The 72,089-nt window shown below is 31.8% G+C and overlaps 2 protein-coding genes and 1 long non-coding RNA gene across 3 annotated transcripts; 2 read left to right on the top strand and 1 right to left on the bottom strand.

The window, feature by feature from the left end:
- Positions 1 to 14,404: 14,404 nt before the first annotated feature.
- Positions 14,405 to 20,259, top strand: LOC114754349 (disease resistance protein SUMM2-like). Its single transcript, XM_028943120.1, has 4 exons — positions 14,405 to 17,419; positions 17,630 to 17,830; positions 19,067 to 19,219; positions 19,579 to 20,259. The coding sequence occupies exons 1-4, from the start codon at positions 14,405 to 14,407 to the stop codon at positions 20,257 to 20,259; spliced, it is 4,050 nt and encodes a 1,349-aa protein (XP_028798953.1).
- Positions 20,260 to 23,873: 3,614 nt separating this feature from the next.
- On the bottom strand, positions 23,874 to 33,891 carry LOC114754348 (uncharacterized). Its single transcript, XR_003741159.1, has 4 exons — positions 33,829 to 33,891; positions 27,851 to 27,861; positions 27,537 to 27,540; positions 23,874 to 23,886 (listed from the first exon to the last, which is right to left on the bottom strand). It is a non-coding gene; the product is annotated as an uncharacterized LOC114754348 (long non-coding RNA).
- Positions 33,892 to 54,824: 20,933 nt separating this feature from the next.
- Positions 54,825 to 60,391, top strand: LOC114754347 (disease resistance protein SUMM2-like). The gene is made up of 7 exons (XM_028943119.1): positions 54,825 to 55,166; positions 55,245 to 55,887; positions 56,621 to 56,787; positions 57,187 to 57,252; positions 57,976 to 58,422; positions 59,785 to 59,884; positions 60,039 to 60,391. The coding sequence occupies exons 1-7, from the start codon at positions 54,825 to 54,827 to the stop codon at positions 60,389 to 60,391; spliced, it is 2,118 nt and encodes a 705-aa protein (XP_028798952.1).
- The last annotated feature ends 11,698 nt before the right edge of the window (positions 60,392 to 72,089 follow it).

Consider the following 72,089-nt stretch of genomic DNA (forward strand, 5'->3'; position numbering starts at 1 on the left):
TGGGAACCTACTGGGCCACTGCAACACAAGCCCAACATCTGTACAGTACAGTACAATAGGGAAAAAAAAAACAATGTGTGTTGCTTGTGATTATGTGAATGAATTAATTGGTGATCGGTTTAATCTCATACTCCTCCTGTCCTTAATATAAGACCCATTTAACTAATTTGATTAGATTAAGAAAGTTAGGTAAGTTAGTTAATTATAAGAAAAGTGACACATTTTTCCTAAAACACCATATCATCTTTCTTAATACCCCCTCTCTCTCTTCTACTTGATTATGATTGAGAGAATATCTATGGTAATTTAGAGAAAATTGATAAATATGAGAAATGGGTCTTATATTTAGGACCAAAACTAACTCAAGAATTGGGTCCTATATTAAAGACCAGAGGAGTACTTAATATACATTTTTTTAATTAATATTATTTCGCTCGTAACTAAGGCTCCCATATTTTTTATTGACAGGATTTGCGTTCTTGTGTTCTGGTTCGAGAATCCCTTTTATTTTCTCTTGGTTCGACACTGAAATTTGGCCCAAAAAAAGGTAAGGATGTATTTTTATTTGATTGAGTTTCTTCAATTTCTATTCTTTTTATATCGTGTTTATGTTTTTATTATTCTTTTCCTTACACATACAAACACAAATATGGTATTGCATGGTCCAATCTTTCTTTCTTTTTCAAAGGAAGCACCTCACCAGAAAAGAAAAAGTCAATATAATATCTGAAGCTTGTTAAATTTTGGGTGCATAACTTTATATTCTTATTTTCGAGTTCAGCAATTGCTTTCTTCTGCCAAAAGCAAACAGAAAAGGAAAAAAAAACGGTTAGGATATCTTATCGTGCTTAATTTTATTCGTATGTTAATATGTGTAACACACGCATAATGTTACTAAGCCAATTCAATAAATTTTTTTTTTTAAAAAAAAGCTTTGTTTGAAAATTTTATTTCTAAATGTTGGTGTTGGTGGATGCAGGAAACGAAGACGTCAATGATGAGGAGGATTAATGGAGGAGGCCGCTGAGGGTAAAAGTTGAGAGTAAAAATGAGATGGAGAAAAGATTTTTTTTGGGTCTCTGGTCGAGGCTTGTCGAGGAAGAAGAATTTTAACACAGTACCCTAACGCTTGCCTTCCAAATGGTGGGTTTCAGTCCTTCATTGCAATAACTCTAACCATCAATTCCCATTAATTCTTTTAAGCTTTTTATCTCAATTTTCCTGCAAAGCAAAACAATTTCAAATAATGTAATATCATGAAGCCCCAAAATAAATTATTTAAGAACAAACATAATGATATGACAAAATTACCCCCTTTTGCTTTATTTTAATAAATCAGTCTTTAATTCAAATTAATTAAACTAAATGCGAATTAATTTATTTTAGTTGATAAAAAACTCTTAAAAAGATATAAAATAATATGGTAAAAATAGAGGCCTTATCAATTGCCTATGTTAGAAAGTTACTCACTTTCAAATTCATCAGGTCATTCGGAATGTTGTGCGAGATGTATGTTTCCTAAGGTTCTTGATTGGAAACCCAGCTAACTTTCCAGAAATCAATCACTCCGCAGTCACCTCCTTTTCAGCCAAGTCCCGTTGTAGTTTCTGGTCAATTCCTTTTAATTCCTTTCCCAGCTTCAGACCTGCTTTTGTGCTCGTTGATCATTGGCATTCTATCTGACACACATTTGTACTTTTCTCTTAGAAACCTGACCCAGAGGGCATCCCTTCTAGTAAGCAGGGGGTAATTTTGTCATATAATAATTTAAAATGTATTAGCTCTTTATTAAAATATAATAATTTTTTTAATTTTATTCATATTTAATATATGCATCTTTTAAAAGATATAATTACTTACATTATAATAAATTAAGTATAAAATAGTACATTCACGTTGAAAATTTAATGAAGTGACTTATAAATAGGGAAAAAAAAAACTTCTATCTCTAGCCTATAATAGAACCTGAGAAGTAATTCAGGTATTTAAGAGGTCAAAATTTTAGAGGAAGAAGTAGTACCTGATTTGATATTTTGTAAATATAATCAAATGACTAAATACTTTTATATCAGTTTTTTTTAAAAAAAAGTTATTAAACTTGTCATTGCCAACACATTTCTTGTTATTAGTTGTTCAACACTTGTCATTGTCAGTTTATAACTTATTAATAAATATTTTGTCATTGTCAGTACATTTCTCATCATTTGTTGTTTAATACTTGTTATTGCCTGTTCACAACTTGTTAATAACCTTTTTGATATAACTGTATTTTTATCATTTAACTATATTTATAAAATACTAGATCAAGTATAAGTTTCTCCCCTATGATTTTAACCTCTAAAGTTGTCTGAATTGGAATATTGTAATTTTTAACTTCTTTTTATGTAATTTCCCTTATTTTAGAGAATTTACAATTTTTTAAAAACTATTCACAATTTACAAGTGAAACGTATGGATCATATAGAAAGAGTTATTCATATTTAATGTCTAATAATACTTTAAATAAGACTGTCTCTATTAGAAAAATATTATATATATATATATATATATATAAAAACCAAACATTAAATAAAGAGACGCAAAATAAAAAATCATCCCTTTCTCAAGCGTGATTGCTTTCAGAAAGGGATAGGAATCAATTACCCGTGAGGCATTTCATACAATAATAATAATATAATAATAGAAAAGTGGAGTATCCTAAAAAATTATTTTGGTGAAGACTTTGACTAAATTAACTTCTTAATTGTTCATTAATGATGCTCATGTTTTGAAATCTGAGTATTGTTCAGTATCTGCTCATCTCTCATCATTGCACTTCTTGCGCTCTGCTTAACCTCTTACGTTTAGATCTCAGAATCTCTTCTATTTTCTCTTCAAAACAACACTCAAATTTCAGAGAAAACGAAGGTAAGAATACATAATGTGTTTATTTTCTATTTCCGTCGTTATATGGACTTCCACATAGCTCGAGCTCTTTAATGGCGATTTTCAATATTCGGACGCATTCTATATAGCTGAATCTTGTAACTTTTTAAATTAAATATTTCATTTTAAAATTTGTAAAATTTGTAAGACCTGTTTCTTTGAGTTGTTTGGCTGATATTATATATGTTTTGTATTTTCTTCCTTTTATTTTCCACTTCATCAATTTATTAGATATTTTTTAATAATAAAAGTTTTGCATTATCGAAATGCCTTCTCCTCATCATCATCAAATTATCATGATGTCTTGTTTCCCCTTTTATGTAAACTGATTTAGTTAAAGAAACTTAATTATTATCGCGCGCTCGTAATTCTTCTTCTTGCATTGCTTAAAATTCTGTTTATGTTTTTATCTCTCACTTCCTTTCACTTTCTCTTCGCTGCTCCCTTTCCTCTTATCTCTGCCTTTATAAAACAAAAGCAGATTTCTCTGTGGAACATCATTCAAGTCGACGGAGAAAGAAGGCAACAAAAAAGAAGAAGAAGAAGAAGAAGGTGAAATCTTCATTGTAGAAGTATGCAGATGAAAAATATTATTCATAATTAACCTTGTAAGTTCAATTAGTACTAAATTTCACTCTGTATGTTATCTTTTTTATTTTTGCAGGACTTTTTTTGGGCTATGCTCTTTGCGTGTTCTACGTATTCTGTTTACTCTTTTACATTCGCTCTGGTTATTTCTGCTCTATATAATGGATAGTTGTAGAAATTAATAACATTTTTTTTTAATTTCAAATTCACAGTCACAGGGCTTGGACAAGGTAAGAATAATATAATCAGATTTTGTTTATCCAGAGTTTAGTTTTTTCTATTTGTCTTCTTTCTGTAAATTAAATAAAACAAAATGAACTAAATCAGTGAAGTAAATTAAATCAAAATGAATTAAGTTAGTGATTAAACAAACTGCCCTAAAATTCAGGATCTTCCTATAATCAAACAAACTGTCTACAAGTCTCTTGATCAAGGAAAGCTTTTTTTCTTAACTTGGCTTAATTCTTATTTTTCTTGTCTCCTCGAATTTATAGCCTACTCAGCATTAACTTGAATATCTTTCCAGTTCCATTAATTATGTACTTGTTGTAGCTAATGTTTCTTCATCTCAGGAATGGACGGGAAATCATAGATGACCTCCTAAGTATAAAATGCTTTTAATTAAGTTAAAAGCACCTATACAGCTAAGATAATAGAAACAAAGATAGAAAGACATATACTAAAATATCGTCCGAGATCTTATCCTTCGTACCTTGTACTAATTTTCTCCTATCCTCGTCAAACTCCACATGTAGTCTCTATGCAGTACCATGACATAAGGCCAACTCTTTTGATTGGTAGGATTCATATTCTTTTGTTCTGAATTGAGAATTTAATCATGAGCAACATTAAGTAGTTGATTTAATCACATCTTTCAACATAATTATTTATAAGAGTAATAATAAGCATAAGGACAACATGTTAAAAGTATCTTATAAATAGGATTAGAGAAGTAATTATTGAGGCATCTTACACGTGGGATGGCACTGTTTATTAGATTTTAAAGCATTCATATTGAATATCTTAAAAAAGCATAATTTTATTTTTTAAAAAAATTGATACTTTTGTAAATAAGCAGGACTTCTTTTTCGCTGAGCTTTTTGTCTGTTGTTCTTTTTCCTCCATTATTCGGTTCACAGCTTCGTCCGTCTTTCAGGAAAAGAAAAGGCAACAGAGAAAGGTAATAATACATTTAAATTAGGAAAAACTGCTTAAAAATACTTGTTTAAAAATTTTATTACCCTAAAGTATGTGATACAGAAAAGCATTAGTACTCTGAAAAGTTTATACACACATAGTACTGGAATATAACTAAATGCTATTGAATCAAAACAACCTTAAAACAAAAGATCTCAATCATCATCCACCTTCTCTCTTGAAAAAAGACGGAGGTTATCAAAGATGCAAGAAGTATCCACCATATTGTGGGAAATCTTGACAAAATGATCAGCTAAGGCCATATCTCTAAGCAGTTGGTTGATCTGGATCTGCCACTCTCTACGAATCAAAATCGTAATGTCATTATTAACAATATCACTATAAGGATGGTTGGTATCATACCCTCTTGTAGCTAAACTAATGGCCTCGATACAGTCAGAGTCAAGAATAACGTTACGACAACCTCTATTCCAGCAAATCTGATGACCATAATAATACTAGTACTCTAAATTAGGCACCTCTGAGAAATATACTTTTTAAACTGGCATTTCCTCCCATCTCGCGCGTGTTCTCCTTACTTTTTTTTTTAAAAAAAATATATTAAATTAAAAGGAAAGCAATTAGCCAATTACATAATAAGGTTCACGAACATATACAGTAACATTCTGATGGAAAAAAACATCCTGAAAAAACCAAAATCATGATCAATCCAGTGATTGTGCGATGTGGATAGATTCTTTGAATTGGGAAGGACAAATCCGAATGCATTCAAACAGAAATTAAAAAGTCAAAAAGAACAACAAAGAACAAGAGGGAAAGGACGTGGATGTCGAGGCATATGAAAGATGAAATTACTGGGCTGTCTAATTCTACGCGCGGGAAGACTTTGAAGTTGACTTCCTCTTTTTTTTATTTTTTTTAAATCATTTTATCTCTTTAAATGTCATCCTCATACTCACTTGTAACCCTATCCGTTCTAGCAGTTTGCCTTCTTTTTTTTTTAATCATTTTATCTCTTTAAATGTCATCCTCATGCCCACTTGTAACCCTATCCGTTCTATCAGTTTGCCTTCCGTTGCTCACATTTCTACTTCTTCACAACTTCTGTACTCCAACAAAGTCTCTTCAGGAAAGAAATCGGTAAAATCTTCTAAGTCTTATTATGTTTCTTTCCCTCTTGTGTGAATATTGTTATTCTTGTTTGCTTTTCCTTCTCCGTTTAGTCTTTTATATGCTTTATCTGTTATAATATTTAGATCAGAATTTTTATGATCAACATATAGTTATTTTTCAAGCAGTTCAGTTTATTATTTATTAGATTTCATTCATGCAGGACTTGTTTCGGGTTTGCTAGCTGTTTCTGCGTTCTAGTTTCTTCACAATCATTCCTTCAACTCTTCTTTTCATCCGTAGCTTCGTGCATCTTTCAGGAAAAGAAGAAGCCAAAAAAAAAAAAAAAGGTAAGAATACATTTTAATTATGTTTGTAATTCTATATTTATGCCCTTCTGTTCACGCGCGCGTGTTCCTTACTCTCATGTACAATTGAGAAATGAAGCCAATGACTCATATATTTACTATTTATTGATATTATCACTGTTATTTGTCTTTGTTTATATATTTATTTTAAATTAACAGATCTTTTTCTTAGTCTATAAATAAAACTTGCGTTTAAAACTTGCGTTTTCTTTATTCTTTGGGCATTTTAGGCCTTGCTTAGCTCAATATAATTTACTAAACTTTTTAGAAAGTTAAGGAGTTAACTTTTTAGAAATTAACTTTTTCTAGAAATTTCTTAATTAATTGCTTATTTTATTTTTCAAATTCGTACAAAGTTTAACTATTTTTAAATAAATATATTATTATTCTTATACTGGAAACAAATATATCCTTTCGATTCAGTTTTATAACTCTTACGTGCTAGTTTGGGAATATACCTATTTATGGAATTTTTTTTGCCAAATATATATTTATGGAAGTGGAAATTGCTTGTATTTGTTTATTTATTGAAAGCAAGATGTTGGTGGTATCGCGGCTTAAACAAGTAGTTAGGGGGTTTAAATTTCAGCTCTTATATATATGTGGTAACTTAGTTAGTGGAGGGCTTTTTTTTACCCGCAACGCGCAGGAGACTAGAGATGATATTTACTATCGTGTAGTTTACTCCATGAGCTCATTGAAAGATAATCGATATGACTGAAATAAAATAATAATTATAATACTTTAACAAATTAAACATTTTAAGGGGACAATGAAAATGATAGAAAAATAATCAAAGAGGCAACGATGAGTTAGATTATATATTAAATCTTTCTCCCTTAATTCTAATAGCTTCATCGTGTCATCTTAATGTTTCATTTTCTTAGTATGGATTGTGCGAAATGGGGTTTTTGTTGAGGAGGAAGGGAAGTTGGGAGGGTTGCTTTTAGAGTGAGCAAAAAGGTTGATATATGTGTGTGATGTAAGGTTTATGCTGAATGTATATGTGGGATAACTAACTGCATTTGCTTGGTCATGAAAGTTCAGTATGAAGAATGCTATGAGGGCTATGTGTGTTGTTAATAGCCAAGTGGAATGTGTTTAAACATGATTTGAAATTGTTAGAATTTTAAGGTTGATTCTCTCATGCTGATTGTAAAAACTGATTATGATTATGGCTAGCGGTCAGTTTTTTTTATTAATAGCTAAGTAAAAATGTTAAAACCTAATTTGAAGTTGTATATGAAATTAGAAACCTGTGAATTATGAATTGAAAATTGTTAATCTATTATTGAAACGTGTTAATCGTGTAATTGAGCTTGTTAATTTTTTAAGTTGTATTGTAATCAAGTTTTATTTAAAAACTTATTGCAAGTATATTATTGAAACATAAAGTTATTAATTTAGAATTGCAATATATTAATCATGAAATCGAATATGTTAATTTAGGATTCTCTTTGGTTTCTAATGAAGGGGCATTATAGTTATTTCATAAAATTTTAGAATCTCTCTTTGAATCATGTGACTTAAATAATGATTTGGGTCATTTAATCATCTTTTTACGGGATTTTCCTTGTAATCTTTTAGCCAATTGATGTTTATGTTATAATTGAAAGTTGCCGGAAAAGGAGAGTTGCGAAATGCATATTCATTGCCTATTAAAAAACTTCAAAAACAGAAATGCATATTCCTTGTGATGTCAATGAATCACATGTGAATAAATCAAGTGTTCATCACGTTAATCTCAAACTTATTACATACTAGTATTCTATGAATATTTTTTCTCTCCTGTAACTAAAGTTTTCACTTGTTTTTTTGTTGACAGGGTTTGTGTTCTAGTTTGAGAATTTCTTTTATTTTCCCCTGGTTTCTGTGAAACAACACTGAAAATTTCTTTAAAAAAGGTAAGGATATATTCTAATTTGGTTGTTTTTTATTTTCTATATTGTTTTATATTTATATTGCTATTTTTCTTATACTTATATACATGCGCATATATATATATATATATCAATGTATTCTTATAATAATAATTTTAGCATTTTGATTACATAACTCGTAATATAAATCTATAACAAAGTGAGTAACAAAGGAAGAAGGAAGAAAAAACAGGGAGAGGTATGAAAAAACCTCATGGAAGGCCATTGAAACCATTAGTATTTTTAGTGGTTTTTGCAAGTTTGGATTTTTTTTTTTAAGGGAAAATCTGTTGGATATGGGAAACTATGTTTAGTGGCATTTGAATAGAAAAACAAGTAGGAAGCTTCACATCATGTCGTTTTCATAGTCGTTATTGCAGCTGTCATTTAGAGAAAATGTTCGTGTACTTAAGACAAAACAGAAGGGGTCTCCAGTTAGAAGAATATTTTGTTAAAGAGTTTGACTAAATTAACTTCTTAATTATTAATAATAGTTTTGCATGATCAAAGGCCAAAAGATCTTATTTTCCTTTTTTTTTAATTCCTATTGAAATTTGTATGCCATTCAGTAATCTGTTTATTGCTATTAATATGATCTCAAAAAAATTGGCAAATATACATTATGATTTTTGTGCAGTTTTTATTATAATATTTTATCCTTTTGATATTTATATTATAATTCAGATATTTTCGATTACAAATAATTGAAAGTTTCCAAAAAAAGTCTTGCGAAATGCAAATTCTCTACCCATTATTAAAAAACACCAATAAATAAAAAAGAAATGCCTGTTCCTTGTGATCATGTGGATGAATTAATTGGTGATCACTTTAATTTTATACTTATTATACATTTTGTATTAATATGATTTCTCTGGTAACTAAAGCTTCCACGTATTTTTTATTGACAGGATTTGCATTATTGTGTTTTGGTTTGAGAATCTCTTTTATTTTCTCTTGGTTCAACACTGAAATCTGACAACAAAAAAAAGGTAAGGACATATTATAATTTGATTGAGTTCTATTATTTTTATATTATTGCGTTTATATGATTGACAGGATGTTCTCTGCAATGAATTGAACAGAGAGAAAAGTTATTTGAAAAGAAGCCAGCATAGCGACGGATTGATCAAGGCACCATGGCGGCTTTTGCAGAGAACATTCTTGCTCTCTTATGCTTTGGAGGCCGCTGCGGATTACCTTAGGGGCCACGGCAGATTACCCACTCTTGGCCTTCTTTGTTGGCTCTTCATTCCTTGCTTGCTCTGCATCAATGATCTTCCTCTAGTCTATCATAATAGGTTAAACATTTCTCCTTATCATTTATCTTTCAGCTCTCGCTACCTCCCACACTAAGAATCTTAGAAGGATTGCACAAACAATCCCCAAATGTTAGTACAAATCAAGCTTTATATTTACTATGAAAGAGTTAAAAAATGGGTCAAATTGGTGGGAATTTCAAGAGGTTATCACTCGTCTTGCCTGTCAGTCTTAATAGGAATGAGGTGTGATCCGAATTAAACCGTGGTAGACGGTTACCTTTAAGAACGTTCTCCACCATTCTATATTAACAATGGCTTGATCAATCCTACTAAAACTTTCTTTGTTGTGCCATGTGAACTTGGGGCCGTAAAAACACAAGTTAGTCAACCCCATGTCCACTACACAACTCCTGAAGAATTTTTCAGCTCCTCCTCCTCCTATGCCTTTCAAAAGGTGCTCAAAGTCTCTTAAGGTTATATTAAAATCTCCAACCATGCACTAAGGCTTCCTACGCACTCCACCAATACTTCGTAGTTCCTCCCAAAGTTAACGATGCTCTACTGACCAAAAATTGCCATACACTACCATCAACCAATATTTGTTCGCGTTTCCCTCATTCACAACCCCATGCAGCAATTGCTCATTCTTTTGTTTTACTCTAAAGTCCAACTCATCACCTCAGAAGCACAAGATGCTATCCTTAAACCAGCTTGCCACTTTAATCTCCCAATTTTTGAACTTAAGACATTGAGCAATTATCTGCGCTCTGTCTTTTTGTTCATAAGGCTTTAAAAAAGCCAGAAATCTAAACCAACCTTGAGTTTTAAGTTGTTTAGGAGCTTGAGAAGTGTTCAACGCCCAGGCCTTCTACAGTTCCATATCAAACAATCCATGAAGTAAATCAATTAGAGGAGAAAAATCCTGCCCAGTATCAGTACAACATCTCTTTTAGGGAAGAAGGGCTTACAACGTGTCCAACATTGTCACTATGGTCCTTCAATAAAGGGTAATGTCGAATCAAGAGGCCCTGTGAACTTTGCTCTTAGGGTTGATTGGAATGGTGAGCTCCAAACCACTTGCTCTTAATCCACGTGGATTACTGGTTTAAACACCCTATGTATGGTCAACTTCTGAGTACTGGACCTGGTCATCCTTACTGCCTATTACTAGGCCGTGGCCTTCCCTTATGTCCTTTAGAGAGTCCCAACTCTGATTTCTTCTTCAAATAGATTTCCATTGGGTTGGGCCTCCTCTTTTTGCTCCTTGCCACATTCGGCTCCTTAGTTACCACAACAAGCCCAACTTGTCTTCTACTCGCTTTCTTTTCCTGACGTGTATTAGAAATATCAAAAAGTGGACCCTTGAGCTGTTACCGACTCCTATTTATGTCCATAACTTCTTCTTTTAAACCATGCAACAACATAAAACGAGATTTGCTGGTCAAGAAAAACATAAAACGAGATTTTGATATTCTAGTCCCTGAGACCCGCTAAGTATCTCTCCAGATTTTCTTCCCCTGAATCATGCTGTCTTGCTTTCTGTACTCTTCCCCTATATACCACCATCCACTATCAAAACACCATCCTTCCTGGCCGAAGCAAATTTTCAATGACTATGCCTTTAATGCTATCAAGCATCCCTATATTCTGATCAATCTCATTCCTTCTGTGACTTGCTCCGTGTTCCCTTCTGACTTCTTTTTGTTTGTGTTTTCTCCTACCACCAGTGAAGCTTATTTATATAGGCAGCAGTAGGGGTGAGCATTCAATTTTTCAGTTCAATTTTTGGTGATAATCAAATTAACTGAATAGAGCAAATTTTAAACACCGAATCAAAACCAATTAACCAAACTAATTGAAACTGAATTAACTGAAATATTTCAGTTCGATTAACCGATTAGCCAAACTATATAAATGTGAAAAGTAATTTTAAATTAAAAAATAATGAAACACAATTACAACTATTAATTAATAAATATTCCATCAGTCAATGTGATTTATTGTAATAATATTTATTATAACCATATTTATTGAATATAAATATATTTAAAGAGCTCACATATACCTACACATATATATTTATTATAATAATATTTATTAAATATAAATATATAATATAGGCTAAAGTATATATTTGGTCTTTTAACTTTGTACAAGGTTTTAATTTGGTCCCTTAACTTTAAAAAGCATACATTTGGTCCTTTAACCCTAAAATCATTACGCTTTAATGATAATTCTTGGTACCAATCATAGATGTTTTGAAAATTAAACTTAATATATTAGTATTTGAGAATATTTTATCAACATTTAAGATCTTAATGTCATCGTTTTTTAAAAAAATTTTAGAGTTAAAGGACTAAAAGTATACTTTTTAAAGTTAAAGGATCAAATTGAAACCTTGTACAAAGTTAAAGGATCAAATTTATACTTTAGCCTATAATATATTTCTTTCAGTTTTTCAGTTTTAACCAAATTTTTTCCACTAATTGAACTATGTCCGAAGCCAAAATTGTCAAAAAATAAAAGCTGAATATGTAATCGAAAACCGAAATAACCGAACTGAAAAACTGAAATTGAATTCAGTTCAGTTTTTAGTTACAGTTTGGTTTTGCTCACCCCTAGGCAGTAGTCCTTGTCATGTTCATATCAACCACATGTGAAGTAAATCAAGTAAATGGCTTCATACTCTATCTTCTTCTCAATTCTATTCACTAAAATGAGAGGAAGTAGTGGTTTGGTAAGATCTAGTTCAACACAAATCCTACTAAAATGTCCCTTGCTGCACTTCAAGGTCATCATGTCCACCTTTAGTACCTAACCTACTTGACTTCAGAGCACATATAAGATTCCTTTATCATAATAATCCGTAGGCAACTGAGAGATTTATACCCACGCAACCACTCTATTGATCTTTTACGTACCCATCGGAGTCCAAGTTCTCTTTCCAAGGTTGAATAGCTAGATAATGATCCATTATTAGCCATGGACCTCCTATGAGGGCTAAGTCATATTCAGTCTATTTACGAAACCTATTACTAGGAAGAATCCCACTCGCACATCTAATAGCTCAAATTGATCACCATGAAGGCCTTGCATTTACTGTAGTTTAGCCTAACCATGTGTCCAGGCAGTTTAACAACTAGAGCTCTTTCGCATTTCTTATTTAGCCCCTTCTTCTCTTTCGGTGGGATGATCATGTTCAAACCCGTCACTATCTGTACAACCTTTATCTTTTCCTTTCACCTCTCTCCACTCCACCAATCCTCCTCTTCTTTTCCCTCCTTATCACTACCTTTCTTTGAATGGTTCTCCTGAACAAAAGGCATCTTTCTATGACCTCCTTTCCTTTGTATCCACCTTCTCTCTAAGCTCCAATCCCTGGTCATCCTTCTCCTCCTATTTCCCTTCCTCGCTATCCTCCATCTAGTCTTCCATCCTAGACGGTAGTAATTGATCCCCTAAGAACTGCCCCTATCTTACGAAACTCTTTCCTACTTCAGTCAAACATGTTGGACTCCTCCGCCATGATTAGCCGTTAGCTTTCTCTCCCTGAAATCTCTCTTAACGCCATTACTCATGTTTTCTTCTTTACTAGTTAAAATTTTACCCAAGTCTAGGGATGAATACCAAAAACATAAAAATATTTCAATTTATGCATATGTATATATATTTTAGAGTATTAAAAGAAATTTTAAGCCTCTAATTTTATGGGGTTTTAAAGTTTTGGCTTAATATCTAGATCTTATGACCTTGCTAAGGTTGCCAAAGCATTAAGAACTCATTTTACTCAGAAGAAATATTTTCAATTTGGCTGACAATCCACCATTTGATTCACTTTCATAGAATTCTCATAGTCATGTCACTAAAAAAATGACTTTCCATAGCAATAAAAGGTTATTGTTGAAAGTCCTAAAAAGACCATAGAGTCATCATTGTTACAAGCATCACTAATAATTTTCAATAGAAATACATATAATATCGCCAAAAATACATATTTAATGATGACATTACCACCGTCAACTTTCAACATGGATGCATATGTTTCGTTGAAAGTATTATTGCCACTCTGCCAACATTTAAATTAGTGACAACAATTAGGGTTGTTTGAGACTTCTGTTGCCACCATAACTAGTTTTTGGGATGATTACTGTTGCCGCTAAAAGTTATTTTTCCCCCTCAATGATTTTTGTCATGTATGGACTTATTTTTTTTGAATTTTTCCTATTAGTATATTAAATTCATAATTCAATAGTTAACATATTACTAAGCTATTTAGGAACTCATAACAATAAATAAAATGATGTAAAGTATTTCACTTCAATTATAATACTCCAACAACAACAAAATAGTATAATAATTACAATACAAGTGCTATAAAAATCACAATAAAAGTTTTGAAATGTCAAATTTAATAAAATCAATTCAGCAAATGTTAAAATCTCCCGTGTTGTTAAACTATTTAGACCAATTAAAAGAAAGCAAGCATTATAATATCATGTTGAATTCATTATTATTTGATAAAAGTGACAAAAAGATACGAGGATATTTTAAATTAGCAATTAAGTTTGCACATTTTGTAAGAATGAAATTATGAAATTTATAATTACATAGTACTTTTTAGTGATGTAACTTACAAAATACTCTAAAATGGCAAAGAGTTGCATGATAATCTTCACAACTCACATTTTATATTATGTTTTGTGAAAAATTAATTAAATGTAAAATTTATTGTATGACCGAGTTAACAATTAGCTCATGTGATCTAAAATAAACTATGTGAAAGACTTGGCTAAACTATCTTCCCAATTTAAGACAAAGGGTTATCAATGATAGAACATTTGATTCATTTGCTTTCATAACATTTTTCGTTTGTATGTTTTTCTTTTCATGAAGATCATATTGTAATGCAACTTAATTTGCAATTTTTCAACACTTTTAATTTGTATTTTTAAAGATCTAAAGTCACTGGAGCATCATCTTTCTGGTTTAATTATTAGGGGTTTACTGATTTGTTGATTGAAATCCCAACTAGTATAATTGTCACAGATGGACTAAAATTAGCTTCTATCCATGTTAGATGGAAAGCCGCTTGCTTGACCTTGCAAAGAATGAAGTCCAAAGTTTGGTGAATCTTGTAAAAAATGAAGCTCAATATTTATGTTGTTTCAATAGTCATGTTGAAAATTTTGATCGAAGAAAGGAAATACTAGTTGCAAAGCACCAGGATGTGAAGAGAAAGTTTCAAAAAGGGAAAGGTGTTTTTAGTTTTAAGTATGAAGCACGGCAATGGGAACATGAAGCAGATGGCATCATCAATATAGACACTAAAATAAAGAAGAAATTCTTTTTTGGTTGGTGTCCTAATTGCTGGTGGCAATATCAAAGAGGTAAGGAGTTAGCAGAGGAGACTCAACATATTGAAGAATTATTGGGAAGATGTAATTTTGATATAGTTGCTGGTCGAGCAAATGTATCAAACATAAAACACCTTTCTTCACAAGATTTCATTCATTTCAAGAGTAGAGAGTCAGATTTCCAAGATCTAATAGAGGCATTACATGATGAGAATTGTACTATGGTTGGATTGCAAGGGATGGGGGGAGTAGGCAAAACTTCAATGGCAAAAGAAGCGGGTCATAAACTAGAAGAATTTAAATTGATTGACAAAATCATCTTTCTCGTTATCTCCAAGCCTCCTGATTTCAAAAAGATTCGTGTTGAACTTGCAAAAAGTTTGGATTTAAATTTGGAGGAAGTGAAGGAAGAAGAACTCTCAAGTGCAATATGGCCCAGAATCACTAGTATGAACAAAAAGTTGCTTATAATACTAGATGATGTATGGGAAAAATTTGATTTGTTAGAAAACTTGGGGATTCCACCAGGCCACCAACACGAGGATTGCAATTTATTAATAACCACACGTAATTCACATGTTTGCAGAGAAATGGGATGCCAAAGGATTATTAAACTACATACGTTATCTGAGAAAGAGGCAATGCATCTTTTCCAAGCACATGCTAGTTTAAATAATTCCTCTCGTGGTTTGAAGGGTATGCCCCAAAAAATTGTGAAGCATTATGGAGGAGTACCGATTGCAATTGTAGCAATAGCAAGAGCATTAAAAAATCAGCCTTTATCAATTTGGAAAGATGCCTTGAAAACCTTGGAAGATCGCCATGCTGATCAAAGTTTGGAAGAGGCTTATAAATGCTTGAAGCTAAGCTATGATAACTTGAGAAATCAAAACGCCAAAGAGCTCCTTTTGATATCTTCTTTGTTCCCAGAAGATTTTGAAATTCCAATACATCTTTTAACCAAAATTGGTATAGGATTGAGCTCTTTTAATGAACATGGCAAATACCACTTAACAAGAAGTGATGTGGATGCAGCTATAATTGAACTCATAGATTCTTCTTTGTTGTTGGATGGTAGGAAAGAATGTGTAAAGATGCACGATTTAGTTCGTGAAGTGTCCTTGAGGACAGGAGACAAATATATTCAATCTCTTATATATTTGAAAATGCCTATAAAAGAGAATTTGAGATATTTATTTTGGAAGAATGATGATTTTCTTGATGAATTTGATGGACATAAATTGGAGGTTCTATTAATATATCTAGATGGTTCAAAAGAGTTGAATGTCTCTAATATATTCTTTAAAGAGGTGATGAGTCTCAAAGTTTTGGTTTTAGTTAGTAATTATTATCGCAAAAGAGTCCCAACTCTATCATTGATGAATTCACTTCAGCCATTGAAGGATATTCGTACACTCATTCTTGTAAAGTTGGATTTAGGTGACATCTCTATTGTAGGAAACTTGTTGAGTCTTGAGACTCTTCATTTTTCTTATTGTTCAATCATTGAATTACCAAGAGGATATTTGAAACTAAAGAATTTGAGATCATTAGAAGTTGAAGAATGTGAAATTGAGAAGAATAATCCTTTTGAAGTGATTGAAAGATGTTCACAACTAGAAGAGTTAACTTTTGTTGGTAATGAATGTGATGATAAAGAAAAATATGCAATTTCTCAGAATGGATCTCCTCTTACATTACACAGATATTGTATATCTTCTAATAAATTTTCATATTATTTTGAAAAGCATCATTCCATGTCAAGATGTTTTCAAATAGATGAATTAAATCATTTACTCTCAGAGGCAACATTTAAGCAACTTGTCAGAAGAGCTGAACTTCTTATCTTGGAAAGAGAGGATGACGAAAGAATAAGGAAGAGTCTTATCCCTGATATTATTGCAGTAGATGAGGGAGAAATATTGAATGATTTGATTGTTCTTCATTTAAGCTCATGTCCTCACATGGAGTGCCTCATAGATACTAAAGATAATCATTCTGGGGTGACTGCTTTCTGTAACTTGGCTGAACTACATCTCTCTAAAATGGGTGTTGAAGATTTATGTCGGGGTTTTACACCCTCTAGCTTTTTGGAGCAATTGGAGATTATGAAGTTGAAGAAGTGTCATAGACTGAAGAGGATATTATCTGATAGCAACTACAACTTATGTCATCTTAAGTCCATGGAATTGGAAGATTGTCCAATGTTGACATCAATTTTTCAACTATCCACTGCTCGAAGTCTGATACAATTAGAAGAATTAACAATTAGAAGATGTAGTGCACTGGAATACATCATAGTAGGAGAAGATAGTGGCTGTAATCAAAGGAGTTATCATGACTCATTTTTCCCAAAATTGAAAATAATTCAAATTGCAGGGTGCAACGAATTAAGAATAATATTGCCAATCCTTCCCGGTGGATGGCCTCTGGAAAGAATAAACATACGATGGTGCAGGAAGTTGAAATATTTATTTGATGAGTTCCAAGAGGTCGATGTTATGCTCCCCTTTCTGGAAAAAATGGAACTTTTTAGACTACCAAGTCTGGTTGGTGTTTTTAGGGAGTATGACAAATCCATCTCTTCATCAATGCAAGAGCCAACATCCATACCTCTAAGCACCAAGGCATGTTCTTTTTCTTGGGTTCAAGTATGTTGTTTTAAATCGAAGGCCGCAAGTGAAGAGGCTGATGGTTCTGTTTCTACAGGGCAATTGCTTGACAAACGAATCCCACAGGTATGCTCAGCTCGCCTCACTATTTTTGTTCAGATTTCTCTTACATATATTTGCCATTAAAGTGATGATTGATCAGTATCAATATAACATTACATGTATGGGATCAACATTGTTCTACTGATTGATTGAATGACAACATTCGTTTGTTATTTTCCTAGTTTATATATATATGAGCATTACAATTGCATAAATAACAATTTCTTTTTGAAGGGATTATTTGCATCAGAGAAATGGATTGATACTCCTCCTACCCTTGGGAGACAATTAGCACTCCATTTTCATCATATAAGGAAAATGGAACTTGCATATCTCTCTTCAAATTCAGTGTCAACATTGTTCACTTTATCCACAGCATCAAAGATATCATGGGAAGAATTGACAATCACGGGTTATGATGGATTGAAGCTCTTGGTGACAAGCAACAAAGATGATTATAAAGATCAAATCAATTGCAACTCTATTTTCCCAAAGTTACAGAAACTTAAAATCTCATGGTGCAAGGACTTGGAATTTTTATTTCTATCTACAATATCTATAGAAATTAAGAATTTAAAGTCCTTGACTATTGAATATGCTCCTCAACTAACATATGTCATTGGGAAACAGCATAGTATATCCAATCAAAATCAAAATGATGAGTTGCACTTTGATCTCCCTGCTTTGGAGGCCCTCTATTTTGAAGACGTACCAAAGTTCACCAACATTGGCCTCATGAATTGTAAAATTGTGTCACCATCTCTACATAATATTTGTTCAAACAAAAGACAACTGAATTCGAATACATCAAAGGTAATACTCTCTTTTTGTCTTGATGTTGTTTGTTCTCTATTGATATACATACTTATTCAAGAGTGAAATACAAAGAAAAAACACAGAGATCTGAAAAAAAAACTTTATAAACATTAATTTTTGTTAATGATCATAAATTTTAAAAATTTGGAAAAAATACTAAAGTTTTAGGTTGGAATTCAAATTTTTCTATATTGGTTCTTTGCTATATTTAGGAGTGTTTATGGGATGGGATGGAACAAGAACAATCCCGTCCTAATATTTGGGATGGGATAAGGACATCCCATCTATTTTTTAAAATTTTTTGATATAAAGTTATATATTATTATTATAAAAATGAAAAGTAAAATAAATTTATAGAATTAAAAAAGATAATATATTGGGATGGAACACCCCTATCCCAAGTCTTGTACACTGTTGTCCTGTCCTAAAATTTTTAGGACTCCGCTAGCCCAAAATCACTGTTATGAGACGAGACAACTAGCAGTGAAAGGAGAAAGAGGTGGAGCTTTATCCACATCCACAAGTTAGCTTGAGAGTGAACTTGGCTTTCTTAAGGAGTAGACACCATATCAAATTAAATATTACAATGAGACGTCTGGTAAATTTATTTTTGGGAATAAGGTCAACTATCAAAATACTCAACTTCTTGGATTTAAATATATTGTAAGATGAAGACATATAATTAAGTTTTAATTTGATTATAGTATGAGTAAAATAACTAGCACACTTTTTTAAAATGGAAATTAAGCTAAATTTTATCTCAAATTATTCTTGCTAGTATATTGTATATTACTTTAACTGAAACCTCTTATGTATTATTGCATGATGAGACTTTAATGATTTATTGGCTTGTAGGAATTACATGCATTTGTAAGCATTGATCCCCAGAACTACTCTTTGAGAGGGTTATCTCCAAGGTCCATCGTCTTGAAAAGTTTTTTAGAGTTTACAAGACCTTTTAAAGAATTTCTGCTTTGTTGGCACATGAAACAGCAACAGGATAAAAAGGTATGATTATGTTCAACTTCTCTTACCAATTCTAACATATTCCCCCAATGGATTAAGTTATATTTTAATAATATTTCTCACTACTTTGTGCATATGCTCTCTTAAAGAAGCATAAAATAATAATATTACCTGACTAATTCTATATTTTTTCAAACTATAAGGGAGGGCTTTTGTTATTTTCATACATACATGTTTCAAGAGAACATTTACATTTAAAATTCAGATGTATTTGTTACCTCTTAAATTTTATTTGAGTTTCATTTGCCTAAATTCTACCATGATTTTGCTCAAATCAGACTACATTAAAATTTTTTTTTGAAATAAATTTAGAATTAATATATCTTTCATGGAATTCACAGGCAATTGAGATGTCCGATTCAAAAACTCTTTTAATTGCGGACTCCAAAATAACAGAGATTGTTGATTTGACCCATGTTGGAGTTGGATCATTGACATCTAGCTTACAAAAGTTGAAGTTGGAATATCTAAGGGAGATGGTGAATATATGTGTGGGGCCTAAACATGTCATGTGCTTCTATAGTCTCCAGAAGCTATTCATTGAACGTTGCTTTAAGCTCAAATTTATCTTCTCCGCATCTATAGTGCGAAGCCTACCAATGTTGACAGAGCTAAAAATCTCACGGTGTGAAGAATTAGTTAACATTGTTGAAGAAGATTATGAAACAAACAATGATGATCATTTTTACCATGAACCATGCTTTCCCAACTTAGAACAAGTCTCTGCCACTGATTGTGACAAATTGCAGTACCTGTTATCTATCACTGTTTCTGGTATCCTTCCAAAACTAAGATCTTTGGAGATAAGTAGAGCCAATGCACTTGAGCATGTGCTAGTAAGACAAGGTGAGATGAAAGAGATGGTCATGAAGGATGTGCTTCCGCTATTAAGTCAATTGGAGCTCATAGATCTTCCCAACCTTGTTGGTCTCTGCCATGGGATCGATTTTCAAATTTTGAAAAGAGATGATAACATAAAAGTGGATGGTTGTTCCAAGTTTTCTTTTTATGGTATGCATTAAGAGAAATAATTTGTTCTTTAGAAATGAAAATTAATATGATTTTTATTATAATATTAAAAATTCTATTTTCAGAAACTTCAACTACCCAGCTTCAAGCAAGTCTTAAAACTGCAGATTGTCATACTGAAGAAAAAGTAGGAGACAAGCTTTCTTCGCATCAATCTTTAAACAGGGGAGAAGCAACGCGACATTCGCTCATGGAGGTAAGATTTGATTGCTAATGGCATCATTTTACTTCTCCATCGGTCCCCATCATGATCATATGTGCCCTTGATTTTGTGGCAATGCTCTGGAAATTCTATCCTTTGAGAAAAACAGAGTTTAAAGATCATATTTAGAATGCCAATAAAGAATTTGACATAAACTAAAAAAAAAAAAGAAAAAAAACTTGTAGTTTTGGACAGGTTATTGAAGAAACGATATATTCCACTGTGATAAACATGTTGTTTTAATAAAAAATACCAAAAGAGACATCATCATCATGTGATTGGTTTCTTTTCCGTTACGTCATTTGATTTTTATTTTATAAGGTGATAACCTTCAAGAATTTATTTTAATTTTATTAAGGAGTGGGTAGGAAATTTGAAACGAAAAATAGTAAATAAAAATATTTCTCTTGACAAAGGAAATAAACAGAGTTACAGTCAAACCTTACTCTACTAAGCTTACTATCATATTTAAATTTAACTAAAGCTTAACTTCCTCTTACTAAAAATTATGCTATCCAAAACTATCCAAAACAGGCCTAAGAGAAAAACTTAAAAGATTTAATCCTCATATTGCTAATCACTTTAAAAGAGCCACCAAACACATGCTAGGGGCCTTTAGACATGCCTTTGGTGTTGTTTGGGAATTCAAAACACTTCCTTGTTATGACATATTAAAACAGTAGCATTTAAACCTCTCTGAGTCACAAAAATTCAATAACATCTAAATGGTGCTGTCCAAACAGGGGATAAGGATCAAAGTTCACAAACTAATGCTTTGATATTCCAATTGCCCATCTAATCACTATATGGGAAACATAAGACCCTTTACACGTGTAGTTCATCCATTTTTTGAAGTTTTGGACAGCCTTCCTTTACATTTTAAAATTTTCCAGATTCATAAACTCCTCTTTTATATACATTGAGGGGTTTAGAATTTAGATTTATCGATACTTAATTCTCTCTATTTCAGTTCATCCATATTTCACCTTGAAGCCCTTAGGTGTTTACTATATTTTAGTTATCACTTAAATATAAATTTAGTACATAATTAAACATTACAGAAGCAAGAAAAAGTCAGCTTCTCAATTCCAGATTTCAAAAATCCACTTCTCCTCAAACAAATCAACATGCATGGAATAGATATGATTTTTTATAACTTAATGCATGAATCCCTCAACTTCTCTCTAAAAACAAAATTTAAACCTCTGATCTACTTGCAGAACAGACAGCCACTGGAAAAAATATTGATGGAATAAGATTTAAAGTCCTTACATTGGTCTAAGTGTTCGGCCGCATGTGAGGGTGCTGCTGAGTGGTTTAAGAAGATGCAAGATTGGGCCAAGTATTGGCCCAATTTCCTTTTTAGACATGGGGTAGTGAAATTATTGTTGGATACTTTATAAATTTGTTTTTCTCAGCTAGCTTCTCTAATTTTCCTAAAATTTTTGGGTTAAAAATTAGAGCTAATTCGAAAAAAAGGCATCACCAAAATTGAGATTAATTGTCTTTTATTTAGAGATTTTTTTTATTTATGTCTCTAGTACACAATAATTTTCTGTCTTTGTTTTAAAGTCGTCATATGAACCCAATGATTTTTTAAAAAAAAGAACCAATTGCTAGAAGAAAAACATATAATTTGAAGGCGATATTTAAAATGCCAACAATCAACTCTCACGCGTGTGTGTGTGTGTGTAATCCATTGAGTTTGGCATGAACTAAGCAAAGTTTTATCTTGTGATGGCTATGCAGAAGCAATATTGAAGTTGTCGACAAGTATGTCATCTAAAAGATACCAAAAGAATACATTGTCACGGGAATCCAAGGGTTGTTAATGAATTCAACGTAATCATAATTTTTTCTCTTGTGTTGTATGTGAAGCAACATACAAAACTATCGAAGAGGGTTTAACACCAAGGTTGTGAAAGAAAATGGCATTTTTATCATCAAATTCAAAAAAATTTAAGACTTACTCGTTAGCTAATCTTCTTAAAGCTTCTTTTTATATGTTGCACTGTTGATCAAAGTACAAAGAAAACAATTACACTAATTTATCATCTTGGTTTTACATGGCCATCGGTTTACAATAAAAGGCACCAATTCATACAAGTCCCGACCTCACTCTTCTTCCTACAAGAGACAACATTCATGCAAATGCCAAATTTTACGAAGAGGAAGAAGGTAAAATATTGAAGCGTTAGTTTTGACGAAGAAAAATATTATTTATTTATTTTGGGTTTTACAGACAGTTTGAAGAACAAAAATATTATTTATTTATTTTGGATTTTACAGATAGCTTGATAACATCTCGACGTCCTCGAAGTGGCATGAAAGCTAGCGATTCTTTACTAGAGGAGAAGCCTAAAACATCTATTAATGGTACTTGTTGCTTTCTTTTAAATGAGATATTTCACCCTTTAATTTGATATATATATATATATATATATAATAACTATTTTTTTCATAGATGACCCATCTGTGCCGCCCTTAACATTTATTTCGAGTGAGAAAACTTTTGAGACAATCTTGCCACTGAGTCCTATGTCATCCAAAGCTTCAAGAATCCTCAACCAAATTCCTTCATCTATTGTCTCCAAACCTTCTGAAGGTGGTGAGTTTCTTTATTGTTTTCTTATAGTGACATTTCATTCAGATTTTATTCATATGTAGTGAGGGATTGTGGGAATTGCCTGGACTGCCTTATAGAGCATAAGCAAATGTTGCTACAAGGAGTGTCACCAACCTTGCAGAAGACTATAATCTATGCCTTAGTGATTCTACACATTGTACATCTTTATTTGCTTTTCCAATTATATTTTGGATTGGTTTCATTCTAACATCATATTGCTTCATTGATTACGGAAGAAATATTCAAAATGACACTGAAATCACTAACTAACTAGCAAACTCCTAATGTTGTAGATGACGTTCAAGTTTCAGACAAATCCCTTGGCTATGCCATTATCTCAAGTGGAAGTGGTAATCTAAGAATTGATCCAGGTAACCTAACACAGAAAAGGAACAAAGAGTATTATTTAAATATATTTACAAGCATATGAAAAGTACATCAAATGGGTTTTAATATAAAAATTGGAAAACTCTTCCATAGTATACAATTGTTCCAAATTCTCTGTTTTACGGTATGCATTTAGAGAAGTCAGTCATTAATTCAAAATGAAAATTATTATATACTTGCAGAAACTACGGCCACTCAGCTTTCTGATGACTCTAAAAATCAAGATTATGAAGCTTCGGAAGAGACAAAGCAGAATACTTCTTTCCATTCAAATGGAAGACAAGCCTTGAAAACACAACAATCCACAATTGGTCCCTCAAACGTCACAAGAGTATATCTCATTTCGCTGCCTTGCGCTCGCGCACACTATTTTAGTTAATGGCATTTGATTATTATTTACTTTCACTTGTCACTAGTGCAATACATTCATTTTGTTTCTCTGTTTGAAAGTTATCTTGAAGCAAACCATGATTTCTTTTACCATAAGTGTTGGCATGAAAATTTGAATTTGATCTCATATTTGAAAACTGCATAAAACTGCAAACATATATACAGAGAGACATGCACATTTTCATTCATAACTAAACCTTTTTATCATGCGGTGTTCGTAGTAAAGGAAGATGCAGAGGAAATTATCAAGAAGTATTATTTTTGGGAAGCCAAAGTTAATCACTGTCTTACCTTATCTCTTTATTTATTTGTTTATTTTATATCTATTTGGGGTTGTTGATCAAGAAAATTACTGCAAAGTTCCTTAGATTGGAATTTTCCATGATTTTCCTTTTATTATATATTTATTGAGGTATTGATCAGTATACCAAAACAAAACTGGTATGGAACAACATTTATTTCTGTAAATAAAAATACTACAAAATAAAAACTGATTCATTATGCTTTGCAGAACGACGAGGAAGGGAATACAGGTGCTCTAAACAGAACTGATTCACAAAAGGCATATTTAAAAGTGAGATTATTATCCTTTATTTGTAGATTATTAGTCTTCATTCATCCTAGATGGTTCAAACTTGTGGCTTTTATTTATCTTCTAATAGGATGATTTGGTGGACAAAGTAGCGAGAAATGAAAGAATCACGATTGATCCACACCAGTCCGCAATGAGCACACAGAATTTTGCGAAGGTACATTGGATGATAAATTTTTTTCACAAAATAAATATTCAATCACATATTGTCCTTTTCAATAATACAGATACATAAAGTTATGTTGCTCCTCTGGTCCTATTTATAGGACGCAGAGAGAAGACATTTTTTATCTTATTTATAGGATACTGAGAGAAATTTTTTGTATAGATATATAATTTTATCTTTTATTTGTTATTGTGTTGACTTTGTTTATATGAGGCATAATGTATATTAAATAGGAATAAAATTGAAAAATTATTGAATTTTAAATAAGAGTTGATGAAATTTAAGGCTTTTCTTGGTCTGTATAAAACATATTAAAAGTGACCTATAAATAGGATCAAAGGAGTATATATGAAGTTAGGCCTTGTTCACATTTATTTTCATGTAGGATGTGTTGGCGGGCAAAGAGGCGAAACAAGAAACAATAATGATGGAATCACAATCACAGCAAGAAATGATCGGATATAATATACAATCTCATGATGAGGAAAAGGTAGAGGGAAGAGAAGGTAAAATACTACTCTCCCTAATCCTAAATGTAGGAGTTTAATAACTAATTCATATATACTAAGAAAATTAACTAAGTTAGTTATTTGTAAATAAATAGGTTTTTCTTTTTCTAAAGTATCCCTCCTTTCAATCATTTATATTAAAAATTACCGTCATTGATTGTAATGTAACAAGTCAAGGCAGTTTGTGGGGAAAATAACAAATATTTGACATATATAGTATATTGGGGTCTTACATTTAAGACAAAAACAATTTCCAAAACCAAAGAGAGTAGCATCTTGTCTTGTAAGTAATATATCATCAATTCCTTATTTTTGGTTTCACAGGTGACTTAACTTTGCCACATCATCCAAGTGACGTAAAAGTAAAGAGATCTTTGCTGAAAGAGAAGTCTGAGGCTTCCGTTCATGATGGGACCAAATCAGATATTGTTGAGGATACAAAGTTGTCACTGTCACCATTTTCTACCCCTATAGAGATGATGCCTTCTTTTCTAGAAGCCAATAATCAAGCTTCAACTGCCCTTGGAGTACAAGAAATAGTTGATATGATGAAATTGGAAGGTTTTGAGCATTCAATATTTGCAAAGGCACTTGAGACTTGCCCACAACTTCGACTCTCTACAAAAGATAGAAGCGCTCGAGTATTACACATGTCCTACAGGGTATTGCTTGATATCTTGAACATTCTAACTACCAGGACTCCTTTCACTATCACCGAGGCAGACAAGAGGATACTAGCTGAGCATTTGAAGGATGCTTATCTTTTTGGTTTTGACAAGGATTGGATTGAGTCTACAAAGAATAAGGTTTTTAATGGTGAGATATGTGAAGTTGATAGCATCCAAAATGTTCTAGATGGCTTAGACAATGATCTGAAGAGCAATGAGGCAATGCTTAAAGCTATTCGTGATGAGGAAGTTGAGGCTGCAAGAGTGGCACAAGTGGTTCAACAAGAGCATGCCAATGTTATGGCTTGTCATGCTCATCTTTTAAAGGAACGTCAAGATATCATAGAACGAAGGCAACAATGTTGGGAGATAATTGCTGCTAAACATAGGCCTTTTGGATTTTAGCAACTATTTGTGTGCTTCATGTTATTCTATTTTATTTTCACAAAAGACGGATTACTAAGATAGACTATGAAACGCACAGAATTAGGTGTAGTTTAAGTCTGGGTTTTTCTCCTAGTTCATGCATAATCACTCGTTTAAAAGTGGACTCCTGACATGGAGTAGACAGAAAACAACTTGATGCTGGTGTTTATTTTATGAGAATAATATTGTTGTTTCTAAACATAGATTGCTTGATCACACAAACCTACTAGTATGCTACACTACTTGCCTCAGTATTTTCGTTCAAGTGTCTATCTTATGAATTATACATTGTTAATTATTTAGAAGGGTTTACAATTGAAATGTTGATACGACTACTACATTTTCTGAAGTTGTAGAAACTAGAAATCAGGGAGTGCAACGACTTGGAAATTTTATTTCCATCCACAATGTGTAGAGAAATTAAAAACTTATATTGTGGTGCAGTTAAAGATGCTCCTGAACTAACATATATTGTGGGGAAATACCATCATGAGGATGTTTCAGCAAAAAAGAATCAACATGATGAGCTGCACTTTGATCTTCCTGATTTTGAGCTATTTTGTTTTGATCTCACACAACTCAATACCAACTTTCCAAAGCTGAAGCTATCATAAAGACCCTTTATGTGATGAGAACCAAAGTCTGAGAATTTGCATTGATTGTTTGGTTAAAAAAAAAAAAAGAACTTGCATTGATTTCCCTACTCTAGAAAGACTACATATTAGGGGGTGACCAAATCTTGTTATCTCTCATGTCCATTAACTAGGATATTGATATTTCTTTTATGTTTAGTATCAGGTTTTTCAATGATTTTATGGTTTGTGATCATGAAACACCACAAGAGTCCACAAAGCTGACTCTGTTTTTACAAGAATGTTATTTTCGAGATGCCAAAAATGACAAAGTTATAATCTAGTTAAAGATCAACTGGTATGTGATTGCTAATTTGATCACATTGTGATTCTCTTCACATCTATGAGGATGTTAATTGGAAGCACCCCAAAAAAATACTAAAAGAAATTTCTTTCAATAAAAACAATTACTAGGATGGTTGGAGCACCCAAAGAAATACTAAAAGAAATTTCCTTCAATAAAAACAATATAAAAAAAGTTATTAATGCATACACACTCTGTCATCTCTATTTTGTATTTGCCTTTTGAATTAACTGACTAATACACACACTCTTTCTTTTTTGAAGTTATTTTGTGATGAGATGATTTATTGTAATTAAAAGTTTGAGGGAAGCATTGTTTTTTGATGACATTCTTTTACAATTTGCCAAATATGATTACATATACAATACAAGCCTGTATTATTTGGCAGCCACACTCCAGCACGTAATTGTTTCTTTACTGTCTTATTTTAATAAGGTTTCCTTCATATTTTTCTGATTAAATTTGAGAAGACTTAATATAATATGTTCAGTTCATTCAGGTGCAACAAAGTCAGAAATCGTCTTCTAATCTAATGGCTTTACCTTCTTTTGCTGAGACCGATCAAGCTCTCAGTGTTGCTGGGCTGCACGAAATCGTTCTTTGAAGCCCTCAAATGATCCAAGCACTCGAATGAATCGTTGAATCCGTTCTCATGTTCTTATCATCTCAAAAAGTGCTAAACCTGTATTTCCCCTCTTCTTGAGAGGATATTTAAAATGGCATCGTACAATAAGTGAGGCAAATCATTAAACACAAAAAGGGCATTATGGTGACCTCAACGTCATGTGAGGATGACATCTTTAATTCTTTATATTACACCCATAAGACCATTATTTTTTATGAAAATAATTTTCTTACTTTTTTTGGGTGAAAATGTCAATTCATTACATAAAACCAGAATACTTACATACACGAATAGGGAGAGAAAGTGTTCCTGGACATTTATTACAAAATCTATACTGTGGGGGCAAAAAAACATTTACAGCATATGCAATCCGAAGGAAAATAGCCTATGCCAATCATATAATTTAGTGGTACGAATGTCTCCCAAGATTTTTCTCTTTTTTTTTGTCAGAGTTCCCCCAAGATTAATAAGTCAAGTTCGTCTATATTTGTAACTCAAGGATTTCTCTCTTTCCAAGTTTCTATGCTTGAAAAGGTTCATAACACAAGATGTCTTGTTGGGACCATCAATTTTTTTTACGCATAATATCCCCAATTAATTATAAAATTTTCTCATTAATTAAACAAACTCTTCCTATTGATGACTTTTATTGAGGACAATTTTAATATTTTTCAAGAAATAACTATTTTCAGTTAACTTTTTCAGTTTATGTAAATTTATTAATAAATGTTTATAAATAGTATCATAGGAGTAGTTTTTATTTTTAATGGAAGATATTCATAATCTTAATTACCAAAAGCGAAAAAAAAAAAAAAGGACTACAGTATTGTTTAACGAAGTGAGTGATATAAAGCTGACTCCTTTAATTTTTAATTCCTCTCTTGCATGCCCGTTGTCTGGGAACATATGGTTGGGTGCGTGATAAGCCGGCAGACTTTTACATTTTTTCCTTTTTCTTATTATACTAAGAATTAAGAAGTGTTTAAATTCTTGATTTTAACTCAATTTCCACGTGTTTCCATATCATATTAAGAAATGTTTGAGGCATGAATGATTGAACTTATTTTCCCCCCATTCTCGGAATAAGGCAAACATCTTCAATTATTTTAGGATCACTTAACGAGAGCTGATACGTATATATTAATTGTTTAATTTTGAATATTAAGTTACTGAATTCTTCTTCTTCTTCAAACAACAAAGAAAGCTCTGTTTCACTTGGTTTAAAACAGAGCATGGTGAGCAATGTGTAATGTTTATAATATAAATTATTTATTTGGAGATTAAATTTGGTCATGAATATAAAATCTCAATCTAATTTATAATGTTTTATCTAAAATATCTTTATTGATCATAAGGTTTCTTTTTCTTCAAACAACAAAGAAAGTTCTGTTTCACTTGCTTTAAAATAGAGCATGGGGAGATCAATGTGTGATGTTTATATTATAAATTATTCAATTAGAGATTAAATTTGATCCTAAATATAAAACCTCAATCTACTTCATCCCTTAAATTTATAATTGTTTTTTCTAAAATATCTATATTAATTATAAGGGTTCTCGCCAAATAATAGTTTTAATGCACATAATTAAAGAAGATAGTTTAGGGTGATCAATATACATTTGTTACAATTAATCAATTTAATTAATTTTCTTAATCTTTTTAAATTAGTTGTCTAGCTATTATATTGAGGACAAGAGATAGCACAATTTTTTATAACACCTCTAGATGAAATATTATTCATGATTTATATAAATATATATATAGCTATGGCATATCTAATATTATTGAGTTAGTTTTGAGTAATATTATATCTAATTGGAAGTAAATTTATCAACATTATGGTACAACAATGAATTAGGTTGTTATTGGCCCTTCCAAACCTTTACGTAAGAGAAATATGTCGCAACTTCCAAAAATAACATGTCACTCAATCATCTCTCATAAGAAGACCTACACTAAATTTTGCTTCAAATACCACAAAATCTGGCATTCATAATGGTGAACTGTGAACTGGAGTTTTAAAAAAAAACAAAGAAAATAGCATTAGGTATATAAAATTTTAATTTTTTATCGCTAATAAAAGCCTCAATTAAAAATTAATTCAGTCAAAAGTCTTCAACATAATTGTTTATTGTTTTTGGGGGGGTCATGGAAAGAATATATGCTCTTAACATGTTTCAGCCTTTTATGCGTTTAGTCTGAGATGAGATGAAGTGATCCAATAAAGTAGGGATGGGATGAAACATGCGTTTCAGCTTATATATGTGTTGGATTTGTGGATCAGCTTTTTCAAAGAAAGGTAATTCTGAGATTTAAAGAGATCGTTAACGTTAGTCATGAGCAACGTTAACAAGTTGATTTAATCATAGTCTTTCAACATAATTATTTATAAGAATAATAAGCATAAGGACGAGATAGGCAAATAGGCATACAGACAAGTTCCTACAGTTTATAAATACTTTTTCAGAATTTACAATTTCTTAAAAATTATGTACAAGCAATTATTTACAATTTACAAGTGAATATATGGATCCATATTAGAAAAGATATTTATATTTAGCATCTCATGATACTTCAAATAAGATTACCTTTATCAAGAGAATACTTGTACAGATCAATTCAAAAATTTGGATCTTGTAATAAAAGAAGGAGAGAATATGTTTTAGACTTGATGCAACATATGGGACTTTAGTAAGGCCAAAAGAATCTAAAGCAAACTATAAACAGTAGAAAGAAAGAAGCGATTGTAATCGGTTTTTTTTTTTTACTTATAAACTATAAACAGTGTTAAAAATAATTCCTGTATTTTCCATTTCTGGGTCTGTTGTAGTTATATTGGGCTTGGGCTTGCTTCTTATTCCTAAGCCCATTTTGGTCAAACAGATCTATTTAGGTAGTGATTTACACTGTGTGTTGTAGGGACTCGTATACTTTTCAACAGATGGTGTTATTCAGTTGCAGAAATTCTTTGATTGTTTACATGGCATTAGAGCACAGGATGGTCCATCAGTCATGTTTCAAGCCCATCAGATGAAGCCCAATTCACCTAGTCGGAAATCCAAGAACCGAAGTCCATCTCCACTCCGCAGTAACCCAATGCTCCTTGTCTCTTTTCGCCCGGAAATCCAAGAACCGAAATCCATCTCCACTCTGCGGTAACCCAATGCTCCTTGTCTCCTTTCGCTGTCGCTGAACCAAGAAACCCTCGTGAGTCAAGAACATCGATGACGGTGACTAATATTTCATGGGGGAAGAAAAGGGATTGGTGAAGTCGGCGATTGATTTCACAAGCCTTCTCTTTCTTCACCCGTCTGACACACAAGGGATGTCCATTCTTGGGTTGATCCTCACGAGCAGCTACAACTACACAGTATGGAGCAAGGCAATGATGATAGCTCTTCGAGGGAAGAACAAGACAGGATTCATTGACAGTTCCTGCAAGAAGAGTGACCAAGATCCGAAGTTTCACGCTTACTAGGAAAGGTGCAACGCGGTTGTTCTATCGTGGATATTAGGCTCAGTCTCTAAGGATCTTGCAACCAGTTTGGTGTACTTTGAAGATGCATCATCCGTGTAGGGAGATCTCAAGGAGCTCTTTGACAAGATTTTCGGATCATGTATATTCTTTCTTCACTGTGAAATTCACTCTCTTTGGCAAGATGACCTTTCTATATCGGGCTATTACTCTTGGCTGAAAGAATTGTGGGAAGAACAGGGAAATTTAATGGCAATCCCGACCTGTAAATGTCCCACTTCTCAAGCATATCATGAAGCAACTCAGCGACTGAGGCTCTTGCAGTTTTTAATGGGACTCAATGAAGCCTACACGAACGCTGGGAGTCAGATACTCTTGATGTAGCCCCTTCCAACGGTCAACCAGGCTTATGCGATGGTCCTAGAGGATGAAGCACAGAGAAGCATTACAAGCCTGGAGAAAACAATTCGAAGTGAAGGAATGGCAATGACTGCGAAGGGAAGAGGTAGAGGGAAAGGTGCTCCCCTACTCAAATGTGACCACTGCCACAAGAAAGGTCACACGAGAGACTATTGTTGGCAGATTATTGGATTCCCTTCGGATTACAAAGGGAACAAAGGAAGACAGAATCAAGAAGGCAAAGGGAATCAGAGTGGTGGACAAAGAGAAGCAGAGGCTCTCACCAACACTTCGACTGTTGTATCCCCCAACTTCACCCTGGAGCAGTACGAGAGGTTATTGGAAATTCTGAAGAAAGATTCAGAAACCAACGCCCATGCACTCACCGGTACAGGTTTGCATGATCTTTCTATCACTAGATTGAATCACAGTAAATGGATTATTGATTCTGGAGCCACCACACACATGGTTAGTGATTTAGATTTGTTAGATAGTTATAAAACATATACTGGGCCTAGCAAACATATAAGAATTCCTAATGGTGATAGATTTTCTGTAACTCACATAGGAGATGTTAAGTTCCCTGATGGAATAGAGTTAAAAGGAATTCTGTGTGTTGCTGAACTTCAATTTAACTTAATCTCTATTTCACAAATAACAAAAGAGACTCTTTGTATTGTTCCTTTCTATCCTAATAAATGCACCTTGCAGGGCCTTCTGGATAGGAAGATGAAGGGGATTGGTAGAGTAGATCATGGATTATATCTATTGAGATTGGAAAAGGATTATGCTTGTATGAACTCTGTTCATGATTGTGACACTGATAAATCTGTTGATTTGTGGCTTCTGCATGAAAGAATGGGGCATGCACCCCTCAATATAATCAAACATCTGGAAATAGTGAAAAACAAATATATAGTAATAAATAAAAATTGTGATACTTGTTTTCAATCCAACCAGACAAAGCTCCCCTTTCCCTCTAGCTGTATCAGAACTGTTAGATGCTTTGACCTGATTCATATGGATGTTTGGGGACCCTACAAGGTTCCTACACATGCTGGATTTCAATATTTTCTTACTATTATGGATGAATTTTCTAGAGCTACATGGACTTATTTGATGAAAAATAAATCTGAAACTGCTCATCACATTAAAACTTTCTTTGCTTATGTATTAACTCAGTTCAGTTCCTGCATTAAGAGAATAAGGAGTGATAACGGTAGTGAATTTGTTAATCATGATCTGAATAGTTTCTTTAAGGAAGAAGGTATCATTCATGAAACTACATGTCCTTATACCCCAGAACAAAATGGTATTGTTGAAAGAAAATATCGAACTTTAATGCAAATCTCAAGGGGATTAATCATTCAGTCCAGTTTGCCTATTAGGTTTTAGGGGGAATGTGTTAAAACTGCTACCTACCTTGTTAACAGAATACCGAGTAGGATTTTAAGGTTTCAAACTCCTTATCAAATTGTTCTTGGACATGCTGCAGATTACTGTAATATGAAAGTTTTTGGCTATCTATGTTATGCTATAGATCTGATAGTTACTGACAAGTTTAAACCCAGATCTATACCATGTGTTTTCTTAGGTTATCCTCCTAATCAAAAGGGATTTGTTTTATTAAATCTGAAAATTTTTATAAGCAGGCATGTCAAGTTCCTTGAAAATGTTTTTCCTTTTAAAAATGGGCATAGCACCGATCAAGGGGGAGTGTCTAAGGACATAAAGCAAATGTTTTTTTTTTTGATGATTTTGATGATATATATGTACATCATAAAAGGGATGCCATAATAAACACTAGATAGCCTAAGGAAGAAAGCACTGGAGGTCACATCCAAGCTAATGTTAATAGGAATGATTTAAACCAAACAGGGAGACCTAGTAGGGAGAGAAGGCCTCCCATATGGGCCAAGGATTATGTTTGTAATATGACACAGTCTCTCTTAGGACAGTCCAATGTGAAACAGAAGCGTAAGTCTAACTGTAGGTATCCGATAGAGGATTATATTTCATATGATAATGTTTCTTCCTCTCATATGTGTTTCCTTTGCTCTATTGATGATGTTTTTGAACCTACCTATTACGAGGCAGTTAAAGATCAGAATTGGGTGGCTGCCATGAAAAGTGAAATTCAAGCCTTAGAAGAGAATAAAACTTGGGATATAGTCCCAATGCCTAAAAATAAGAAACCAATCGGTTGTAAATGGGTATATAAAATAAAATACAAACCTGATGGAACTATTGACAAGTATAAAGCTAGATTGATAGCAAAAGGATATAACCAAGTAGAAGGAGTAGATTATAATGAGACCTTTTCACTAGTATTTAAGATGGTAACTGTGAGGACTGTTCTTAAGTTGGCTGCTGTGAATGATTGGTCTTTATATCAGATGGATGTGAATAACGCTTTCTTGCAGGGAGACCTTAATGAAGAGGTATACATGACTATACCTCAAGGGTTTGGAAATCAAGAAGGTAATATGGTTTGTAAGCTTAAGAAGTCTTTATATGGGCTTAAACAAGCTTCTAGGCAATGGAACCAAAAGTTATCTTTGGCTTTACTGAGTGGGGGTTTCTTACAAAGCAAATATGATTACTCATTATATTTCAAACATTATGATAATGGTTCAGTAATTATCTTGGTTTATGTAGATGACCTTTTGATAACTGGTAGTAATAAACAAAGAATTGAACAAGTCAAGTGTTTTCTGCATAGTCATTTTCAAATCAAGGATCTAGGAATCATGAGGTACTTTTTAGGAATAGAAGTTGCTAGGTCCAAGAAAGGTATTGTTCTTTCCAAAAGAAAATACACTCTAGACTTACTTGCAGAAACTGGTATGAGTGGCTGTAAGTGTAACATCCTTATTTTTTATCTAGTATTTAATTAAATTATAAATAAATATATTTTAGTATTAAGTTAATTAAAAAAAAGTTAGATATAGGCAAATTATTATTATTAAATAATTTTTTTGTGTGTGATTGTGTGTGTGTGTGTGGATGATATTCTAGAAAATTAAACCATGGCATAGAAGTCCCACATCGACTAATTTTTAGAGTGAAGGAGTTTGAGGAGCCTGTATATAGGAGATAATGAGTGGAGTTTGAAGTGAGTAAATAATTTTCGCATATATCTGAGGTAGTCTCAGAAAAGTGCTAGTTTTGTGTTTATTAACCGTTGGATCGGACTGAAATTTGGTCAGCCCATTTGGGACATCCAAATCGTTAATTTCAATGGTTGGATCATTATTTTGATCCCCAAGTTACAAGTTATTAGGTACGTTTTTAACTTATATCTTTTGGATTTAGCAGATAGAGTCCTGAATAGTAAATTAGCATTTTCAAGTTCATTCACCGTTAGATTGAGCTATAATAATTTGGAGGATAGTATCATAATAGATAGGGAATTAAATTCAATGGTTAGATTAAGGGTTTAACTTCTGTAGTGAGAATAACCTGGTTCATACTAAGTCTATTTGTCTAAGTCCTTCGAAAATGGAATATAAGTTATAAATTTACAGTTTATCTATTTAAATTATGAATTTGATGGTTCTAATAATATAATCTAACAATTAAAGGATATTTAAGTAAGGAAAATTTAGGAATCGAGTCTAAATCATATATATATATATGTTCTCATTCCAAACCTTAGAAAAATGTCTTTTAGGCTAGAGTTCTGAGTAGAATTAAAGCTTTTAGAAGAGGAGTTAGAGGCTAAAATTTTGTGAGTAGCAAACTCTAATACTATAGATATAATATTTTAATTTTTTTTGTAGATATAAACTCTATTGTGGCATTTTCGAGGTTGGACTCTGGTTGTAGTTGACTGTTAGCTAGGAGACCAGGTAACTAAATTTCTATCTGTTGCATGCTCTAGTATGAAGTTGGTGAGCGGCTTTATAACTAATTCTGTAAAAGTATATTACGTTTTGTATGAACTGTCTTGTGGGATGCTATTTTAAAAAGGATTGATATAGTTTGTATTGCAAGAAATTGGTGATCATGATTATGATGTGTTATTATGAAATTCTGTTGATTATGCATATAAATGCGTCATTTTGAACCCTGTGCATCTATTTTGGGTGGGGAAAGGAGGTAATTGGAGTTGATTTATATACTTGCCATGTGGTATTAGCCTCCATACGGAGCTCTATGGTTGGCTGCTATTATTGTCCCACTAGTTCTTCGAGGGACTGCTACACCCCACTAGTTCTTCGAGGGGGACCCATGGTCCACCGAGTGCTCTGTGGTCTTTGGCCAGTCCACATCATTCGTGTGGTGAGCTTGTCAAAGTTGCTAGTCAAATGGAAAGAACTTAGCCCATGGGTCCAGTCGGCGGAAATAAGGAGGATATAAGGGTGGATTTGGGTTCAGGAATTGCATATGACATGGGATATTCATTGATATTTATATCTTTTAAATAAATGACAAGTATGTTATCTCTTTTAAAATGTATCAATTGCATGAGATTGGTGGAAATATTTGTCTTGTATGATTATTGTGAGTTTAAATGTTTAAATAAATGTTTATCAACTATTATTAACTCTGTGTATCCCACCTGACACCTCACTAGCCCATGCTAGGGTGTGGGATAGGTAAGGATTTAGTTACTGAGACGTTGTCTCACTTCTGTTGCTTTACCATTTTCAGGAAACAATACGTTAGCGGGACCTTCGAGGAAGACTCTTGAGGCTCAATAGCTGTAGCTGACAGTGTAGAGCTTCTGGACCTTATTTTATGCAATCTTTTCGTATATTGCCACACATCAGGACTGCATTCATTTGGGATTTATTTTACCTTCTTATATTTTTATGTCGTTTGACTTAATGAACGTATTATACTTTCTATCTTTGGTTTATTTTGTTTGGATATTGGACTAGAGTGCTGGTAGTGGGCCTAAGGCCCTTAGATTGCATGTGATTGAATTATTGTGGATCCACGATGTGATAATGGTAATTTTTGCAAGTTTAATTGTTGCTAATATTGACTAATATAGTCAAATTTGAATTGCTATTATAATATATCATTTAGAGGCGTATTGTTTTATAACCATGTTTGCATGATTACAAATATAGGTTATTCTTTTCTAACCATGATAGCCTTAATTAAGGTCGAATGCTTTTCTATCATGGTTAGCCCCTTAGTGATGTGATTGTTCTTAAATAACCATGATAGGGTATGTTTACTAGTTTTAGTCCTTTCTATCATGGTTAGTTCTAGTTAGTAAGTGGTGGATGTTACAGTAAGCCACTCACACTGCCTATGCCGCAACATATGAAGCTGGTAACATATGAAGAGAAGAAGCACCAGAAGGAGGACTTGCTTCAAGAACCAGGGAAGTATAGGAGACTAGTTGGTAAGCTAATTTACTTGACAATGACAAGGCCTAATATTTCTTTTCCTGTGCAGGTGCTTAATCAATTCATGCAGCTTTCTATGAAGTCTCATTGGGCAGCAGCTCTAACAGTACTAAGATATCTGAAGCAATCACTTGGCCTTGGGATACGGTTGAGCTCGGATGGAGATCTGAACCTAAAATGCTTCTATGATTTAGATTGGGGGTCATGCGAGACCATGAGGAGGTCGGTCACGGGGTATCTCCTCAAATTAGGAGATTCCCTCATTATCTAGCAAAACGAAGAAGCAGACAACGGTGTCAAGATCTTCAACAGAAGCTAAATATCGGGCATTGGGTTCAGCTGTTTCAGAAGTGATTTGGGTAAGAGGGTTGCTGTCAGATCTGGGAATTCCTGTGCAAGATCTAGTTAATGTGTTCTGTGATAGCAGATCAGCCATATACATAGCTACAAACCCAGTTTTCCATGAGTGTATGAAGCATATTGAAATAGCTTGTCACTTTGTAAGGGAGAAAGTGACAGAAGGACTTGTGAAGTTGCAGCATGTGAGATCTGCAAATCAAGAGGCAGACATCCTAACCAAGGCTGTAGGAAAAGAGACACAATTGAGATTGCTTAGCAAGTTAGATTGTTGTAATTTGTTTCAGCCCCCAACTTGAGGGGGAATGTTAAAAATAATTCCTGTATTTTCCGTATCTGGGTCTGTTGTAGTTATATTGGGCTTGGGATTGCTTCTTATTCCTAAGCCCATTTCGGTCAGACAGATCTATTTAGGTAGTGATTTACACTGTGTGTTGTATGGACTCGTATACTTTTCAATAGATGGTGTTATTCAGTTGTGGAAATTCTTTGATTGTTTACAAACAATAAAAAAAAATCTCCAAATGCTACATTGGTGGGATTTATTTCTCCAAATGCTATAGTAAAACTTGTTCAAGGCTTGAACAACTTCTAAAATTTATCTAACCAAGAGCAATATCTTCAATAAGTTTTGTTTTTTTGTATAACTAAACTTTATCTTATTTTGAACAACTTCTAAATTTCATCACCCTTTAAACAACTTCTTTAAATCCCTCACCACACACAGATCCCCTACTATGATTTTAATAATGATTGGATTATCATTTCAATAATCAATTAAGAGTAAATAGTTGGATGAGTGTTAATCATTATATCATAATAATAGTAATAATTAATGCTATATTAATTAACAAGTGATTAATAAAAATAAGTAATGATTAGGTTTTAAAAAATTAATAATAAATAATGATTAAATTGGCATGAATTTCACATCTTCTTCTCTTCCGTATACGTTATGGTCGCTGTTGTATATTCACTTCTTTTTAAATATGATCAAATGTCTCATTTGTCTGTGCGGTCAGCGTATTTAAATCAAGTAAATGTGATTCAATTAAAGAAATTGATTACCGAGGCATGGAAAATACTTTATTTGATGGACTACCTTGCTTAATGGTAGAAGTGTTATATACAACCGTAAATAATGCAAGATCATCAAATAAAAAATAACTGAAATTGAGGAAGATTGGGGGAGTCAAAATGGGATACTATTGATGATCTTCATATCTTTTTCACTAAAATCAAATAACTGATCAATCATCCAAATGTTTGCAATATTTCTTATGAATCAATATCTAAAATGGAATGAGTTAAAATAAGAGATGGTTGTCAAATGAAGAGATTGTCTAAAAATAAGTATTGTAATTGAATATTCTAATAAATTTGATAAACAAAATATATACCAGTATTTAGAAAATTTTAAATATAAAATTCCACATATGCAAGATCACGTTTGCAGTCTAGTAGCAGCATTACATTATATCCAAAAAAAAAAAAGGAGCCTCCGAAATCTTATTTTTTAGAAAAAAATAAAGTCAATTTTATTAATTAGAAAAAATTGGTACGACCACCAATAGCATAAGCCAAAACTAGACAAGAAAAGACTCAAAACCTACTTGCTTGTTTGGGATCACGTTTTTTATTAATTTAAATCGTCACATCTCTATTTGGGATCATATTTGTAAGAATTTATATACACGTTTTACATAAATTAAAACAAAACTCCTTACATATAGTTAGCTCATATTTTATAAATCACCAAAAACTAATTATAAGTTATTCTAAACAGATAACATTTTCAACAAACGAATTTATTTTCAACAGACATTTAAAACCCATTCGACAGGACACTTTCACGGGTTGGCCACTAAAAGTCTTCACTTTCAATGTGGCCACATTTAATGCCATTACTAAAAAAAAGAGACTTTTTGCTGCAATGACATTTATTTGTTATGCCTACTCCCTTTTATTGGTAATATAAGAAGTTAATTACTTTTTTTCATATTAAAAAATAAAGGATTAAGGTGCATCCAGCACTCCCAACTATTTTCTTATATGCACTCAGTGTCCTAAAGTTATTTGTGGTGCAATTTTACCCTTAAACTAATTAAAATGGAGCAATCTCATTCCTGTCGTTAAATCTAAAAACGTCCGTTTAGTTTTTCCCATGTGCTCCTTTTCCTTCCCTTTCTTGTCCCTTTCACTCATCAACCACGCTGGCATCCTCAATCAAGTAAAGGCACTGTCAAGTAAAAGTGATTCAAGGTCATCAATTATCAAATTGTTATATACCAAAATTAAAGTGCCTGGTCCTCACTGAATCTTCCTGCATTACATACTTCAAAAAGTTCTCACCATATTCCATGACTATAGCTAGATGAGTTGGGGTCAGCAAAATCTGAGCAATGAATAATCTTATAATAATTCAATCAACTTCACAATGAATCTCTTCTTCCCTGTTGAAACAAAAGGGAATCAAGGAACATGTGTTTCTGTTTACCAAAAAAAAAAAGCCCTCGTGTTTCTGAGTCTTACCTCCTGAAAAAATGGGTCTTACCTCCTGAAATCGTATGATGTTAGAATGTTTCAAGGATTTGTGATTTGTAAAGGCTTTCAGCCTCAGAGAAAGTAAACGCAGCGTTTCATGATCTGTATTATCATAACTGAACAAAAAATGATACTACACTGTCATCGGGCTAACACAAAATGCCCAGATCCAATGCCTATTTATAGGCCCAGATAGAAAACAAGGAAACAAAGAAAATAAAGAACAACTAACTAACAACTGGGCCCAGACGTATCAAGCAATACAACTCGGCCCAATTATCCTAAATATGTACAAACCTAAACTCTATTTCTTACACTCCCCCTCAAGTTTGGGGCTGTACATATTCACAGTCCCTAACTTGCCTAACAATCTCCTTTGAACTTCTCCAGATACAACTTTAGTGAGAAGGTCTGCTTGTTGTTCACACGACCTTATATGCTTCAAGTCTATCAGTTTTGATACCCATTTTTCTCTTATGAAATGACAATCCACCTCAATGTGCTTTGTCCTTTCATGGTAAACTGGATTAGCAACTATGTGAATTGCTGCCTGACTATCACAAAACACATTGACAGGATCTTGGTGTAGAATATCCAGGTCTCGAAGTAATCCTTTTGCCCAAACTATTTCTGAAGTGGCCATGCTTAGTGCTCTATATTCAGCCTCCGCTGAAGATTTTGATACTGTGTTCTGCTTCTTTGTCTTCCACATCACTAATGAGCCGCCAAACTTCAGCAAATAGCCAATCACTGATCTCCTAGTAATTCCACAGGATGCCCAATCTGAATCACAGAAACATTCCAGCACTGGTTCTCCTTCTGAGCTGATAAGTATTCCCATTCCTGGACACCCCTTCAGATATCTAACAAACCCTTTCGCTGCTGCCATGTGCACCTTAGTTGGATTATGCATAAACTGACTCAAGGTCTGCACACAGAAGGATATATCAGGACGGGTCATGGTGCAGGCTGAATATTATCAGTAAATTCTTGCTGTATATTATGATCAGTTTGTGGCTCTCCATTATCGATTTCATTATTATTTGTAGGTTTTAGTGGAATTTGTTCTGTATCATACCTGAACATTTCCCTTAAAGAATGATGAACTCCCCCTTGTTCCTTACTTACAGCATCCTTATAAGGAAATTTTTCTTCATGAAAGCTAACATGTCGGCTTACTAGCAGAATCTTATCTTTTAAATTCAGAAGAAGAAAACCCTTTTGATTTTCAGGATATCCTAAAAACACACAGGGAATGGCTCTAGATTGAAGTTTATCAGAAACTCTAAGATCTGTAACATAGGCTAGCGACCCAAAGACCCTTAAGTTGTTTAAATTTGGTTTAGTCTTGTAAACCTTTTCATAAGGGGTTTTAAAGTCTATTATCTTAGAAGGAATTCTATTAACCAGATAAACAGCCATCCTAACACATTCTCCCCAGTATTGAACAGGAATATTAGACTGAAGCAACAAACTTCTACTGAGCTGCATTATAGTTCTATGTTTTCTCTCAACAACCCTATTCTGTTCAGGTGTATAGGGGCATGTAGTTTCATGAACAATGCCCTTTTCTTGAAAATAAAGTCTCAAATCATTATTTTTAAACTCAGTTCCATTATCACTCCTTATTCTTTTTACTTGAGTTCCAAATTGAGTTAGAATATAAGCAATAAAATTCTTGATATGCATGATAGAATCAAATTTATTTTTCATCAAGAAAATCCATGTTCCCCTGGAAAAATCATCAACGATAGTAAGGAAATATTGATATCCTTGATGTGTTGGTGTTCTATAAGGGCCCCAAACATCCATGTGTAAAAGTTCAAAACATTTGAGTGTCTTTATACAACTTGAATTAAAAGGAAACTTGGTTTGCTTAGATTGAACACAAACATCACAGACTTCATTTGGAATCTTATTATGCTGAATCACAAAATCAAGGTGTTTCATTACAGATAAAGGGGCATGCCCTAATCTCTTGTGCCACAGAGCAACATCAGAACAGTTATTTATCCTATAACTACTTTTGAGCACATTCACAGCATGATAATTCGTAGCCACTTTTAGAATATAAAGACCACCAAACTCTTTACCAATCAGCTTCTTCTTCCCACCCCACAGGTCCTGCATTAAGCAAAAATCAGGGAAGAAAGCAACTATGCATTTATGTTCCTTAGTAAGTCTAGCTATAGAAATCAGATTAAATTTTAATTGTGGGGCATAAAGAACGTCCATTAATAATATATCATCTGATATTCTAGCCTTTCCTATGTGTGTAATAGGAACACGTTTTCCATCTGGTATTTTGATAGATTTAATTGGCCCATAATATGTTTCATAATGTTCTAAGAGGTTTAAACTACCAACCATGTGTGTTGTGGCTCCAGAATCTAAAATCCAATTAGTATACGATATATTATAAGTTCCAGGAATAGCCAAACCTGTACCAGTAAGGGCGTGCCCGGTGGGTTTTGAATCTTTCTGCAATAACTTGAGTATTTTTTGGTACTGTTCATACGTGAACGTGGGGGCGACCGAGCTTCCTTCATTGGCATGCACTTCTGAATCTTGTGTCAAGTCCAGAGAGGTTTGACTGGGTTGCTTATTCGGTTTACCTCTGTTAGCCTTGAAATTCGCAGGATAACCAATGATTTGGAAGCAAGTATCTTTGGTATGCCCTTTCCTTTTGCAATGAGTACACTCCAGAGGGTTCTCTCCACGACCTCTGCCTCTTCCCCGCCCACGGCCTCATGCAGTCATGGCAATTCCTTCAGCAGGGGAATTCCGTTCACCATTGACGATAGACTTGTGTGCTTCATCCTGAACAATCATCGAAAACGCTTCATTGACTGTTGGAAGAGGGGTCATCAGAAGTATTTGACTTCTGGCCTGAGCATACGAATCGTTGAGCCCGAGCAGGAACTGAAACAATTTTTGTTCTTGTATTACCATGGCATACGTTCGCGAGGTCTCACAAGTGCAAGATGGGAGGATCACCAATGCGGACTGCTCCTCCCATAACTCTTTCAATTTAGAGTAGTATACTGACACGGACGATGACCCTTGTCTTAGAGAAGTAATCTCCCGATGCAGAGCGAAAATACGAGCACCGTTCTTCTTGTCGAATCTTTCCTTAAGATCGACCCATACATGATGCGCGTTCTGAAAGAAAATTACCCCGTTTGCAAGTTCCTTCGATATTGAATTGAGTATCCACGAAAGAACAATGGCATTACATCTTTCCCATTGTTCATGCAACCCCTCTTCTTGATCGGCTTTCTTGCAGGTTCCATCGATGAACCCTAACTTGTTCTTCCCAAGAAGAGCAATCCTCATTGCGCGACTCCACACTGTATAATTCTCGGTGCCTATCAGCGTATGATGGATAATAGAAGCTCCTTGGGTATCCGATGGGTGCAGAAACAATGGGTGTGCAAACGGAAGTGCATCGGCAACTGTCTTCTGGTCAGTCATCCTGATACAGACGCCTAGGGTTTCAAGAGGCGATGGGCGGCGACCTTCGGCTCTGGTACCATAAAGGCTTTCAGTCTCAGAGAAAGTAAACGCAGCGTTTCATGATCTGTATTATCATAACTGAACAAAAAATGATACTACACTGTCATCGGGCTAACACAAAATGCCCAGATCCAATGCCTATTTATAGGCCCAGATAGAAAACAAGGAAACAAAGAAAATAAAGAACAACTAACTAACAATTGGGCCCAGACGTATCAAGCAATACAACTCAGCCCAATTATCTTAAATATGTACAAACCTAAACTCTATTTCTTACAATTTGTAATCTCTTTCTGTACATGCTCATAATCTGCAGAATCAAAGGCACGGGGGAGAAGGTAAGAAGAATAATCCTAGTAATTAACGCAAAGATAAATAAACAGAAAGAAGGAACAAAATTGGAATCTCTCTCAATGAACTTGACGGCAAAGAACTCGCCGGTCCGTTTCTCTCTAACCAGCTTGGCAAGACCGAAATTCCCAGACCCAATATCTTTGATTATCTCATATCTTTCTGTTGACAGTCTCCACAATAGGTTCTTAAAAGATAATAATCTTCTTCACCTTCTGATGGCAATGACGATGAGGATACTGTAGAGCTCGAATTCAAGTTATCATTCTCGCTCCCACCTTCCACCACGAAATGCCCTCACATTCACAATTCCCACCAAATTCTGTTGGCACAGAAACTCATCGCTGAAAATTCTCTCCACTCCACTGTAAAAATCGTGCACGAAATCATGCTCGCTCTCTCACTGCTGGCCCTGCCTTTCTTGCTCCTCGCCAGAAGCTGCCGCTGTTGATGAGTGAAAGACGGGGACCAAAAGGAAGGGAAAGGAGCAAACGGGAAAAGCTTAACAGACGTTTTCAAATTTAACGGCAGGGATGAGGTTGCACTATTTTAATTAGTTTAAGGGTAAAATTCCACCATAAATAACTTTAGCATATTGGGTGCACATAAGAAAATAGTTGATGATGCTGAATACACCTTAACCCAAAAATAAAAGCTAATTAAATGTATACTAAAATAATAGAAGTTTTTTTTATTTTACCTGTAAAAAATAATAATGTTACCTGTAATTTTATATTTTTATTATCTCTCCTATATTTATTTTCCTAAACCCTAAAACACTCTTATTTATTAAGAGTATGGGTGGAAGTGAGTGAAAAAAATGAGATAGAATGCCTAGAAAAAAATATGAGAGAGACTTAAATTTAATTAGGGGTAAAATGTATAAAATGTTAGATACTTTCAGAATATAACTCATGAAAAAGACTAAACACATTTTTTAAAAAAAAAGTTGAACCTTATAAATAAAAAAAAAAATCAGAATGAGTTTTAGGTAGGACAAAGTGAGTAAGAGTATTAGTATTATTCCTTGTACCCTGGTGCATAAAAGCCCCTTTGGGAGCTCTCAGGTATGGTTTCATTTGTAATACTCCTTCCCAACCTATTTATAAGATTTTAAAATTTGAATGGATTTAACCTTTTTTTATGAGATCCTGTTAAGAATTATCTAAATATTAAATATATTTTTACCAATTTTGCCCTTAATTGATTTTCTGTTCTCTCTACTCATCTTTTTTTTCATATTCATTCTTTTTTATCATTTATCTCATTACTACTACTTCTCTTTCTTATTTGTTTTCTCATTAAATAAGGACACATTTGAAAAAAAGAGCTTTAATTTTTACATATTTATTATTTTTAATTAATTTTAACTGTTTTTTAAATCATATAATTTGGTTAATATGATCTCGTAAAAAGGACCGAATTGAAAAAACAAGAAGAAAAAAATTGCCCTCACGCTCCTTTACCTGAACCTATCCATTCTATCAGTTCGTCTTAGGAAAGATAAATGTATTAATTTTCATAATAAAATGAAAGGAAAGAAACGATATTTATTTGGGAAAATCCCTTAAAAAGACGGTTTAATGATCCAAATTCATATTTGGGTCATTAAATTTTTCTAATTCTTAATTAGGTTGCATAACCCTAATTAAATTTCACAATTTTAAATTTTTCTAACCTCTGGACAAAGTTAAAATAGAAATGCACGAATATTTGTCATTTTAGCATTATATATATCGGGTTAGGTAGATCCAATATTATAAAATATTTAGTGTGTAATTTTGCCTTTAATATATTAAAAATGGATCAATATCACCCTTCAATTAACTTTTATTATTTGATGGAAACTTCTTTTTCTTTTAGGAGAGAACATTGACGTTTGTGGACTTTTAGTTGAGGAATAATATTGATCTATTTTTTATATGTGAGGGACAAAATCACACCCCTAAATATTTTGGAATATTAGATGTGCCTTAGAAAGGTACTCTCCTTGTCTTTAATATAGAACCTAATTAGAAGGTTGATCTTAGTTCTAAATATAGGAATTATTTGTTATATTTACCAATTCTTTCTTAAATTACTCCTATTAAATAATTAAATACCACAATAATACTTATTACTTTTTAATAATACATTTATATATTTTATAAAGTGAGTGAGCACTTGTTACTCATTAATTCCACACATACATCAACTCTGTAGTTTTATATTTTTAATAAAATAATTTAAAATATTTTTTGAAAGGTCAGTTTTTTAAAGAAATTTTAACTGAGGATATTTTAAAGAATATATGCCATATTTATGATTATTATCTCACTTAACTAACTTTATTAATTTAAATAACGTAGTTAAATAAGTTCTATATTAAAGACCGGAGAAATATTTTCAAATATTAAATATACTTTAACCCCATATTAATATATTATTTTCATCTAACTTTCTAGGTTTTACATCTCACATCATGATACTAGGCATAAAGGTAGGATAAAAACTAGAGATGAAAATGAAGGTGAAATTTTTTAAGAGAATAATTTGTTGTTTGGCATGATTGTCATGAATGAAAATACATTCTAATTATTATGTTTAATTTATAGCGTGCTGTAGTTATCTTGCAATCAGTCTTGGAAAAGAAAATAGGGAAATTTATAGTAGAAGATCTAAAAATTATAATTATATTGAAGGAACCAAAATATTACAAATTGATCATTATAACCTCTTTTTCGTGGGTTCCCTACCTCACCACCTACTCTTCCGAACCTTTTTTGTCGGCCATCCGCTCCTCCAAACCTATAAGTCCATGTTTCGGCTTTTAGATGGGGCGATGACTTACCATCAAAGACCCTCTTAAATTGCAGGCATCTACTTCGGTGTAGGAAGGGACGCAGATGAGACGTATCAACTTTTTAACTTTCTCGTTATTTAAGACAAGGAGAATTCCCCCAAAAAACAAATTTAAATTTTAAAATTTTAATCTTTTTTTTTATTATGCTTTAACAACAATAGATAACATTTAAAAAAAAAATACAGAGAAGATAATTCTTATGCTGATTAGCAAGTCCTCTTTCAACGTGTTTACACAGAAGATAATTCTTATGCTGATTACGTGGCTAAATCAGCCCATAATAGCGACATCATCTTTTGTATTTTTGATCACCCTCCTCTTATTTATACAAAAGCTCTTAGTCTTTGTGTCTTTGCTTGTAATCTTTTGCTTTTAAGGTAATAGTATCCTGTTATTATTCAAAAAAATAAAAAATAAATGCAGCACATTTTTATAATCATTTTTAATTTAAGATTTTAAAATTTTAAAAATATTTTTTTTATATTTTTCCTTTAATATACATTATTCTATAAGAACAGAGTCTATACTATATAATAATAAATAAATAATAAAATTGTATATTCATATAACAAATTTAATAAGTGACTTATAGATTGAATAAAAAAACTTCTTTTCTTACCTTATAAGATAAAGCATAGAGGTAACATGTTTGCTCGTATTTATTATAAGTCAAGTTATTAAATTTTTCATATGGCCGTATAATTATTTCTTTTGTTTATTATTCAAAGGACAAATGTTATTAAAATAGAGAATGCATATTAGATGAATTAAAATTAAAATTTTATTAAATTTTAAGACATAATTAATTAAATTTAAAATTTAAAAGCGTCTCATAAATAAAAATCAATGAGTAATCACTGAGATATCTAATTCCGCATGGGACTGACATACGCTAAGGCTTTGAAGTTGACTTGATTTTTTAAAAAGAAAAGAAAAGAAAATCATTTCATCTCTTTAAAACAAAGTCATTATATCAGTTCGCCTTTCGTTCCTCAAGCTTCTGCATTCTGCTTCTTCCTCACAACTTCGTTGCTCTTTTTTCTGTGAGTTCCTCTCATTTCAATTTTACAAGAAAAATACAAAAACTGAAAAGGAAAGTCTCCGACAAAGAAGTTTGAAGCCTCTTCAAAGAAAAAAGATAAAAACTTCTAATTCTTACTGTGTTTCTTTCCCTCTTGTGGGAATATTGTTATGTATTGTTGTTATTTGCATTTCCTTCCATGTTTAGTCTCTCATATGCTTTATCTGCCATAATGTTTAGATCAAAACTTTTTAGTTATTTTTCCAGTTCATATTACTATTTATTAGATTTTAATGCATTCGTATTGAATATCTTAAAAAAAATATAATTTTATTGTTTTTAAATTTGATATTTTCTTTGTAAATAAGATGGACTTCTTTGTGCCCAGATTTTTGTATGTTTTTCTTCTTTTTCCTCAATCATTCAGTTCACAATAAATTAAAAAAATTAAAATTGCTAAAATACTTTTGATTATGTTTGTAATATTGACATTTCCATCATTCTTTCATTAAATTTGATCTTTCGTTGCTCAATCTCCTTATGTCATTAATAAATATTATTCATAGTGTTAATAGTTTAAAACTATAAATTTCACCCCATAAATTTTCATTTGCGCAGGACTTGTTTCGCTCTTGCTGTTCGTGCATTTTAGTGTGCTTTTATTTTCATTCATAGCTTCGTGCTTCTTTCCGGAAAAGAAAAGACAAAAAAAAAAAAAGACGTAATAATACTTTTAAATTAGGAAAATTTTCTGAAAAATACTTATTTGAAAATTTTATTGCTCAAAACTTAAAAGAAGTACTGGATGAATAGGAAAGTACCAGTGCTTTAAAAAGTCTGTAGACACAATATCAATACTCTGGTCTTGATACCTATCAGCAATAAACTTTTCAAACAGGCATTTTTCAGCAATTTTTCCCTCAAATTATGTCTGTAGTGCTATATTTATTCCCCCTCTTCCCCCTCCTTATAAAATCATGAGGACATGTTAATAATTAAAAATCGTTGCTTTGCCTGTTCTTTTCTGGTTTTGAATGTTCTGGATTAACTTTTTTTTTTTTATCAAATTAACCGAATATGATTTATTGGTTTTTTTATATAATCGTTTTACTTATATTAAATAAAATTAGCTTTTTATTAAAAAAAAAAAAGGAGAATTGCATTAGAGTCTTATGGAAAGGAAATAACTACTGAAAAGTCCCAATAACAAGTAAGGAGTTGTTATTTTCTACTCTGAAACTTGTCATTATAAATTATTAGGACTTTATAGTAATTATGTTGTTTTGAAACTTAATTGTAATTCTCCCTTAAAAAAACCAAGCTAGGTCGGGGTCATTAGAGGTGAGTATTCAGTTTTTCAGTTTGGTTTTCGAAGATAACTGAATTAACCGAATAATTGAATAGATCAAATTTTAAATACCAAACTAAAATTGATTAACCAAACTAACAGAAAACGAATTAACTGAAATATTTCAGTTTAGTTAACTGATTAACTAAAATATATAAACATGAAAAGTGATTTTAAATTAAAAATAATAATACAACACAATTATAACTATTAATTAATAAATATTTTATCAATATAATTTATTATAATAATATTTATTATAGTCATATTTATTGAATATAAATATATTTAAAGAGTATATATTTATTATAATAATATTTATTAAATATAAATAAATAATAGATTTATTTCGGTTTATTCAGTTATAATTGATTATTTTTTCTAAAAATTAACTGAAAACTAAAATAACCAAATCGAAAAACAGTAATTAAATTTGGTTTTCTGCTTTGCTCACCGAGCCATTCACATGAACAGCTAATAATTTAAATATTCTCCATGCGTCACATGGAGATCCTGTCATCGTTCAACATGAATTATTGAGAAATTATAGTTTAAAGTAGATTTTTCTGTAATGCCCAAAAATATTAAAAATGAATAATTATTTTATTTTATTTGGACCATCTCCATAAAAAAATTATTTGTGTTCATGTAATTTTATTTATATTATTTCAACATGAATTATTTAAGAAAGCTAGTATAAAAAGTTAAAATTAAATATCATATTGAATTTTAGAATTTATGCCATTCATCCCGAATATTAAAATGTATAATAAATTTAATACTATCTCCTGTCCTAAATATATATTTAGGACAGGAGATGGTCGGTATAATATGACTCTTTAATAATAACTTAAAAAAACACAGTTTCTGAGGGTTACAGTAAAAGAATCTCAATTATTAATTTATTATGGCACTCTCAATTCTTCTTGTCTTGCTCAAAATTTCTGCTTCTGCTTCTGCTTCTGCTTCTGAGTTTTCTGTGCCCCTTCCGTTTTCTGTCATTTCTGCACTGTCAATTTAATACTTTCTCTTCTTTGCTCCCTTTGCTCTTATTTCTTTTTCTACGTCTATAAAACAAAAGCAGATTTCTCTGTTAAACATTGTTGAAGTGGCTGGAGAAAGAAGGCAGGAGGGGGGGAAGGCAAAGAAAGAAGGTAAAATCTTCCTACTCTCTCTTGCATGTTCTCCTTACTTCTTTTTTTTTTTTTTGATAAAAAGACAATACTAAATCCAATCGTTAATATAAAAGTTCGTTTGATTTTTAATAGTTTTAACCACTATACTTGATTAGTAAGGATATTTTAGAAAAGACAACACTTACTTATTACAAATAATTAACTTAACTAATATTGTTAATCTACTTAAATTAGTCAACTAGCTCTTATATTAAGGATCGGAAGTAGTATATTAAATTAAAAGGAAAGTAATTAGCCAATTACATAATAAGGTTTACCAACATACTCCTCTGTTCCTATTTATAAGTTATTTTCAATATATTTTACACAAACCAAGAAAAACTTTAAATTTTATTAACTCTAATTTAAAATTCAATAACTTTTCAATTATTTAATATGCATTATATTTTATATAAACAAAGTGAACACAATAATAAATAAAGGATAAATTTGTAATTTAACATAAAAAAATTTCTCTTAAAATCCTATAAATAGGATAAAAAATGTCTTTTGAAGTGGCTCCATACGAGTAAGGATAAAATGAAACATGTGTTCCAATTTATAAGTAGAATTTGTTGAAGAAGATAATTATAAGATTTAAAGAGATTATTGGCATTAATCATGAGCAAATTAAAAAGTTAATTTAATTATAGTCTTTCAACATACTACCTCCAATTTTAAATATAAGAATTACTTTATAGTGTAATTTACATTATAAACTAGTTTTTATATTTAGAATTAGAGGTAATAATATCTTTTATGAGCACTAGGGTATATGAGATATCCTCATCACATGACAAAGTGAAAGTATTGTGATTTGCTGGACAAAACGTTGCCATTCATATTTAGCAATATGCTAACACCTATAACATGCAAAGCTGAATTTGAGAAATTAGTTATCTCTGATTTTAATATTATTCTTGTTGGCAAAAAAAATTAATATTATTGTCATTTCATAGAATAAGAGTTGTAATTTGTTAGTTGTGATTTCGTTTTTCAAATTTCAACTTAAGCGTATTTAAGTAATTTTCCTACGAAATTTAATTTCGTATACTAATAATTTATGGAACGGCTTTTATCTTAAAACAATTGAAATAAAGCGATGGTTTTAAACAAGCAACACAATTTTTGGAAGACGCAGCGAAACCTTTCATAATACTCAATTTTCTTGTATCATTTTTTTAAAATATAAGACGCTAATGACTAAGCTTATACAAACCAGATATAAAATAGGCGAAAAATATATGAGCTTATTAAATTTGTTGCAAAACAATTTTTTCCTACACTTATTAATTAATAGTCGGCAATTTTTTGTGAAATTTAAATATATATCTCCTATTTTAGCCAGGAACGTTTTAAGGAATAAAAAAGCATTTAATAATCTACAGATCAACTTAATTTTTAAAATGTACGTTTTATGATATTTGCCTACTGCTTTCTTTATAAGAACAGATCGATTAATATGATTCGAAAACTTTGGCAATGGTGGGTGCGCGTGCGTGCGAGCGTGCGTGCGTGCGATATGATGGAGGGATAATGATTGATATAGAATAATCTTCCCTTTCTTGTAAGAGGACACGTTTGCCAAAAACAAAGATAATATAATTTTTATTTAAATCATCAAGTGAATATTAATTACATTTTTTTAATATTAGCACTCATTAAAGTCTGATGTAATTATTTTATGACTCCTTAAGATATAATTTATATTTCTATATAATTATTTGATATTCAGTAATATATACTAAGTCAGATTTAGGCATTGTTTGAAATGTGAGAGAAAAATTTAAATATTTTTCGTTTTTAACTAAAATTAAATAAATTAATATTTTTCTTAGTTTTAGCGAGTTGGTTAAATATATCTTATAATAGGACAAAATTAATAAGTCATTGCATATCAAGATTAAGGGCAACATGAGACTCCATAGTGAATTGGCAATCATGAGGCTAATTTAGATAAAGTCACAATTAAAAAAATTAATTCAATCAAACTCTGCAACATAATATGTGTGTGTGTGTGTGTAACTTTTGGGCGGTTCATGAAAAGAATAAAAGCTTTCAAAGTTGATTCAGTTTTTACTTTTTTTATTTGAGATAAGATGAAGTGGCCCAAAAATGAGTTGTTGAATTTATTGATAATCTTCTTTCAGAGATTTAAAGAGATTATTTTTTCCCAATAAAAAGTTTTTCAACCTTCTATTATGTATTTTAGGCTTCAGACTTCCCCTCATGATGTATCCTGCTTTCTTTAAGGAACACGTCAATTAATATGATGCAAATTTTGGCAATAATGGTTGTGTGCATTGGTTGAGTAAATGATAGATGAATTGATGTAGAATAATATTCACGTCCTTATAGTAAGACCCTTTTTAAAAGAAACAAAAATTTTTATTTAAATTTTCAAGTGGATATTAATTATGATGCAATTTTCTTGTGACTCCTTAAGATGTCATTCTTATTGTTTTAGTTATTTGATATTCTGTAATATATATTAAATCATATCTAAGCATTGTTCGACATAATTAGAAATAAATTTGCATAATTTTTTCGCTTTCAACAAAAATCAAATAATTTAACCTTTTTTACCCCTTAGTTTAGTGAGGACTTTAAGTCCATCTTATAATAGGAACAAAATCATTGCATATCAAGATTTAAGGACAACATAAGAAGTACACGATGTAACATTTTAAATTTTAGACCTAGAAGTGTAAGAAATAGCATGAAATGAGCAAACTACTAGACCCTAATTAAGAGGAGTCTCAAAAGTTTCCTAAAAAGATAGGAGGATTTTCAAGGACCAAACGACAAAGAGAGAGTTTTTTGGGACTAAGAAATGAGAAAAATAAAGACTTTGATGAAGTTTCGAGAGCTGTCTACGAGAAATTGAGATGAATATATGCCAAAAGTTTTTATAATGGAGATCTTTATGAGATGGTTTCTAGGACTAAACTTTAGTAAGGACCTAATCGTAATTTTAATAAATTTTGGGATGTTAAACCTGATCAGGAAAAAAAAAAGTAAATATAATATTCTGAAACTTGTTAAATTGTGGGTGCATAACTCTATGTTCTTATTTTCTAGTTCAGCAATTGCTTTCTTCTCCCAAATGAAAACAGAAAAGGAAAAAAAAAAAACAAGTTAGGATATATGATCATCTTAATTTTATTCGTATGTTAATATGTGTAACACATACATAATACTATTAAGCCAATTCAATAAAGTTAAAGAAAACCTTGTTTGAAAATTTTATTTCCAACGTTTTAGTAAATGTCTTTTTTATAAAAAGGGTAATATACTAACACAAATAATCCATGACGGTAGACACTCGGCTACACATTTGCCACGTCATGACAGCGTTAGACCGGGAAAGTTTAGTTTGTGGACACATATATATTGCGTCTTATAAAAATATTGATATTTATGGATTGTAGTTTTAAATATTTGTTAAGTTAATATAAAAGTAAAGTCTATCACATAATTACTAAAGAAACAACATATATTTATAATCAATATATTATAAAAATCATATATTTTAAAATTTTGTGTTAGATTTTTTAAGAAATATAAATTTTATATATGTATCATTTTTAAATCATATTTTTGTTTATCAACTAGGATAGAAGCATTAGAGAACTACAATAGAATTTCTCCACTTGAGAGCAAAACCATGATCACGTTTTCTTCTTTACTCATAGAAGTGTTACCTAAATCTAGGGATGAATACCAAAAACATAAAAATATTTCAATTTATATATATCTTAGAATATTAAAAGTAATTTTAAGCCTCTAATTTTATGGGGTTTTAAATTTTAATGTAGTCTAAGTGACCTCCAATTTAAAACCACTAGCCAAATCCAGCTTCAAAATGCATTCATTGAGTCATAAGATATGACCTATAGTGAATTTCTTACAAGATTCATCTTCATGTATTTTACTTTCTAAGATGATTATACTAAACACCAAATTAGTATATATTTTGCTCCTTTTTCAGTTAGTCTCCTTCATTTTTCATCTTATTAAAATCATTATGTCCATATTTCACAACTTAAATCAAGATAGAAAGATAGAATAACATTAACTTTATTTCCATTCCATGTTAGATGTAGAGCATCCCTACTAAACTTGCAGAGAACGAAACCCAAAGTTTAGTGAGCTTGGTGAAAAACGAAGCTCAATATTTATGTTGCTTCAATAGTTATGTTCAAAAATATGAGCAGGCAAAGGAAAGATTGAATGCAAAACTTGAAGATGTAAGGAGAATAATTGATCAAGCTAGAGGTGTTTCTCTTATCACATCTGTAGCCCTACAATGGGCATGTAAAGCTAAAGAACTCATTGATGTTGACACTAAGAAAGAGAAATGCTTTAATGACTTGTGTCTTAATTGCTGGTATCAATATCAGAAAGGCAAAGACTTGGCGAAGCATACTCTAGATATTGACAAACTTCTATAGAGATGTAACTTTGACATAGTAGCAAGTCCAATTGATCTTCCAGGTATAAAATACCATTGCTTACCAAATTTCATGCATTTTGAGAGTAGAAAGTCAACATTTGAAGAACTTAAAAAGACACTAGAAGATGAAGAAAACAGTATGATTGGATTGCAAGGCTTAGGGGGAACAGGCAAAACCTCAATGGAAAAGGAAGTGGGTGCTGAATTAGAAGGAGCCACATTCGGAAAAGTTATCTTTCTTGTTGTCTCTAAGCTTCCAGATTTCAAAAAGCTTCAAGGTGAAATTGCTAGGAATTTGGATTTGAAATTAGAGAATGGAATGGAAGAAGTACCCCATGACAAAATATTAACCAAAATCAAAGCATTAAAAGAAAAACTTCTTATAGCACTAGATGATGTGTGGATGGAGTTTGATCCCACAAAAGCATTGGGGATTCCTCCTCCCCACCTGTACAAGGGTTGTACTATATTGACAACCACCCAGATTAAAGAGATTTGTACAGAAATGGATTGCCAAAGAAAAGTTCGTCTAGATACATTGACCAACAAGGAAGCATTGTCTCTTTTCCTCAAGAATACTAATAGTTCCTTTAATTTGTAGAGTTTGGCACGAAATATTGTGAAGCGTTGCCTTGGACTACCAGCTGTAATTGTCGTTGTAGCAAGATCATTAAAAGGTCGACCTTCTATGGTTTGGAAGGAAGCCTTGAGGAATTTGCAAAGCGGTGAGCCAATATTTAACGTTCGTGACAATGATTTAAAAGGGGTCTATGAAGGTTTGAAGTTGAGCTATGATAATTTGAAAAATGAAAAGGCCAAAAAGATCCTGTTGATATCTTCCCTATTCCCCGAAGATTTTGAGATTCCTATGGAGTTTTTAATCAGAATTGGTGTAGGAATGGACCTTTCTAGGGAAGTTGATAACTATAGTAAAAGAAGAAGAAAAGTACTTGATACTATAGGGGAACTCCTAGATTCTGCTTTATTGTTGAATGCGGAGAGAGAATGCGTAAAGATGCATGATTTGGTTCACGAAGTAGCCTTATTGATAGGAGAAAAGGATGTTCAATCTGTCATTGAATCTAATCAGCCTAAAAAGGGCTTGCAATATTTATTTTGGAAAAGCAATTCATTTCCAAGACACTTTGATGGTAGAAACCTTGAGGTTTTACTTTGGGTTCTAGATAACTCAGAGGATTTGGAAGTCCCTAATACATTGTTTACAAAGATGAAAAAGCTTAGAGGTTTGTTCCTATGGAGTGAAGCTTTCAATTGGATTTCAGCTCCATCACTGTTTCCATCAATTCAGTCATTACAAAGTATTCAAACTCTAAAAATAGGAAATTTTACATTATCCAATGGCATCTCTATGTTGGGAAAGTTACCAAATCTTGAGAGTCTATGGTTTGATGATTGTTCAATTATTAAATCATTTGGAGAAAATTTTGAGCTAGAGAAGTTGAGATTCTTAAGGATAGAAAATTGTGAAATCAATATGAGTAATCCTTTTAAACTGATTGAAGCATGTCCAAAGCTAGAGGAGTTGACTTTTTTGAGAAATCGGTATGATGAGAAGGAAATAGAAAATACAATTTCTCATAAAGCATCTTTTCATATGTTACAGATATATCAATTATCTTGTGATGGTCAGGATGAATTTTTAGATTATTTTGAGCAATGTGGTTCCTTGTCAAGATGCTTTAACCCAAGTAATTTAAGGCATTTAATCTCCGACGCAATATTTAAGCAACTTGCTGAAACAGCTGAGCTTCTCATCTTAGAAGGTCATGGAGAAACAAAACAGAAAAAATCTTATCCCTGACATTATTCTAGTAGATGACGAAGGCATGACTAACTTGATCATTCTTCAATTGGATTCTTGGCCTGGCATGCAATGTCTTATTGATGCTGTGAACAATCGCTTTGATGTGAAGAATGCTTTTTCCAATTTAGTTGAACTATATCTTTCTGAAACAGGACTAAGCAATATATTATTTGACAGCCACTATAACCTTTGTAATCTCAAGACCTTGAAATTGGACGAGTGTCCAAACCTAACTTCAATTTTCCTCCCATCCACTGCTCAAAGTCTTTTGCAATTGGAGGAGTTGAAAATTGAGAGATGTGATGCATTGGAACGCATTGTAGAAGATAAGAGTTCAAGAGGGGAAATAGCTAGTAGTGATGGTGAAAATAATCAAAAGAGCTATGACACTTTTTTTCCAAAATTTAAAATTCTTGAAATTAGTAGTTGTGACAATTTAGAAATAATATTGCCAATCCTTCTCGGTGGATAGCCTCTGGAAACAATAACGATATGGCAGTGCAAGAAGTTGAAATATATATTTGATAAGTTCAAAGAGGTTAATGTTATACTCTCCTCTCTAGAAAGAATGGAACTTTTTAGCCTACCAAGTTTGGTTGGTTTTTTTAGGGAGTATGAAAAATCCATCTCTTTGTCACCGCAATGGTCAGCACCCACGCGTCCAAGCACCAAGACACGTTCTTTTTCCTTGGCCCAAGTATGTTGTTTTAAATCAAAGGTGACAAGTGAAGAGGCTGATGTTGCTGTTTCTACAAGGAGATTGCTTGACGAAGGAATCCCACAGGTATCCTCAGCTCGCTTCCCCATTTATGTTCAGATTTTTTTTTTTTTAACATTTAAGTCTCTCTCTTGTGAATTATACATTGTTAATTATTTCATACAGAAAAATGATTTACAATTAAATAAAATAAGATACGAGTGTTACAAATACATGCGCAAGCACGTATGCTTTTTATTGCAAGAAATATAGTTAACATGGAGAAGAATGTCCCCACTAACTTCTCTCTCCACTTCCTCTCTGCTTAATTTCTCCATCATTAGATTAGCTTTCAATGGTTGAGATTTAAAATTGAGTAAAAATATTATTATAATATGAAATATTATAAAAATTTATCGTATTAAATTACTTATATCAAACTCTAACACTTAACAATATAAATTCATTTATATATTTTTATTAGTTAATATTTAATATTTTAATAATATCTTTATAAAGTAAATCTTAGCCATTGAAGTTTGATATAATGAGGAAAATATTAGGTGGAGAGAAAGTGGAGAGAGGGGTTAGTGGAGACATTCCTCTCCCACAGTTAACAATGCTTAACACACAAAAAAAATTTATTATATATCTTGAATTTCTTGAAATTATAATCGGATAATGATAGTTTCCTAGATTTCAACCAAATTACACATCATCTACTACAACAAAAATCTTCATTACCTTTATTTTCCTAGTTTAGATATTTATGAGCATTAAGATTGCGTAAACAACAATGTCTTTTTGAAGGGATTACTTGCATCTAAGAAATGGATTGATACTGCTTCTACCCTTGTGAGACAACTAGCACTCCATGTTCGTCATATCAGGAAGATGACACTTGCATGTCTCTCTTCAAATTTAGTATCAACTTTGTTCACTTTATCCATGGCATCAGTGATATCATGGGAAGAATTGACAATTATGGGTTATGATTATAAAGATGAAATCAATTGCAGTTCCATTTTCCGAAAGTTACAGAAACTGGACATCTCATGGTGCGAGGACTTGGAATTTTTATTTCTGTCTACAATATCTATAGAAATTAAGAATTTAAAGTCCTTGACTATTGGTGATGCTCCTCAACTAACATATGTCATTGAGAAATACCAGCATCAGCATTGTTTATCCAATCAAAATAAGAATGACGAGTGGCACTTTGATCTCCCTGCTTTAGAGGCCCTCTGTTTTGGAGATGTACCAAAGTTCATCAGCATTGGTCCCATGAATTATAAAATGGCGTCAACATCTCTACCTCACATTGTTTAGACAAAGCACAACTGAATTTGAATACCACAAAGGTAATGCTCTCTTTTTAGATTTCATGATATGCTAGTTTTCTAGATTTCATGCGTGTCTACAAATATCACTTAAAAATTTTACTGTATGCGTATATCACTTAAAAATGACACTAAGATATATCTTAGTGTCAAAAAGAAATATAATTTTGTTAATGACCATGAAATTTAAAAGTTTCAAAAAGGGATTTAGATCACTGGTTAGAATAAAATGTTTTATATTGATTCTTTTCTATATTCTTCATTTTTTTTAAGTACATAAATTTAACCACTTCAATTCTTGTTTTTAATATTTTCAATTTTTTAATACCTAAATTTCTTGTTTTGTTCAATTACTCAATTTCGATGTTTTCAACACTCATTTAGTTTCTTTTGTATTGAAATCATTAAAAAGAGTAGTAAATAGATAAAAATATTGAAAACATTGAAAATAGTAGTATTAAAAAAAAATTAAAGTTGACTAGTGAGAAAATCAATTTAACAAAACTTTCGAGTTCAACCAAGGAGTTTGGTCCATATTTGATATTTTTAAAATTCACAGTCCTTTATATAATTAATGTTTATAGGAGATTCTTTGGTAAAAAAAATGTTTATAGAAGATCCTTAAATTTCATTTTTACAAACATTAATTACTTTGATACAAAAAATACAATTATTTATGGATTTTCTAATATGCTAATCCTTTTACATTAATTGTTTGTTTATTAATATTAACTAAATGCGGCGTTATAACTCAAAAGGGATGACAAAAAGACAAACATTTAAGAATGAACATATTACACAACAAATTATATTAATTTATAAATACGTTGATCATATTGTCATTGTGAAGTGAAACATATATTAATTTGACACAATCATTTATGAATATTCCAATATAGTAAGCTTTTAGATTAGTTGATTGTCGACCCATTGTATATTAGAATATTAGAATGGAGCACAACAATTCAAAGGGTTAGATTTAAGAAAGACGATGAACATATGATAATGTATATTGATACTTTATGAAGACGCTTAGTTATCATTGTTTTGATTTATTGTTATGCTTCGATATTATTTAATTTGCTGTACATTACTGCATATAAAAATCTTACTTACAGTTTGTTTTCGTATAAGAATGATCTATTTTGCTGATTGTTGTTATATTAAAAATATTTTGAAATATTATGTATTATTGTATATTTAAATTTTACGAATTGTTTGTTTTGGAATGAGACTGATATATTTTCTTGATTTATTATCCATTGATATGTGTTTGTAGGAATTAGATGCATCTGTAGAAGGAGTTCCTCCTTTTCTTGTAGCTCAAAGCCTTTTGGTGCAGTCCCTGAAGAATGTTAGAGAAATAGAACTTAAGAAATGTGAGAACTTAATATCACTGTCAACTCTATCCATTGCGGCCTCAACAATTTCATTGGAAAATTTGAAAATCAGGGAATGCCATAAACTGAAGTGCAACACAACACGAGGCAGATGTTCAAGTTGATAATAATAATTACTGTTCTATTTTCCCAGCGCTAAAGAATCTGGAAATCGAGGACTGCAAGGAGTTGGAATTTGTATTTCAATCATCAATACCTGGTAGTCTTCAAAAATTGAAGTCTTTGACTATTAGGGAAGTTCCTGAACTAAAATATGTTGTTGGGAACTACCAGCAAGATCAGCAAAATGATGACCATCATTTCGATCTCCCTGCTTTGGAAAACCTCACAATCATAGGTGCACTAGAGATCAACAGCTTTTGTGCCAAGAATTATAAGATGGATCTGTCATCTCTTCAGAATGTTGTGATGATGAATTGCAGCGTTAAATCTTTTGATGATTATGACATGGTGAATTTGACAACTACAGAGGTACACTCTCTTTAACTTTTGTACAGATGATTTGTTCTGTTTAGATAATGTTAATTACAAATGGAGTATTATGTGATCAAAACGAAATTATTTATGACTGTCTTTATATGTTGAGCGCTTTTTTCCCCGCTCAATTCAGCTTTTATATTAATTGTTCATTAACAAATATTGAATTAATTGTTGCCTAACAAGAGTGATATTAATATATGGTTACTAATAAAGACTTCGAATAAAAAAAGTTACGAATGGATTATGCAAATTAACACGTAAAATTATGTCAGTTAGCTCCATGTATACTTGGGAAAATGAAACTTTATTACTCAAAGTTTCAACCAGTTTGATGTTTTAATTAGCATTAATTTGGTCTTAATGATTTCAAAATGTCAGATAAAATATATCTCAAGCTTTGAGTGCCTTATTGACATCAACGTAACATAATTTCACTTAAATGTGCTGTGTTCTGTTATTAATTACTACTACTTGATAAATAATTTGATTCTTTATTTAATAAAATCGTATGGACCAACTTAATATTAAATAAAACATATGGGTCGAATTGCAAGTCTTTGACAGATGCCAATCTTTGTCTAAATGTGGGACAGAATAAGACAAACAAAGGCAATAATTATTTTAAATTGAAAAGATTTTTTTTTTCCATTATAAAGGAGCTCATAAAGAGTTGAATTAAGTTTTTATTTTCTTTGATATTATTTGTTGTATATGATATGACTACCTAAAAAATTTACATACTGTTTTTTAAAATAAATCTTCACTGATTGTTTGTTTTGGAATAAGAATAATTTATTGGACAAATTGTTGTTATGTTAAAGACATCTTTGATTTACTATGTATTATTATATATTCCAATTTAGCATATTGTTTATTTTAAAATAAGAGTGATTTATTCTGTTGGTGATAGATATAACTTTTTAAAGATTTGTGCTTGTAGGAATTAAATTCATTTACAGATAGAGTTCCTCCTTTCCATGCATCTCAAATCTTTTTGGTGCAATCATCGAAGAATGTTAGGAAAATAGAACTATGGAGATGTTGTCACGTAATATCATTGTCAACTCTATCCCTTGCCTCTACAATTTTGTTGGAAGATTTGTCGATCAGTCATTGTAGAGATCTAAAGTGCATTGCAGAGATGAGGTAGATGCTGGAACTCACATCTTTCCAAAGTTGAAACGGTTACTAGTTTATGGCTGTGATGCATTGGAATATTTATTCCCTGCATATGCTTTCAGATGCCTTGCATATTTGGAGTCTTTGGTGATCAAAGAGGCTCCTTTGTTGAAATATGTACTTGGAAGAAGCCAACACGGGGATAATTTAATTCATCAGAATGAAAGTATCAAAATCCACATAGACTTCCCTACTTTGAAAGATCTTTCAATTAAGGATGTGCCAAAACTTGTTAGCATTTACCCTGAAAACTACTATTTGACAGGGTTATCTCCAATGTCGTTCATTGTTTTGGATGGGTTTTCAGAGTTTACAAAACCTTTCAAAGAATTTTTATTTTCTTGGCATGCATAACAACAAGAAACAAAGGTACGACTCTATTCAACTTCTCTTGCTAGTGTTAATATATTCCCCCAATTGATAAGTTATGTTATAATAATACTTCTCCCTACTTCATTCATGTGTTCTCATAAAGAAGCAGAAATTTATAGTATTACATCACTAATTCTCTATTTTCGTGAACAATAAGTTTTTTTTTTGTGGGTTATTTTCATGCATACATGTTTGAAAATGACATTTATATTTAAAATTCAAATGTATTTGTTTCTTCTTAATCTTTATTAAATAGTTCCATTCATCCTAAATTCTACTGTGATTTTGTTCAAATTCTACCCATTTCAAAAATGTCTTTTTTTATAAAAAAAATTGGAATTGATATATCTTTCATGGAATTTGTAGGCAACTGAGATGCACGGGCAAACTTCAAAAACTCTTATAGTTCGATTCTCCACAATAAAAGAAATTGTTGATCTGATACACATCTATGAATTGAAAGGTCCGAATGATCAACTCTGCAATCAGTTGTTAGAATCAATAGGTCTTCAAATCGTTCATTTGAAAAAATGGAAACCCTTCTAAAACGGACTCCCCATTCATTAGATAGAGAAGCAAGATTTCGTGATCTGCTGCCGAACTTATTCCAATTCAATAAGAGATCTCTAGTGGACACAGAAAAAAATGGGGATGGTCTTGAACCATTGACATCAAGCTTACAAAAGATGAAATTGACAGATCTAAGTGAGTTGGAGAATATATGTGTGGGGCCTAAACATATCATATGCTTCCAAAGTCTTTTGCAGTTATGCATTAGTGAATGCGAGAAGCTCAATGTTATCTTCTCCACATCTATTATGAGAGGCTTACCAATGCTGATGAAACTAGATATATCATGGTGTGAAGAATTAGTTCACATTGTTGAAGAAGATAATGGAACAAATGATGATGATCATTTGTGCCATGAACCATGCTTTCCTAACTTAGAACAAGTCTCTGTCAATTTTTGTGACAAATTGAGGTACTTATTCTTTATAACTATTTCTGGTGTCCTTCCAAAACTAAGATCTTTGAGGATAAGTAGAGCCGATGAACTTGAGCATGTACTAGTAAGACAAGGTGAGATGAAAGAGATGGTCATGAAGGATGTCCTTCCACAACTAAGTCAATTTTCAGAAAAATAGCCCCTTATCTCCCATAAATTAGTTTTAAAATTATAAGTCATTTTTGGAAAATACAAACCTCTTCATAATATTTCTAAATTCTCAAAATAATATCTCATAATATTTTCCCCAATTTTCCTAGGCCTTAAATAATTTTAATAATTATTTTTTTATTTCCTTAAATTCTCATACAAAATAGACTTTTTGACCAATAATTCATTTTTGAGACATTTAAATTTTAGATAATGTCCCTAAACCTCAAATATGCTTTGAAAATCTCTTCTCTACTTTTCGAGACTTCTCTCAAAATTTCGGGCTTTTTTTATAATTATAATTTTGTTCTATATTTTCTCTTATTTAATCTTTTGCCCCTAAGCTCACTATATTTTTCAACTTTTAGGTCAGCTATCTTATTTAACCCGTATTCAAAATTCAAATATTACAATTACTACTAAATATTTTAGCTAATTCATTAATTCTTTTCCATGCAGAATAATTAGAATTGATTTAAGAAAGGTATCACCAAAACTGACGTTAATTTTTTTATCTACAAATTTTTATTCTTTATTGATGTCTCTATTACACAATAATTTTCTTTCTTTGCTTTAAAGTTGTCATATGAACTTTAACATATAATTTGAAGGGGGATAAAATGGGAGAAAAAAACTCATGTCAAGTTGCTTATATCCATTATGTCAAGTTCTCCAATCATATATGAACATGTGTCCTTTTTTGTTTCATGTAGATTTATAACTAAATGTTAATATTTTAAAAATAGTACACAGTCATTTGTAATTGACACAATGGATATAAGGAACTTGATGTGAGTATTATCCTTTAAAATGGCAACAAGAAACTCTTAACACACATAAATATAGTGTGTATGTGTGTGCGTATTTAAAATTTTTTAATGAATTTGACATGAACTAATAAGCAAAGTTTGATCTGTAGTGCTGGCTATGCAGAAACAATATTGATGTTGATGAGCATGATATCTAAAATATGTCAAAAGAACATATCATCATCATCATCTGAATCATTGTTTTTGTTATGCTGAATAATGAAGAAGAAAGGAATCCTAGTGTTAATGAATTCAACGTTTGAAACTGTTTTTTATCTTCTGCTATATATGAAGCAACAAAGAATACTATTGAAGAAGGTCTAAGACCAAAGTTGGAAAAAAACAAAAATTTTTAAGACTTATTTGTTAGCCAATCTCTTAAAGCTTAGTTTTATATATTGTGGTGTTGGTCTGGGTACATAGAAAACAGCTACACCAATTTATCATCTTTGTTTTATATGACCACTGGTTTCCAACAGAAGTTGCCAGTTCATGCAAGTCCCAACCTCCTATAAGAGATAACACTCACGCAAGTGCTAAAATATTTGAAGAGGAAGAGGAAGGTAAAATATTGATTTGTTAGTTTTGTATTAGAAAAATACTAGTTATTTATTTTATGGGTTTACAGACAGCTTGATAACATCCCAACGTCCCTGAAATGGCAAGAAAGTTAGCAGTTCTTCACTAGAGAAAAAGCTTGAAAACTCTACTGATGGTACTTGCTGTTTTCTTTAAATGAAATCTTTAATTAATGTCTTCCTTTGATTTGATATAATAATCATTTTTTCATAGGTGACCCATGTGTGCCCCCAGAAACAACTGTTTCGAGTGAACAAACTTCAACATGCCTTAACCAAACTCCTTCATCTATTATCTCCAAGTATTCTGGTAGCAAGTTTCTTCGTTGTCTTCTTATATTGACACTTCATTCAATCATTGTAGTATCAGAATTGCCAGAACTATGTATCAAGACTACCTTATCAAGCAAAGGCAGATGTTGCTATAAGAAGTGCCATTGACCTTACAGAAGATTCTAGTCTATGCTCTAATGATTCTAGTCATTGTACTTCTGATCTTTATTTTATTCAATTATTATTTTTAATTTACATTCGAACATCACTTCATTAATTTAAGGGATATATTTAAAATGTTGAAACTACTAACTAGTGAACTCCAATATTGTAGATTATGTTGAAATTTGTGATAAGTCTCATCCGTATTCAAGCTCTTCATTTGAAGGTGTTAACGGCGGGGAAAACAAGGAAGCAGGTATGGTGAAAAATGAATCTAAGTCGAATATTGAAGTAAGTAACCCAACTCAAAGGGAACAAGAGTCGTCACATTCTAAAGGTTATTAACCTATTTCCTTTATTGTTGAACATATAAAACATAAGTGAACTTGAATCTTCTTTCCTGTGATCCATGTCAGTACTTCTCATTCTGCATAGTTGATTTCATTATCTTCATTTTCTAATGCGATGGTCTTTTTCTAGGCCAAATTCAAACAATAAATCAATTGACAGATTCGCAACCAAGAAGAGCAATGCCAGCAACACTTTTTGTTAATATTTCCAAAGAAGAATCCTCAAAGGTAGTACAATTGCTATTTCTTCATACATAAGGATTATAGGTTTTGCTTTATATTTCTCTCTAGCTAGTTCTACTACTATTAGATAAGATTCATGTATTGTCATGCTCTATTATAATAAGTACTGAGTAACTATCATAAAGGCATTTTTCGCATTTACATAGATTGAAACTCAAGATTTTGTATTTAAGAGACCTTAGTTTCTTCGACTAAGATCAACATCTGTTGGCATAAGATATACAAATTTATTCTAGATAAAATGGAGTTATCCCACTTTCTTATTCACAGCTAAAATGAATTCTCGTTCTGTTTACAAGGAAACTAAATTTGACATACAATCTAAAGAAACAAAAACAACTTAAAAGTTCATTGAGGATTATATTTATGATGGTTTATCATCTCAGAAGAAAGCAACTTAAATATCTTTGGTGATATACAGATTGTTGAAGTAAGAGCTGAAGATGGTGCTTCAATATTAAAGACCCCACATCCAAGTTCCTTAACTTCTAAAAGGGTTTGCTTCTTCCAACAATTTTACAATTTAATATATTTGTTATTCCTATATTAACAATTATGAATGGTCTATTGTACAAGGAACCTATTCTCGTGAGTCCCAATCCCATTATTCTCCCCAGAAGCCCAGGTACAACTGCCAAAATTTTTGAAGAGGAAGCGAAAGGTAAGATGATAGTGTCCACAATTTCAAGATTTATTGCTCCTTTACTTATTTATCTTGGGCAGTGAATTCTTTGCCAGTTGGAAAAGAGCACAAGACTTTTGATCATGGTATTTGTGGCTTTCTTAAAATGAAATATTTCTCGCTGTGATTTACTAACTCTATATTTATATACTTTGACTTGGTATAGGTGACCCCTTTGTGCTCACAGGGCCAATTATTTCAAGTGAGCAGCAAGCTTCTGAGACAATAAGTCCTATACTATCAAAAGCTCTAATGAGTCCTAAGCAAAATCCCATGTCCACTCCCTCTGAGACTTCTTATGGTGAGTTTTTTTGTTGTCTTATTTTACTAACTGCCTTTCACTTTATCATTTTGTAATTTTAGAAAGATGTCATATTCTAATTGCTTCATCCAGGAAGAAAGATCCAAGAGAATGTTGGAACCATTGACCAGCGTTTGCATGAAACTTTGGGTGCTATTCAAATTTCTAGCAAGTCTTGTGTCCTTACCATTACATGTTTGCATTTGTTATACTTGACTTGATTCCTTCACTGAATATGAATATTTTGATTCTCTGAGCTTTCTTTTATTTTAACTCACCTGCTGATTTGATGGTTTTGGTAGGTCAACTTGCTGAATGTGGTTCATCACACATGGCTCCTTCTACTTATGACACCAATAATAATTTCTTAGGTGTTCATGGGGTGAAAGAGATAGCTGATATGATGAAATTAGAGGGTGCTGAGCCTTTCATGCTAGCAGAAGCATTCCAGACTCATCCACGACTTCATCTTTCTTCAGAGGATCGAAGCACTGAGTTGTTATGCTATTCCTATAGGGTGCTACTAAATATTTTGAACATTCTGGCCACTAGGAGCCCCTCCACAATCACTGAGGCGGACAAGATATTTTTGGCAAAGCATTTAAAGGATGCTTCTGTTCTGGGATTTGACAAGGATTGGCTTGAGTCAGTTAGGAACAAGGTTTTCAATTGTGATGCATCAGAAATTCATCGCATGCAACAAGCTTTGAAGGGTTTAGGCAATAAGCTCCAAGCCAATAAGATAGAGCTTGCAAATATTCGAGACCAGGAGGCAAAAGCTGCAAAATTGGTAGAAATGACTCAGAAAGAGTTGAAGGCCACACATAAAGAATTAGAGGCAGCATATAAAGGGTTGGAAGCAGCTCAATCCCATTTTAATGTTGCACAACAAGAACATGCAAACATTAGAATACGTCATTCCCAACTTTTAGAAGAATGCAGGGAAATTTCAGAACAACGATAGCAATATTCAGAAATGATTGCCGCCAAAGTCAGGCCTTTTGGCTTTTAACAGGGATGCCATGTGAAACTTTGTTATTGTTGTTTCAATTAAGGTCATTGTCGTACTTCTATTTCAAATAAAAAAAAAAATATCGTAATACTGTCATAAACTTTGTAATATTGCCGTGTTTTTAGTTTGCACCGAGGTCATCATTGTGCTTGACATTATAGACTTGTGCCCATTGGTGGATAAGGGTTATTTTTCTTGTTAAGATCTTATATATTTGTGTGTTTGGTTTCCAGATGTGTTTATGTATACCCATTTGCTACTAATTATATTAAATATAGTGCATCAACTACACACACACACATATGATTGGGCATAACTAAGCACTTTGCTTGAACAAAGGAAGGAAGAAAGCGATAAGAACACTAACTCACTTGATCAAGGGTGTGATTGTGCAATCTTTGAATGTGCCTAGAAAGGCTTTAAATTCAAAAGGCATCTACAAAAGCTCTGAAAATGGCAAAAAAATGGATTTATTTCTTGTTTCATTGAATTTTTAAGCATCTCATCCCATGACTCTCTGCAGAGAAACCATAGGAATTTTTGTCTGTCAATGAATTTATATATCAGAGACAATTCCTACCACATGAACCTTTTTTTTGAAAAAAATAAAATCATCTGCGTGGCTACCAGAGCAATAAGCAGAAGGTCTAAGTGGTGGCAAATGAAAACAACATGTTAAAACACTTTATTACAGGACTTGGTTATCAAGTAAATTACAAGTTGAATTCTTTAAGTCTTGAACCCAAATTCTTGGTCAAGCAAATGAATCAACGGATTCCTTCTTATGTGCTATGCTAAACTTGTGTCTTTCCCCTGTTCTTGAGAAAGAAATTAATTTTGGGCAACCATATCTGATGAAGATGTTCTTGATAGGATATTAAAAATGGCATCGCTTAAGTTAAGCAGAATTTGGAGCGTTCAAGAGATCTATGTTCTTGACATGCGAAAGAGTGACCCTAGCACTCACTTTGTTAGAAACTGAAGAAGAGCATAATTGGAGGCATATATGTCTTTTCACAAGTTTACGATTTAGATCAAAACAGGGACTATGATACTGCTACTAAATATTGACCCCACCACACAAAATTACAAAATATGGAAAATAAAATGAATAGTTTTACAAACAAGAAACAAATATTGTCTTTGAGTAAAAATAAATCATTAATAATAATAATTTTTTTTCGGAAAATGTCAATTCATTCTATATAGCAAGAACAATTATACATACACAAATGGAACAAGTCACTTCTCGGTTCACACGATCCCTGCTTCGGAGGTCCTCTGCTTTGATCTCACACGAATCACAATACCAGCTTTCACTTAAAGAGTAACAAGTAATCATTGTCTCTGTGATTTTGGTGATGATTTTAGTAATATATTTCAGTACGATGGCCCAAGTCTGCATCGTATATTGAAAACAGATGAATACTTTAACCAAGGCCATATTTGTTCTATTTGATAATCCTTATTATGGTATCGTGTTAGATCATCAAATAGACCATATGATTTTAGTGCATTTAACTAGCAAATTTGTGAAGTTATATATGGATAATATTTGACGGATAAATAATCATTCAATTGATAGCAAATTTATGATTTTAATTGATTATTTTTCCCCAATTCTCGGACAAAGGCTATTATTGTTATGATCATCGTCATCGTCATCATCTCAACACAAAAGATAGCTCTGTTTTGCTTGTTTTAAAACAGAGCATATTTGGAGGTTTCTTCAAAACTCATTCTTTGAAATTTGGTACAACATATGGGACTCTACTTAGGCCAAAAGAATATAAAGCAGAGTATCCACACAAGACACAGACAAAAATAGCAGAAAGAAGGCCCTAAAAGGAAAAACTTGGACCGTTCATGAGATCTTGCTCCAGAACTATGAATAATGGATCTTGGAATTCAAATAGAGAACCGTGTTATTTGCATCAGGCTTACATCGATGGCTTGCAGGAAAGAATAAATTTGAACAAGTATGAAATGAAATCCGAATAATTTGGCTATGCCATTCGGCAGTCCAGAGAAGATGAAGTTACAGGATAACAGCACAGAAGAGAAAGAAAGAAAGGAAAAAGAAATGGATGAAAAGTAACTCGTTTTGGCTACCCAGAAATTTCAGAAGTAAATACAAGAAATCCAAGAAAGCAGAGAGAGGATTCGCAAGATAAAGCAGTAGGCACAGTTGGGCGATGAGCCCCCGAAGAAGACAGTAATTCTGAAATTAAATATCAATGAAAATGAAAAAAGGTTATATGGAGGCTCATAAATTCATTCAAAACAATGAAAGAAATAAGTTTTCGACGTCAACCAAAAAATATAAATATTTTTTGGAAAATAATTGTAGGATTTAAAACTACTCTTTTTAAAACTATAAATACATAACAACTCTTTAGTACTCCCTTGGTTCTTTTTATAAAAGCCTAATAACTAAATTTTAAGAAAATAGTTAAAATTCATTAAAAATAATAAATACATAAGAAATAAAATTTTTTTACATATGCCCTTATTTATAAAGGAGTAAGGGAGAGATATAAAGTAATAATGAGAGAAAATATGAAAAAGAATATAGTATGTCAAGTTGTCAATCTTATAATTAATATAATATATATAATTAATTAGAAGCAAAAATAATAAAAGCAAATTAAACGTTCACACAACCCAAGTGAGCTCTCATAAAAAGAACCAAACAATTTAAATTTTCGGCTCATATAATTATATAAAAGCAAGCGGGCGGAGTATTATTTTTAAATGAAATTGAACTCATGCATAGGAGGGTTCATAAAGAAGACAGGAATGAATTCATTGGTTCCCGTGGATTTAATTAAGTTCTTAGATTTATTTTATTTTTGCCAACAAGTTTTTAGATTTATATATTAAGATTAGGGTAGATTTCACGACTCAAGAAGAAAAAAAAAACTCTTATAAAAATAGCTATGAGTTTTTTTTTTTAATACAAAATACCTACGAATTATCTAGCAACATAATTCCCATATTAATAACGAGATCCTAACTCACCAGGTATAAAGCATATTATTCACATATTTTAAATAGTATGTGCTTGCACTTTTTTTTTTTTTAAATGATGACAACTTATGGACTTTTATATTTTTCAAATTCTATATTGGTACTATGAACATACTAAAATTGCTGGTAAAAAGATGAACACACATTACCCAATTTTACTCATCACAGCAAAACGGGGTTTATTATTGTGGTAAGATTTGTATCCTCAGGATACAATTTCAATGGGTTCAATAATAAATTTTTAATTGATGATTTTTTTCTGAATAATAAAATTATTTTTTTGAAGACTGATGGTAAAATGATTATTTTTATTTTAAATTTTATATCTTAATAATTATTTTAAAAAATTAAAAATAGAAACATGGTCTTTATTAAATCTGAAAAATCCAGATTAGGTGACTATATCCCACTAGAGAGGTGCCGCTTTGCCTACCAATTTGTCTACAATATATATAAGGACTTGGAGTGTTTGTTACCCCCTCTGCTGCCCCATAAATTTTCCTACTTTCCAAATTTTTTCTTATTTCTTTAGATAAAATATATTGACCTTCCTTCTATTTTATCTTAACTATGAAAACCTCCCCTCTATTTTGAAAACGTATATAAACCTCCCTTACAATTAAAATATATGTTACACAAACATTCCTCCTATATTTAATATCTAATTTCCATTTACCCAAACCGTTAATTGATGGTTAAGTTTGACTTTAAATTATTTTTTTATATCAAAATGCCCCTTCTTAACTTAATAATTATTTAGATATTTATATTTTCTAAAAAATATTTTTTATAAAATCAAAAATAATTCTAATACGTATATTTTTAAAATTTCTAATATCTTATAAAATTTATTAATTTTGACATAAATCATAAATTTTATAATTTTAATATTTTATCACATTCATTCAAAATTATTTACTTTGATTTCTTTTAAATTGTAAAAGCATATTTCAAATACATAGTTTTTGTTTATCGTAGAGTTTAAATAATATAAGTTTAAAATATTTTGTAAATTATTTAAATTTATAATTCAAAATTTTTAAACACATCTTTATCACAGAAATTTATAAACATGTTTACTCAAACTATATATATATTTATGAAAAAAATTAGTTAAATTTTTAATCAAGTCTTTTATGTTTGCCTTAACTGAATGAAATTTATGTAACCGTAAAATATAATTTTAGAATTTATTAGAATGAAGAGTAAAATAGTAAGTAAAATTTATGTTAATATAAATTTCAGTCAAAAATAATATTTTTAGAATCTTTTTAGAATATTCCTATCAGTGTTAACTTATTGGATTAAACTGTATATTTTTAAAATACAAGGGAAGTCTGTGTAATTGATACAAATTAGAAGGGTAGTCAAAGTATTTTGTTCTGTTTCTTTTAACCATTAGATTCTATCTAAAAAGAGTAACATTTTGATATCTCATGAGGAAAAAATGATACAATTTTTTTATGATTTTCGCAAAAGGAAAAAAACTCCAAAAATGATGTATCCTTTTTTTTTAAAAAAAAAGTTAGATACAAATTCTTGGATAGAGAAAGAAGA

Source organism: Neltuma alba, unplaced genomic scaffold (assembly GCF_004799145.2).
Source record: "Neltuma alba isolate B1F8T4 unplaced genomic scaffold, ASM479914v2 tig00010133_pilon, whole genome shotgun sequence".
In the NCBI taxonomy this organism is placed as follows: domain Eukaryota; kingdom Viridiplantae; phylum Streptophyta; class Magnoliopsida; order Fabales; family Fabaceae; genus Neltuma; species Neltuma alba.

What these genes read in the sequence shown, in the direction of transcription:
- LOC114754349 (XM_028943120.1), top strand. Translation starts at nt 14,405, where the DNA reads ATGGAAAGCCGCTTGCTTGACCTTGCAAAGAATGAAGTCCAAAGTTTG. An exon ending in ATGATGGATTGAAGCTCTTG is followed by an intron (nt 17,831 to 19,066) that starts GTGACAAGCAAC and finishes ATTGGCTTGTAG; the next exon opens with GAATTACATGCATTTGTAAG. An exon ending in AACAGCAACAGGATAAAAAG is followed by an intron (nt 19,220 to 19,578) that starts GTATGATTATGT and finishes TGGAATTCACAG; the next exon opens with GCAATTGAGATGTCCGATTC.
- LOC114754347 (XM_028943119.1), top strand. Translation starts at nt 54,825, where the DNA reads ATGGAAAAGGAAGTGGGTGCTGAATTAGAAGGAGCCACATTCGGAAAA. An exon ending in AAATGGATTGCCAAAGAAAA is followed by an intron (nt 55,167 to 55,244) that starts GTTCGTCTAGAT and finishes TTTAATTTGTAG; the next exon opens with AGTTTGGCACGAAATATTGT. An exon ending in GTGATGCATTGGAACGCATT is followed by an intron (nt 56,788 to 57,186) that starts GTAGAAGATAAG and finishes TTTAAATCAAAG; the next exon opens with GTGACAAGTGAAGAGGCTGA.